This window comes from Archocentrus centrarchus, chromosome 6 (assembly GCF_007364275.1).
Source record: "Archocentrus centrarchus isolate MPI-CPG fArcCen1 chromosome 6, fArcCen1, whole genome shotgun sequence".
NCBI classification, from domain to species: Eukaryota; Metazoa; Chordata; class Actinopteri; order Cichliformes; family Cichlidae; genus Archocentrus; species Archocentrus centrarchus.
Genome location: NC_044351.1, coordinates 29,404,091 through 29,465,412, shown reverse-complemented (window position 1 = coordinate 29,465,412; position 61,322 = coordinate 29,404,091). Strand labels below are relative to the sequence as shown.

The 61,322-nt window shown below is 38.8% G+C and overlaps 2 protein-coding genes across 2 annotated transcripts in view; both read left to right on the top strand.

The window, feature by feature from the left end:
• The first annotated feature begins 18,029 nt into the window (after positions 1-18,029).
• kcng4a (potassium voltage-gated channel, subfamily G, member 4a) lies at positions 18,030-40,363 on the top strand. The gene is made up of 4 exons (XM_030731843.1): positions 18,030-18,231; positions 20,324-20,929; positions 21,042-21,683; positions 38,794-40,363. The coding sequence occupies exons 2-4, from the start codon at positions 20,822-20,824 to the stop codon at positions 39,661-39,663; spliced, it is 1,620 nt and encodes a 539-aa protein (XP_030587703.1). The 5' UTR covers positions 18,030-18,231; positions 20,324-20,821; the 3' UTR covers positions 39,664-40,363.
• An 8,987-nt stretch (positions 40,364-49,350) lies between these two features.
• Positions 49,351-61,322, top strand: part of LOC115782177 (monocarboxylate transporter 2) — a 12,813-nt gene continuing 841 nt past the window's right edge. The window contains exons 1-9 of the mRNA XM_030732232.1: positions 49,351-49,440; positions 54,446-54,487; positions 54,880-54,916; positions 55,057-55,213; positions 55,508-55,566; positions 57,169-57,439; positions 57,869-58,012; positions 58,104-58,819; positions 59,430-59,670. Coding sequence (XP_030588092.1) covers positions 57,205-57,439; positions 57,869-58,012; positions 58,104-58,819; positions 59,430-59,670 — 1,336 coding nt within the window. The 5' untranslated portion in view covers positions 49,351-49,440; positions 54,446-54,487; positions 54,880-54,916; ... (1 more) ...; positions 55,508-55,566; positions 57,169-57,204. The remainder of the gene's footprint in view (positions 49,441-54,445; positions 54,488-54,879; positions 54,917-55,056; positions 55,214-55,507; positions 55,567-57,168; positions 57,440-57,868; positions 58,013-58,103; positions 58,820-59,429; positions 59,671-61,322) is intronic.

Sequence of the window (61,322 nt, the reverse complement as noted above, 5' to 3'; positions counted from 1 at the left end):
GTCACTGTCTCCTCATGATATACATTTACATTTACATGCCCTTTTCTTGTACTGCTTCCTCTGCCAAAAGAGAAATCTAATGCCGGGCAATAGAAAAGACAGAAATCAATGAGTTACAACAGGTGTGTGTGTGTGTGTGTGTGTGTGTGTGTGTGTGTGTGTGTGTGTGTGTGTGTGTGTGTGTGTGTGTGTGTGTGTGTGTGTGTGTGTGTGTAGCATTAGGGATTATCCTTTTACTGCTACGCTTCTTTAAAGCATCAGGCTCTGATTTCATTAAGCTTCTCCAGCCAGAGAGTCTGAGTATGCTGAGGAAGAGGCTGAATGAGTTTGTGATCTTCTTTGCTGTTCTCTATGATGCTGCTTTGGCTCAGACTTTACTTTGCATGATAGTGTAAGCCTAACTTATTAATGACAGTTTGAATCCAAGGAATGATAGCAAGAGGTATCCACAAAGCCATTAGCAGACACACTGGTTCGGTTATTGTTCTCATCATACATGTACATATTGCTAAATATATATGGTAGTTTGAATAAATCCCTGAAATGGAATCATGGAGCCCCTGTTCTTTGCACCGTATCATTTCAGGCATGTGATATGTGACTTTTCTCCGGTCCACTAATGGCCTCTAATAATCGAGTCATGGATATACTGTAGATAACTTCTCTGTGCTTTTAAGCAATCACGCTGGTGATACTGTATGTGCAAGTTTTGCAGTATTAGCTTGTGTGATTTCTGTTGTCATGGTATAACAACAAAAATATAATGTACTACTCTGAAGAAAAAATAGTACATAAAAAATCATCTCATAAGTAGGTTATTTAGAGGAAACAGGACATTTAGGGGCTATTAATATACTATTAATAGATTTATTTTTTTTTTACTCTGCACCATTAAAGAATTCAATCATCTCTACTGCACTGGGTACAAAACTAAAACTACTCTTTCTGAATTTATACAGAAGTGTTTGCAGCTGATTTGAACTAACCGCTATGCAGTTATGTCTGAGACAAAGTTATCGTCAATATTAAATTATATTGAGAAAAACTGTTTTTTTACAAAAGCTGGTAAAGTAGAGTAAATACCATGCCTTCACTGATGATTTCCATCAAATTTCTAAAATTGAGGATCGAAAGTTAGCATGACTCATAAAGCAACAATATCCACAGGAAACAAGCCAAGGTCAAAGCTTGTTGCCAAGGGTGGTACACTTCAGTTATTAAGTTTAGGGGACACAGCCCTGAATATGTTGATAAGTATGTAGGACACCAAATCGTTTGCTTTGGTTCATATTTGTGGTGTAGTTCTACTGTTGTTCCTACGGATACTGGTTATTTCTGCCTCATTTTAGACGCTTATTAAATGTAGACAGCTTATCATGATGAGTGACAAATGTTGGGGCAGAAGCTTGACCATCTGAGTGGGAGGAGGGCAGGATTATATATATTTCCCTCTTCAAAGTGAAAAGTTGTGAATCACACGCTGAAAGGAACTCCACTGGCATTTGAACATGGCTTTCAGCCAGCTTGTTTATTTCTTTGTATAATATACTCAGAAATACATGCAGAGGAAAATTTAAAAAAGGGAACGTCCACTGATTAAAATGGAGCAACACATTATTTTGCATTTGCATCTTTTGATTGGCTGTATGAACCATATTTCAGAGGGCTGTAAACTGCAAAAACACAAAGTACAAGAAGGCAGATGTAAACCAGAATGTTACAAATGAGCCAATTACTTCATTTTCTAGAATACTGAAGATAATGTTTACTTTGGAAAATGAACTCATTTGTTTTGTGAATAAGAATGAAGGGATTAGAAATTATGGAAATTTGTTTAAAAAACATCAGGACATTGTTAAAAGTTATTAAAATTCTTTTTCTTTCTTTCTTTCTTTCTTTCTTTCTTTCTTTCTTACAAGTCATCGTGTTAACAGCAGGTAGGTTAAGTAGGTTCTAGTTTCATCTGTTTTGCCTGTGGCACCGAGTTCCCTTGTTTGGAGTCTTGTAACTGGCTGTTTATCTGCCTGCCTAGAACAGCTCTGCCCCTTCATATGTTGATGCACTGCACAGTGTAACTGTACCATTCAACAGTGAACAATAATCATAGGTTAATTATAATTTAATTCACCCTCATCTTGATGTGTGCACACTGTAATTTAAGTAAATGGGAACAAAAACAGAGAATGAAAGGTGGTCAAAATGTAAAGGAAACCTGGAAAGACTGATTAAAGGATTGTGCGCTCACTACTGTAATTTTTCTGTTGGCCTTTCTTTTGTCTGCCTGAGGAATTCGAGTGGATTGTTTTATCACTCGAGCTCCCTTTCTCACACACCCTATACACACCATTTTTCCTCATACAGCTCTTGCAAGCTTTGAACATTGTTTCCTCGATGACTTCCAGTGCCAGAGTTTGAAAGAGCACACTTCAAACAGGTAAAATTACATGCATTGTCCCCTCACTCAAAAGCTCCTGTCACACATTTAAACAGACATACACATGGATACATTAGTCCATTCTTATTCCCAGGGTGTCAAATGCTGACAACTTATCAAACATACACCAGATGTGCATCAGTTATGGCAATAATAAAATGAGTCTCACCCCCCATATATGAAGCTGGAGTCAGCAGCCAGTTAGCTTAACTTAACACAAAGACTGAACGCTTCACTAAGACATAGTGTGATCATACAAATAATAATAACAAAAACAACACAGATGCTACAGGCAACACTGGGATCAATTGTTTCCACTCTCCAGTTTCCTGTAAAGGCTTTTTGTTTGCTCCATTAATCTGAATCAATTTTAAAACAGACCTATATGTAAGGTATGATACATTACTGATATTCATGAGGGACATCATAACAAACATTTCACTCAAACAGAAACTCACTCAGCTGAATGACTATTTGAATTATATAGATTGTTGTCCAAATTGCTGTTGAAGCTGCAGGTGATTTTAGAGTTTGGGTGAAAGTGCCAACAGCGTTACAAATAGAGCTGAGAAATTATTGAAAGAAAGATACCTTCAGTTTTTCCCACCTTTCTTCTACCTACTTTTGACTTTTGTTACTATTCTGCTTGCCGCTGACGTGTCTGCCTCTGCTCTTTCCACTCTTCTCTTCTTAGTGTTGTGTGGAGGGAATTAATTAGTGCTGCAGTTTGAGCTCAGGGCTAGAGCAAAGATACAGAGAGGGATTTCATGTGAATGTATCGATGTGGAAATGTGTGTGCATGTTTTTGTTTTTTAACTGGTGAATGCACACAAACATGCACCACCAGTTAGTCATTTCTCAAGGCCTCAGAAAAATGATCAGAGTGAGTCTTCTCACTCTTCTCCTTTCTTAACTTGAATGACTTACAAGTAATTGTTCAGCATTTCGGGGAAGGTGTATTTTGTTTAGAGTTAAATGAGAGAACAGGAAATCTCACAGCTACGGCAGATTTACAAAGTGTGCTCAGAAATGACCTGAATCAAATGTGGTTGCCTGCATTAACATCATCTTCTTGTGCACCTCTGGATCACTTTCTGCAGCTCACTCTCTGGAACTCAACTTGCATGTGAACATCTGCAGTTTCACCATGGACCTCACAGAGATGAAAAATCAAATTTCAACTCTTTTCTGATTACAATCAACTCTGATGAGATTTGTTGGATTTGTGATTATGATCCAGAGACCAGTCTTGTATTCCCCAAGGCTCAAGATAGTGTATAAGTTATGGAGTGTGACCAAGAGCATGCTTCTTGTTTTCTTCAACATGCACGTGTTTTGTATTGTAAATTTCTCCCCTTTGGTCAGACTGTTAATGCCTAGTTCAAAAGGGCACAGACTTAATCAGGTATTTTCTCGCATTTTGATAAGCATGGTCTCTGACCTTTTTGATGGCAGGTCCTAAAGTTAGATCTGGTGACTTTAAAATAGTCAGTTGTCATTAAATTTCAGTGTAGTATACAATTTCATAAATAAGTTAAAATGTGTTACTTAGAGTTTCTCCAGGCTTTCTCAAGGTCTTTCAGTTTTTTTTTTTTCTTTTGACTTCAGCTGCTTTTTCATTCATTTTCAGTTCAACCCCTATATCTCACCATTTTCAGAGGACTTTTTGTTTGCTTTTTTTGTTAAGCCACTTAACACTGACCTGTGAATCATCCAAACATAGAAAAAACAATTCAACCAGTGTTGTATGTACAAATAGCAGACAACTGCTAAAATTAAAAGTGTACCTTAAGGCACGGTCACAAAATCTGTTCTCAGTTCTTTAGCTGAATCTAAAATAAAAAAAATAAAAAATGCCATAGATAACACAGTTTCATAGGCATGTACTTTTGCACCAACAAGGTTATTCCCAAAGAGTTGTTAGCCAAAACCTTGGCATATCTCAGTGTTCTTTGTAATTTTGAGCAAATTAGACAAGTGGAGGACAAAAGAAGAAGTGGCAGGCCTAAAAAATAAACTATCTACAGCAGATGAAAAGTATGTGAAAGTTATATCCTTAAGAAATAGGAAAAAATCCAGCAAAGACCTGACACAGGACCTGAGAGATGGATTTGGCAATTTAGTTTGAACCTTATAACAAAGCCAAAAATCAGAAATGGTGACTGTCAAGAAGCCATTCTTAAGGAAGAGAAATAGGGAGAAAAGGCTGAAATATGCCAAATTATACAAGAACTGGATTGAAAATCTATGGCAACAGGTCATATGGAGTGATAATCCAAATCATCATCAATATGTAAAGAGGAGGGCAGGACAGAGGTACAACAGTGAGTGTCTACAGCATCTATAAAATATGGTGGAGGCTCTGTCGTGGTGTGAGGCTGCATTTCAGACTGGGGTGTTGGGGATTTTGTCAAAATTGGTGGAATTATGAACCCAGAAACATACTGTCAGATTTTGATCTACCATGCAATGCCATCTGGAAAGCATCTGATTGGCAGTGGCTTCATTTTTCAGGATGACAAAACACACTGGCAGTTTGTTTAGTAAAAGCATACCTGGATAGAAAAACACACAATGGAACACTATTAGTCATAGACTGGCCTCCCCAGAGCCTGGACCTCGACATTATTGGTGCAGTGTGGAATCATCTTGAGAGAGAACACAAAAAGGCAAAAGGCAAAAGGCAGCCAGCATCCAAAGAAGAGCTCTGAATGTCCATCAAGAACCCTGGAGAACTATTCTTGAAGACTACTTAAAGAATTTAAGTAGTCTTCAGGAATTTATGACTAAATTTATTTGGTCATACCAAATACTGACTTTCAACCTTGTTAGAATTGTACAAACTCAATTTTTGCCTGTATTATATTTCCATGTATTTTTTGCATATTTCAACACGCTTCACTGCACCTATTTCTCATTTCCTAATATATAAAGAAATGAGGGGTGGCTCAAGACTTTTGCACAGCACTGTGTAAAAAAAAAACAAAAAAACACTGAACTGGCGAATTGTTGGTGATGGAGGGGGAAGTAGATGCCTGGAGGTGTCATGGGGTGTGTGATTTAATTTTAAAACTTTTTGTTGACAGCTCCCGTTGTTCCTTCTATGCCTAACAGACTACAGCCCAGGCTCAGTCCAAAAAGCCAAGCCCTCAAATATGAGAAGAACAGCCTTGAAGATCCTGTGCTAACATTTTCTGGCCTTCTTTTCCTCATAAATTTAATGTGCACAAAATTTCAAGGTTTAAAAACACCCAAAAATCTAAAGTAGAGTTATAAGATAATGACAATAGAGCTAACTGAGAATCATCACTTTCATGATGATGCTGATGGTCTGTTTGATGACTCACTCATTTTATCTTTGTTGTGTCCTCAGATGATGTAGGCGTTCAACACTATCAAATCAAAATGCACAAGAAGTGTTAGAAACAGGCTGTTTAGTAACAACCAAGTACTGATTTTTTGTGCATCCTGTTAAAGCAAATGAGAGAGAAAGGGACAGCAGCAGCAGAGGGCGAAACTGATAAGGCTGTCAGTAATAAAAACATACACATTGTCACAGTGAGCCAGACTGCAGGCCCGCTAGGCTTAATCCATTTCCATCCAAATGAGTGAGACCTAGGAAGCTGGGGCCTATTATAAGTTGCATATTAATCTGACATGAGCATATGCTTTACTGTTGGCCACTGCGCTGTGATCGAGGGGTTCAATAAACCAAAATTGTCTGAGCCCTCACCTTATGTTAGCACCTTCTCAGCACCCTCACTCTGTCTTCCCTTTTTCTTCTTCTGTCATGGAGACTGATCGCCTGTGTGCCTCTGCTGGTGAAAATATAGCTGTATTTCCTCACCCCTAAAACCCCCCCAGGGGCAGTTAGGTTAAAATATGACTTCTCAAGCTGTGTTGTATGACATGTTTAGAGGGGACACTGATTAACAATGAAGGCAGCTAATGCTCACGCACAATGCTGCCCATATTAAACAGAGACATGACTGGAAAGACAGTGGCACGCACTGCAGCCACAGGCAAACATGCTCACATATGAGCAACATGACAGAGAAATGTTCATGTTTCACACCAGATGTCAACTGCAGAAAATATAGAATTAGATAAGAGATAAGATTTCCTAGTCATGGACTTGCAACCTGTCTGGATGTACCCCACCTCTCACCCAGTGACCGCTGTGATAGCTTTAGCCCCTCCACCATCCAGAGTTGGATAAGTTAGTTAACTTATTATAGTTAAGAAAATGGATGGATGGAAATTTTAATAACAATCAAAAACTGAAAAGGTGTGGAAGAACATGTATTTCTCTCCTTACCATTAACTTCACTATCATTAACTTGGTGCATCATATTACAACTGTATCAATACAGAGTTAATATTCTGAATCTGCAATACCATTAAGCTAGCAACATGGAGCAACAAGCTTTCAAAACAGCTGTGATCCATGCCACTCCAAAATTTTGTCTAGATCATTAAAACACACACGCCATTAAATCAAGTATAATAAAACACAACCACAGTTCCAAAAAAGTTTAGATGGTGGAAATAAAAACACATGCAATGATTTGCAAATATCATTGCATGTGTTTTTAAAATGGTACATTTTCTGAGTTTAAAACATGTCAATTTTTGAAACTCAGAAAATGTACCATTTTAGGAAAAAAAAAGGAGCATTTTAAACTGGATGGCAGGACAGGGCCATGTTTACCATTATGTAACATCCCCTCTTATTTTAACAACAATCTGTAAACATCTGGCAACCAGAGAGACCAGTCGCTGGATTCTTGACTGATATAAGTTTCTATGTAGCTGCTCAATAGTCCCCGTCTTCTTTGTCATATTTTTTTCATTTCATAAAGTGGTGAAAGGTCTGGACTGCTGGCAGTCCAGTTCAGTGCAGAATGCAGTTTAGGACTTTACTTAAAAAGATGCTGTGTGGATGTTGCTCTCAAACCCAAACATTAGCCTAAAAATAACATCCCACAGTGAAGCATGGTGGTGGCAGCATCATGGTGCTTTTCCCAGGGAATAGAATAGCAGGTCAGGATTAAAGCTGGATGGCACTTAATACAGGGCAATTCTTGAAGAAAGTACAACCCATCTAATTTGAAGTAGCTGGAGAACTTGTGGGGTAGGTGCTAGATGTGCTAAGCATTTTCATGAATTAATATTTGATTCTCAAAAAAATAAAACTAATATCCACCTTTAAAGTGGTATGTAAGTTTGCTTTGATTCAGTGCAAAATATTCTATAAAGTACATTACACAAACGCAAAGTTAACTCAAATTTATTCAACTGTTAGAGACACTTGTAATAGGTGTGGACAGTCGCCGGCTAATCATACCCATATGTTTTGGGCTTGTCCTAAGTTTTTTTTTTTTTAAAACACTTAGTCAAGCATAAGATCAGACAATCTTCCCCAATCCTCTGTCAGCTATATTTGGCAGCTCTCCAGACCCGGACCTCTTGCGTTCTTTGAAACACACTTTAGCTTTCACCACCCTTTTGGCCTGCAGACTTATTTTACTGAAGTGGAAATCATGCATTCCTCCCTCTTATGACCACTGGGTGAGGGAGGTTCTCTATAACCTCAAGCTGGAAAAAGTAAGATTTTCACTTAAGGGCTGTACCAGCAAATTTATGAAGACTTGGAGGCCCTTCCAGTCTTTAGTAAACAGCATCATTCTGCTCACTGACACAGAGGAAAACTAGGCTTTTTTTCTTGTTTATTTATTTATGTATTTTTGTGTGTGTGTGTAATGTGTGTGGATGTATGGATGTGCGAGTTCATATAGCGTTCCTATGTATAGTTACAGAGACTGGATCTCTGCTAGATGTCAATCTTGTGTTTGGACCTAGAGTGGGAGTATTCAGGGTGGGATGTGGGAGTGAGGGGGTTAGGGAGAAACTAGCTTACATTTTCTTCTTGTTTATCCTCTTTGTGACTATTGCTCTATGTTAAGCTGTTAAAATTCAATAAAGAAAGTTGAAATAAAGTGGTATGTAAGTTGTATAAATGAAATTACACAAAAAATTGTTAATTTTATTAACACCAAAGCAGCGGAAACTGATGAACAACCCTCTCTGCTACTTAGCTGACCAGATCAATATCCCAGAAGTTGAACTGACTTCATGTTATACTCTGATTTAAAAAGTGTTCCTTTAATTTTGTTGAGCAGTATATATTATCAGTAAGCAGCCCTCCCTCCACGGTGGGTTGAGCAGGCTGTTGTCAACCAGTTTAATGGTGATGCTACTGTGTTGCTGAATCAAAATAAAGAGCTTGAAAGTTTTCCCCTTTTAAAGGGCAGCACTTTATATCTGGAGGTATCTCTAGTGGTGGTGGCATAAATCATTAGATGACCTTCTCTGGGAAAACTGGAGTTTGAGATGTGGCTTTTGACTTTTTTTTTTGTTTAAGTTAGACCTGCTTCTTTTAGCGCTGCTTTTCAGTGTGACCTTGTTCACTCTGCAGCAGCAACATCTGCTAATAGGTAAGCAGACAGAAATGTGATTTAGCAGGTATGTGTGAATACCTAACAACCAGTTCATTGTCAAAAAAAAAAAATGTTTTCTTCTATTCTCACTGAATAATTTGGTGAGGTTATTTCACTTTAGTCTCTCTATTCATAATGCTTTTATCGCAATGTTAAACTGTATACATACAAAATACTGATTTACAGTACTGTGCAAAAGTCTTGAGCCACCCCTCATTTCTTTATATTTTGCTGGGAAAATGGGAAATAGGTGTAACATTTTATTGAAACATGCAAACCTCAGTTGAAATATAGTATATAAGGTAAAAACAGAGTTTGTAAAATTTTAAGGCTGAAAGTCCATATTTGGTTTGACCACCTTTATTTTTCAGCACAGCTTGAACTCTCTTTGGCAAGCTTTCTTGTAATAAAGAAATGACAAAAAAAAAAAAAAGCTTACTTAACAGTAGTTCTCTGAATATCCTGAAGGACATTCAAAGCTCTTCTTTGGATGTTGGCCGCCTTTTGTACTGTTCTCTGTCAAGATGATCCCACACTGCTTCACTGATGTTGAGGTCTAGGTCAAACTCTGACAGCACCTTTCTGCTTTCATACTTGCATCAATTTTGACAAGATCTCCAACGCCACTGGCTGAAATGCACCCTCAAAACATCACAGCCTCCACCATGTTTTATAGATGGCTGTAGATCCTCACTGTTGTACCTCTCTCCTGACCTCCTCTGTACAGTTTCAGATTTGGATTCATCACTCCACATGACCTGTTGCCACTGATATTGAGTTCAATTCTTGTGTATTTGATGTACCTCAGACTTTTTCTCCCTGTTTCCCTTTCTTAAGAATGGCTTCTTGACAGCCAGTCTTCCACTGAGACCATTTCTGATGAGGCTTTGGTGAATGGAGGGTGAATGACTCAAACTGAATTGCCAAATGCAGCTCCCAGGTCCCGTGTCGGGTCTTTGCTAGATTTTTTCCTATTTCTCAAGGAAGTGACTTTCAGGTACTGTTCAGGTTCTGTAGGAAGTTTTTTAGGCCTGCCACTTCTTATTTTGTCCTCCATTTGTCCAGTTTCCTCAAACATTTTAAGGACACAATGCACACATGCTGAGATACACCCAGTTCTTGGATAAAGTTTTGTAGGGATCATCTTGCTGATATTAAAGTATTATTCCCTGCCTGTCAAAGTGTGATCATTGCCATTTTCTGTAGGTTTAACTTAAGGCATGCAAAGAAATGATATGGTTTTGCAACAGCCTGCTAGTAACAAAGTGAAAAAAGATAAAATTTTAAATAGTTTTTTGCTAAGTTGTCTGTTACATCTAGATACAACATAAAAGATTCCTTTCTGAGGACTCTTGGAGTCATTTTTGACCAGGATATGTCCTTCAATATGCATATTAAACAAATATGTAGAATATGTGCAATTTCTCTTAATATTGGAAAAATCCGTTTTCAGTGTGATGCTGAAAAACTAGTTCATGCATTTATAACTTCTAAGCTGGACTATTGTAATTCAATACTATCAGGCTGTCCTAAAAGCTCCCTGAAAAGCCTTCAGTTGATCCAAAATGCTGCAGTGAGAGTACTGACAGGAACTAGACAGAGAGAACGTATTTCTTCATGGGCTCCCTGTTTAAAATCTTTCTCCTCACATATGAGGTCTTGAATAATCAGACCCCATCTTATATTTAAGACCTCGTAGTACCATATCAACCCAATAGAGAACTTTGCTCTCATACTGTTGGGTTACTTCTGGTTCCTATGGTATTTAAAAGTAGAATGGGAGGCAGAACGTTCAGTTTCAGGCACCTCTTCTGTGAAACTAGCTCCAAGTCTAGATTCTGGAGACAGACATCCTCTCTACTTTTAATATTTAGCCTAAAACTTTCCTTTTTGATAAAGCTTATAGTTAGAGCTGCATCAGGTGACCCTGAACCCTCCCTTAGTTACACTGCAATAAGCCTAGGCTGCTGGGAGGTTCCCATGATGCACTTTATTATGCTACTCTGCATTTAATCATTATTAATCTCTTGCTCTCTTTCACAGTGTGTCTTTCGGCCTGCCCCTCCCTGAGGCTGGTTCTGCCAGAGGTTTCTTCCTGTTAAAAGGGAGTTTTTCCTTCCCACTGTCGCCAAGTGCTTGCTCAGAGGGGGTCATCTGATTGTTGGGTTTTCTCTTTAGTATTGTAGGGTCTTTACCTTACAGTATAAAGTGCCTTGAGGTGACTGTTGTTGTGATTTTGTGCTATATTAATAAAACTGAATTGAAATTGAGCTGAATTGAACAACACTTGTTCATTGATTGAATTAAGTAACTTTAGGGTGGCTCAAGACTTTTGCGCAGTATTCTAGCTGTGTCTTGAGTCTACTCTGTATAGTCTAGCTTGATATGATTTAATTTGACATCCACATTTTATCTTCTAGTTTATTAAATAATGTATGTGAATAGTAGTTGCATAATGATGTTAAAAATATGCAGATTTGTGCATGACAATTATGCCCACACCGTCGGGTATGATGTCTTCAGAATATATAATATGTAATGGTGTTATAGAGTGGAGCAGTCGACACAAGAAAAGTAACTTTTGCATGAACATCCGCTCCCTGCAGGCATGTGTTGATTTATTGTCAGGGATGTGTAAAGCCATGCACCATTGCCAGAGTTTTAAAATCCGTTCAATAATGGCCTTGACCTCTGTGTTTATCATGTGCATCTAAAGGCCTACTTGAATGGAAGTAACTGAATTATTTCACCCACAAATTTACAAGTTAAAAGTAAAATTTTACATTCTAGTCCCAGTATATCATTTTAAAACATCAATGATCACATCGACACAAATTCATCTACAATGGTTTATTAAACTGTGCTTGAGTGCTAGTTAATACTCCTTGTGTAGCTACTAAATAATACTGAGAAACACATTAAGCACAGATACTTGAACACACTCTGAAAAACAGAAAGAATCTCACGTACGGGAATTTTAAGGAAAAGGCACGGCATGAGTTGTGAAACCAACTAACACCATCTCTCAAGAGAATCAATATCTATTTAATTAACATAATGCTGATGAACAGGTGATCCCCCGGTTAGATTAGGTTATTTTTCTTCTTGCCAGAGATGTTATCACTCCATTAAGAGCTCTATTTGGATCCCAGGGCGTGATACTGTGTATTGTGTTACCTGTAACAAGATAGAAGTAGACACATACCCAAGCAGGAACTTGAGAGTGTAATGAGAGCCAACAAAGACTGTGTTCCCAACCATCCAGATACTGTTTCTTTTGTTACCCCTTAGAAAGGAAACTTCAGGCATGAAATCATGGCAGCAGGGTGGAAAAACACTGCTGGTAACCTCTGACCAAACTCCTGATGAAACAGGCTACACCTCGGTTACTTCTCTCAGATAACTGCCAAACTTGCAGACTTTTATATGGCAATTATTTATATTGCAGGTTATTCCATTATCAACGATAGAAGAAATAGACTCCCCCACTGCTTTCATTTGATTAATTATCATCTATGCAATCTGGATTATAGCAGTGGACTTGTATGAACCAAGATTTGAAGAACAGGTCAAAAGTAATTTCCAAACTTTGCCTTTTTTTAGCTGAGACATCTCTCCAGAATGAGATCATTTATCTCTCTTGGCCAAGTACAGCAACATCTCTGCATGTTTACATCTCCTCTTGTGGGTGATGACAGCTCCTTACATCTTTAGGCTCTTACAATATGCAGAAGCAAAGCTTTCAGCCAGCAGCTGAGACACAAATTGAGTGTTGAGTGTTTTTCCATTGGTTGCTTGATTGTTTGGGAAGAGTCTTTTTAAAGATACTTTCCCTGCGAGAAGAAAAAAACATGGGAGTGGAGGTTTCTGAAGGGTTGCTTATTTTAATTCCTCAGACTCTCGCCTTGGTGGAGTTATATTAGCATTAACGATTACACAGCAACCACTTAGCCAAAATTCAGAAAACTTGATAGCATATGAGCAAAGAAACAACACATTAAATCACAAAAAATGTGAGATAAGTTATTGACTCTGGTCTTGCCCTTCCGGTTTCACTTAGTGGTTGTAGCTGAAATAAGCCCTTCAGCTCTGTGGTCCAGTTCAGCTGAATATTAGCTGCTTGAGCTACCATATTATTCCATCCATACAAATACTGATTTTAATTACTTAAAGTAAATTAGCAATATGGGCTGTATCCAGAAGAAGACAGACAAAACTGGAATTTTAAATGGATGTGCTTGAACTAGAATGAAAAGTAGAAATTCAAATTAATGACAGAGACGGACACACAGAGAAGACTGAGACAGCAGTGAGCTTTGCCTACCACACCGCCTGCTGTATAGGATTTTCGTTTATGCTGAAAGGGATTTTGAAGTCAGTAGGGAACCTTGTTGATAAGCTATGAACCTGTTTTGAATATAAATGATTTCACCCTGAGACACGAATACAACGCTAGCTCATTTTGAGTGATTTTGCCCACTGGAGAGTGTGCAGGTTTGAATATTTTTACATTAAGAATATAAATTTGAATTCTGTAAATCAACCATCACTTATTATCAATAAAACTGTAGTCAGTATAGGATTACAGTATTTATGATGATGCTGGAAATGTGCTCCACTTTGAACACGATAACTAGCCCTTTAAATCTCAGATTTCATCTAATACCTTTTTTTTTTTTTTATTCCAGCACTCTAAATATAAAAGCACAGCTCTTCTCCAACCACTATAGATTTTTTGTGAGCCTAAAGAATATGGAAGCAAGAGTTACTTGAAAGAACAAACATGCAAATGAATATAGTGACACACAATTTCAATATTGTTGATGCACCTTGGTTTTTACTGCACATAGATTAGCAGAACATGCTATGTTTTGAGAGTTCCTGATAAGACACTTCTTAAGGTAAATGTGTTACTGCTGCTGTCAAGTGTTGAAGTTAACGAGATGTTACTGCAACCTTAAATGGCCAACATTGTGAAATGCCTATAAGATTAAAATATGTTTTCTTGTTCAAGACTGGACTGCTACAGTCTTGCAAGTTGCAAACCACATGTTTTGCAATGTCTGAGCAATTTACGGTCATTGGGCCTAAACTGTGTCACAAGGTGTTTTGGTGTTCCTGTGATTCTTCATTTCTCCAGCTTCAAATATACATGAGCCTGCTTGTTTTATCCTTTTGCAGTTTTGCTGGGGAATGTACAAGACAAGTCTTGTGTAAACCAAAGGATTTGTTTTTGCTCTTAAATTTCTGGTCCACAGTGACAGTTTCAGGCAAAACATGGTGGATCAAACACTGTGCGGATGTTTAATTCACAGGAAAAGAAACCAGCAAGATTATCTTAGGTTCATACAAACTCAGATGTTAGAGGCACTAATTGAAACAGACTTTATGTAAATGCTGTCTACCTGCATCAGACATAGGTTTCATCAGCCTGTCCTTTCCTTTTAAGTCCACTCCGGTGTCCCCAATCATCTCCTCACCCTCTCTTCTCCTGACCTGTGAAAGATATTTTGCCTTGTCAATGCTTTTCCTCTGTATTCTTCATCAAATGGATTCCTTCATGCTTTTGTTTCATCCTTTATTTAATAATTTTGAGTCCATTTTGCCTCTTGGTGCTCTTTTCCCCCTTTCACTGGTCTTTATTCCATCCTGTGTGCATGGAGGTATTCTGTCTTTTCCCACCTTCAATTAACCTGATCAAAACTTACCAGAACTGAGATCAAACAAATTTCAGCAGGGAAGGGTGGTAAGAGAATCACAGAGAAAAGAAAGACTGGAAAATCAGGGCAGAGACCGTAAAGAGAAGCAGTTTTTAGGGTGGAAAAGTTAGACAACTCCATCACAAGGGACCTTCACGTAACCATCAGTGTGAAAACATGTGTTCAAACTTTTTTTAAAATTATTATTATTATTTTTTTTTTAATAACTAAGTGACTCATTGCTTCTCTCCCGCACGCACCTCATGCTGTTGCTCATCAGACCCCTGCATGCTGGCTGCAGCGATCTCATCTCAACCCTGCTTGCCTGTGAGGGATTAAAGTCTTAATCCGCCAGGCTGAAGCTTGCTATTAGTACCAACAGGGCTGTAACGTTCATTGTGTTTTCTCATGCAGGTATGCATGTCTGTGTTAGCATTGTAATGTTTGTGAGATGGAAGGTGGACAGCTGCAGGTGTGGGCAGGTGTGTGCGTGTGTGTGGGTGTGTATGTGTGTGAGAGAAAGATTAAAAAACAGCAACGACCTGAGGGAGAAACAAGTGTATGCATATATGTATGTGTATGTGTATGTGTGTGTGTGTGTGTGTGTGTGTGTGTGTGTGTGTGTGTGTGTGTGTGTGTGTGTGTGTGTGTGTGTGTGTGTGTGTGTTTGGGGGGCATAAGCAAGTTAGCCGGTTTGATGCTGGAAAGCTCAGGTGTTCCCTGTCTACCACCTGTGCTAAAATCCAGACTAAAAACACTCCACGTGTCAGTGCGGGTATGTGACTGATTCTCTCTGTCTTTATGTGTGTGATAAAGCAAAAGAAAATGGCAGACAGCATTAAAAGGTTATATTGCATTACAGTCACAGTGAGGGGCCTAATCTGTTCTGCTGCGACTGAAACATCATCTCAGCTGTGTGAGGAAAAAAAAAAGCACTGAGAACTATTAGCCCAGCATGTGTGATCAGTGTCATGTTGCATACACTAACTAGCCCTCCTGCACTGTAGGTTAATGAGTAGTGATGGAGGGATTAAATAAGTTGAATGTCTCACACACACACACACACACACACACACACACACACACACACACACACACACACACACACACACACACACACACAGAGACAGACAGAGAGAGACAAACAGACAGAGAGAGACAGACAGACAGGGAGAGAACCACCTGCCTACCTCATCAGTTTCCATCTCTACCCTCACTAATGTGTTGTCTGCTCAGTTGGATGGCAAAAAGGCCTGGTGAAAGTGTTTGCTTGTTTTAGCAGTTCCCTTAGGCACACACAACCTAATAAGCCGCTTCCCAAGGACAAAGTTTGAGGCCGGAGATGCAGACAACTCTGCAAACATGATAATATTTTATTCTCTGAACTCTGACCTAGTCTAAATTTGGTTCAGTGCAGAGTTTGGCATGACAATGCATGTGTTTTGTTGGAACAGTTATGCCTTTCAAAGGCAGTGCTAAACTCTGACATCTATTTATGTACTTGTAACACAGTCCAAAGTTTGGCCAGCTGTTCAGTATTACTTAGATTTATCACTGCCTTTCCTACAGTCAGAGTTTTTTTCTTTTACACATGGCTTTCAATAGTTAGTTAAACATTGGCACAGCCATTAAGGATAGCATGACTTTTTTTTTTACACATCTATTTTCCTGTAATAAACTTTTGGAAACAATAAGAACATCAGTTACTGAATTATACGATGATGTCAAAGAAAAATATTTACGTGGGGGAAAATCTTAAAACTAATAAACTACAGCAAGAACAGCTGCCGTTGTATAAATACAATTACACTGTAGCCTGGGAAATTAGTTGCCGCACAGGACACAGTAACAGGGGTTCTTACAGAGCTTTAATGGCACACAAAGATGCAAAGAGTAAAACAGAAAAAAAAAGAAATATGCACAAAAAAATATATATGGCAGTGGGCCTGACTATACACAGAAACAAACAGGAACAAATTAATGCCATGACAAAACCACCAGATAATAATAAAATGTCTACAGGCACTTAGATTTCACAGCAGTTTTGCTCACTTCCCGTTTGGACACTGTGGAGACTGCACACTTGGCATCTTGCTACACGTGAGGATATGGCGGGTTTTAGCCATTAGGCAGATATTGGTCACTATCAAACATACAACCCACTTGTTAAAATATTGCCTGATAACTTCTTTAATGTATTTCAACACATTACCACCATTTTTACCAAGTACTTTACAAAGCAAGTTCGCATCACCGTCCTCCATGCGTCTCCAGTTTGGTGTAGGCCAAATACAACCCCAACTTAAAACAAACGTGACATTAACCAAGACGCACTTGGGAAAGTCTTGAAGGGGTAACCACTGTTCTTAGTGATGCTGCCGCCTTGTGATTGAAGTTTGTAACATCAGATGAATCTCTGCCAGTACAATGGTAATACACCTTACAACCTACAACAAATTAACAACAAATGTTACATTCAAAAGAAACTGACAAAGAACATGTTTACTGGCACCCCAACATCCCAAGAGAAAAGCTTATTTAGCCCAGATGGAAAACCTATTTAAGTTATAGGTTTTAACCACCTACAATGTGGGGATTTTTTGTCATCCCTTGTTTTGTTTTTTGTTTTTTTAAAGTTACTGGATAGAAGCAATGTTTGAACTTTTTTAAATATTTGTTGTAGCTTGCTAAAAAAAAAAATGTGGTTCCAGATTTTTTTTTTTTTTTTTTAAAAAGACGATTTAAACCAAAATGGAAATCAATTTCCATCAGCCAGCACACTGAACAAATTTCCTTTTCTTTTTCCACCGTCCAATCTGCAGCCTAACAAAACATGTTTTTGATACATCTGATTTTTTGTTTTTTTTTACTGTGTTTTCTTTAAGCCGGTAGTTTTGTCTTGTTTCGACAGAAAACACAAATTGACTGTAAAATTTGACTCTGAATGGGAGCTTGGTTTCAGATTTGTTAGTGAAGGTGAATCCGGAGCGAACCGCGCCCCCTGTTGCGCGTACAGCGATCAGGATAGGAAACATGGAGGATAGAATCTCATCAGTGTCCTTGAATTACACCGTACTGTATATACATGCAACGAGAGATATACGTCGAGCAGGCAGTAATAAAATAGCCACGATGCCTACATTTCAGTTGAAATGTCCCCTTTCTGTAATTTGTAATTTACACACAATAGGCTTTTCCCGGTCACTGCCATACCTGCTGTCACCTTTACGCACACTTGAACTTGGGTAAGCTACCCACAATCTCCTCTGTTGCGCACCACAGCGCCGATTCCTCCCTCCCCTGCTCTTCCTCCTCCTCCTCCTCCTGCAGCACCACTCCGCGAGCTGTAACGGGACACTTCCAGTGCTCCAAACCTTTACTCGCTTCCATCACTGGTATGTTCAGACTGTCTGCGCGCCTTCCATCGGCGTGGATGATGCCGGAGAGCTGTCCCTGTTATTGTGACATGTGATGTGCTGGTGATGGTCGTTGACACGCTGATGTGGTGCTGAATGATTAGAAGAACTGAAAGGCGACAGAGAGGGATTTTACTCAAAACTGATTCGGCCGTCTGGAGATGAGTGCGGGGCTCAGGATGGTAAGGTGTACTTGATAAGTTATAATGATGTCTGCAAGGGTTTCGTTTGTAGCTTCACGTTTGTCCGAAGTTGTAATGTGCTGTAACAAATTTAAATTCAAGTGTCTTTTATCTCGCCAGCACTGCACCAATAAGGAGGATAGAAGACAAATTGTTATACTTTGTGTTTGAGTGTTTTATTTGGTACTAATTGTATCCAAAATGTGACGGCAACATTGTTGCTAATTTTGCATTAATTGTAAGGTTAAGATATGTAAAATGTCCTTCAAACCACATTTGACTTTCGGCTTCCCATTATTTGTTTTCCTTTCAACAAAATCCCCCAAACGAGATTTGGTTATATGATCGTAATCACGCGGCAAATTTAACCGAGTTTAATTAAAGATCTATGTTTGATTAGGGCGTAAAAATGTTTCCTGGTACCCAGCGTGTGCTTTGCAAGTTGGGCACAGAGAGAGAGCGATTGAGAGAGATTTTCCTACTGACCATAAAGCATCCCTGTCTCTCCAACAAATGCAGTCACTGACTATGAATATAACATAAGCTCCCTGAATGAATCCTGCATACAGGATAACCACTTAATAGAAAATTCCCAGTATTAGTCATCTAAAAAAAAAAAAACCCCAAAAAAACCCAACTATATAACCTTAACTTTTAGTTGTATTTTATAAGTTAATTAGAAGAGCACTAAATGTTATAATCTTTAATAAAATTCCACATGCCGTTAAACAATAAATAAAAAGAGCAACAATTAGAATTTTCTTTTGGCTAATTTATACCCTCCCTCCGGTCTTTATTGGATTTGTGTCCATTGTTGAACCAAAATTAGCTGATAATATTAATGTAAACACCTCCTTCAATTAACTTTACAGTAGGAGGAAAGGGGGGCACTTCCCTGGGGACTTCAGATCAATTAATAAATAGTTTATCATTCTCTCCTGTTCTTGTGAGGTGGAAATGAAATACCAGCATCTTGACAGAACTGATTTATTGGTTCCTCAATAACGGATCTTATTTTCCAGGATCTGAATTACTGGATCTAAATTACTGGTAGGATCCAATTCTTCAAAGTGTCTGTTCTTTTCATTCACAAATTCAATAAGCCTGTGGTTACTTTACATGAATACTAAGCAGAACAATTATAATACTGCATAATATTTTAGTCAGCACGGTTAGTGTTAGTGCTCCTGGAGGTCTGGATTGCTTTTACATGGTCCCATGCTGTGCCTAACTATGAGAGTTGGGAGTCTGATTTGATCACAGTGGCAGGTAAGTGTTGCATTTGAGCAGGGGAAACCAGCACCTACGAGCATTCGGGTACAAAAGTGTGAAATTTAAATTAAGATTATCTAAACTGTTGGGAAATTTGAAGAACATTTTATTGTAGCTCTTTATTCACACCAAAAGCTGCCAAGAGAAAAGTGGAGGACAGCCAAATGTAAGTCAACTGTATTGTTAGTAACAGGATACAAAATGCTTAGTTGAATTCAGTAAATGTCAAATAACACAATAACAGAATCCACTTTGAAATCAAACTGTTAACTATAGCTCTTCAAAACTGTGACACAACTAACCATTCTGGGCAACTGTAACAACTAACAGTGCCAGTAAGTTTCAGGGAAGTTGTATTGCCAAGAAAAACCATTTTGGACCCAGCGCTGTGCACCAGACACTGAAGCAAACAGCCAATAACTTACTCTGAGTGTGAATCACACCATGCAACCTGAATGTTCTTTTCTTCTTTTCTTCTGTTAGTCCTTAAATTTTCTATCAACCTATTAACTGAACCAGTCAGACTGTCCGTACTTGACATGAAACAGTGAAAAATTCCTTGCCTTCATGCATTCAGGTCCTACTCTGACCACAGTAATGGGACATTTATAGCAGCAGAGCAAATGTGTCATTCTTGTTTCTCACCAAAAAGAAGTGAAAGAGGAGGGGTGGAGCCTCTAGCACTGCAGTCTCTTTAGGTGTGCTCTCTCTGTCTCTTCTTCAGTCTGTAATCAGCCTTTCCTATTCTTGCTCTATATTGTTATACCTGTCTTAATCTCAGTCCATCCTTGCTTCATTCTAATATTTTTCTCTCTTTCAGTTGCCTGCATGATGCCACCACGGGTTTAGGCCCTCCCTAATCCTGTTGTGATGACACAGAGGATCTCCCTCAGTTCCCCAAACACCCCAGCACTGCACATTTGGCTCCTTGACTCATACAGCTCATCCTCTGCAGCTATCAGCCAGTGATCAGTTCTAACCCACTCTCTTTATTTAGGCTTTCCTTTTCTAGACTGGCATCAGAGCGGGATTACACACTGATTTGATGTTGAATTCTGGTACACAAACTCAATCTACTGTGGACCTCTTACCTCCTGACGGTCTGTTGGTTGCGAGCCACCACCAGTTTCAACATCACATCCTTTCTTTATTCAGCTTGTCTACAGTAGCAGGAAAACTTTTTAATATCTGCAGCACAGAAAGAACTGATGTTTATTGAGACTGAAAAACTCAGGAGGGCACTGGCTGTAGACTCTCCCTGTCTTTGTTACCTGGTCTGAGCTGTCTACTCTGAGCACCCTGCTCTCTGAATGCTGCCATGCCCATCATCAGCAACGCCAACCATGATTTCAGCAATCTGTCCGTCAGTGATGACAGCAGTCTTGACCGCATATTCACTGAGATCCCCGAGACTGAGACTATCAAGGTATGAATATTATTGTTGATAAATGAAAATAAATGGTAAGAAAGTTAAAGAAGTGATCAAATTGTCTAATAGTGATTGTCATGCACTGAAATTTTCATTCTTTATGATCCAGGGTGTGTACTACCAAAGAGCTCAGTTCATTCGTCGGCCAGAGGACCTGTTGTCCATTGACCATGCCTCTTTGGCAGTGATCAATGTCGGGGGAAACCGCTACACCTTCCCGTGGAGCACACTGGAGCAATTTCCCCTCACAAGACTTGGCCGCCTCTGCGGCTGCAGGTCGCCTGAGGACATTGCCAGCATCTGTGATGACTACGATGAAGCCCGCAAGGAGTTCTTCTTTGACCGCTCGCCATCCGCCTTTAGGGTTATCCTCAACTTCTTGGCTGCAGGGAAACTCCGGCTGCTACGGGAGATGTGCGTTCTCTCCCTGCATGATGAGCTCACCTACTGGGGTGTGGAGATGGCATACATGGAGCGCTGCTGCAAGAGGAAGATGTACACACGCATCGAAGAAGTGCATGAGAAAGAGAGACGTAGGGAGGAGCGCAGGCAGAAAAACGCCATGCAGCGGGTGACAGTGGAGGAAACACAGTATCGAAAAGTCATGAACTGGCTAAGAGATATGGTAGAGAATCCGCAGTCGGGCTTACCAGGGAAGATCTTTGCCTGCCTGTCGGTGATCATGGTTGCTGTGACTGTCGTCAGTTTGTGTATCAGCACCATGCCAGACCTCAGAGAGGAAGAGGACAGGGTGAGTGACTAAGAATGTGTTGGCCTGTTGTAAAAATTGCAGAAGATTCTGAATCAAAGTCATATTAGTACAAAATAATCATAATACATGAATAGGATCCACAGACAGAACTGCTATAGGCATCCCACTACTTTAATTTATCAGATTATCTTGATTTGAGTGATTATGACTGTTTAGAATATTTATCAGCTATAGGCAAAGTCCATCTCTCGTGGTGGAAGTCTCCATTCCCATGCCCACCAGTTTTTTGACATAACAAACTATCCCCAAACCCAAGCTATATAGTGGCTTTTTACAAGTGGTAGTTTTGAGTCTGCACACACACAACTGTGTATCTATGGGTAATCGTTACTGAGGCTGGCCAGTTTTGACATGTCACTCAACTCTAGATTGAAGGAGAAAAAACTAAAGTGAGAAACTCTTGTTAGATCAAAGCCAGCATTGCAAAAGTAAAAATTCTAAACTATAAAACTCTCTGTCATCTTATCCTCTTAAATATCCTTGTGGGACATTGCAGTGTCTGTGTGTGATCTGTCTACCCATAGCAGCACGGGATAATGAAGCCCAAGCTGCTCACTGAGGCCTGTCCAGTATCTGAATAATGAAATGGGCATACTGTATATGACAAAGCAGACATACTCACACAAGATACGCTTAAAGCTGTACAAACATGCTTGCGTAAAACACACACACACACACACACACAAACATATGCACTACCGCTACACATAAAGGCAGTTGCACACAGAATAGAACAGATGAACTCATTCACTGTAACCAATATAGTTCTGTCTGAATTATGCACACATTTAATCTTTTGTCTTATGTTGGCTCATGACTGCAGCATATCCCCCGTTCAGTTAGTGAGGATTTTATCATTTTTCATACATTAGATGCCCTTGAAGTAGACATGTCATGTTCATTTCCAGTTTGGTTCTTCAAGAGTAGCTTTGCATGATTCACAAATGAGCAGCTGTGGCTGTGGTTGTAGAGCAGGTTGTCAACCAACTGAAAGGTCGGTGGATTGATCCCTGACTCCTCCAGTCTACAAGTCAAAGTATCCTTGGGCAAGATGTTGAACCTAGAGTTGCCCCCGATGCCTCCATCAGTGTGTGTGTGTGTGTGTGTGTGTGTGTGTGTGTGTGTGTGTGTGTGTGTGTGTGTGTGTGTGTGTTAGAAAGTGCTTAGGCATAGATAAAAGTGCTGCATGAATGTGTGTGTGATTGGGTGAATGAGACTTGTAGTACAAAGTTCTTTGAGTGTTCAAATTGAGTAGAAAGCTGCTATATAAGTACCAGTCCTTTTACAATTCAGAATAATCCTTGTTTATCTTAAACTACATAATAAGGCATCAAGATATTACATAGGCATTATGTATGGATGTACAGAGACTGACTTGTGTTATAGAACTTGACACACCTGTTCAACAGAAGCTGCTTGAGAAGTGTACAGCAGCATCCCTGTATTGATTTTGATATGAGCAGTCACAGGCAGCCAAAAGATCAAGTGCGGGGGGGGGTTTACTGGAGAATGCCGATAGCAGAATACTTGATGGGTTGTAAAGGCTGAAGAGAGGATTTTGAGAGCCCTGCTAGGGGAAGTCCAGCAGTCAGTGAGAGTCATGGGAACACAGATGGACAAGAGCCTTGGCACATTATTGGATAGAGTCTCCTGGTCTGATTCAGCGGGTGCTTGTAAACCTGGAGGATTGAGTGATGCATTTGATATGGACATTTTACAGCAGGCAATAGGGCAAATCTCTTAATGTTGCCCTAAGTGGAAAACACAGTGGAGTCAGATGCTATCATAGATTTATTTTCTGTGCAATGATACCAGTGACAAGGTTCATCATAAAAGAATCAGATATACAGCAGGATTCAAAAGCAAGCAGATATTCAAGGAGCACAAGCAGAGACTGAAAATATGGTATTTCCTGATGTGAAGTATCATAGTAGCATTTTTTATGTAAATAGTACATTAAGTTTTCCTGCTTGTTATTCACCTCAGATAAGCACAGCTGAGACATTGAAACTCAGCGCACAGCCTTTCCTCATACACACACACACACTTGCAATTACCATGCTGTATTGATTCCTGGTATAACAGTGTTTCAAGCAAGTGCAAAGTGTGTGAAACTCTGTCCTACACTGAGTATAACTGTGAGTGTTTGTTTGTCTCTATGCCGTGAGGCAGCAGTGTGGGTTATAAGGTCATCTGAGGTATGTATGTATGATTGTGTCTGATGTCTCATACCTTTGGGAGGACATTGTGGGATGTAAGGACATTTAGGTGTATGCGTTCACTCAAGCATGTGTTTGCATGTCTATGCTCATTCCTAGAAAGAGGATGGCAGTTCCATCTACAAGTAAACAAATCCATCTGCTGCTTTCATGTTTTTCTTGCTGCATGCTCTTGAGCTTCAGACTATTCTCCCGTGTTCAGCTATACTGAACTCCATCTGCAGTGTCCAGCTAGCAAGCAGCAGCGGGGTTCCTGTCATCTTTAATTCACATAGTCCTGCCGTTTGTCTCGTTGCTCTGTTATGTGCTGGAATGGGCAAAAATTCCCGCGTCCGCTCATAATTCATCCTGCTTCTCTGCCTGCTTCTGTTTCTGTATGGAGTATAAAAGGAGAGATACTGTAAAGTAAGTTAAAGATGGATTCAGGAATGGGTGGATAAATAGAGTGAAGGAGAAAAAGAGAGAAAGAGTATGCTTTGGGGAGATAACAGATTAAGTTTCTAGTACAAGAAACATTACTTAATTTTTCTCCTCTGATTGTGCCCCTCTGTCCATGTAATGTGTTTCTGTCTGTCCTCAGCTGATCTCGTCTATCAAGCAGTATACCACTAGGAGCTAAAAGCTCACTTTCAGTCCCACAGATAACCACTCTTTCATCCTATCTCCTGCTGTGGTTGTGCATGTATCTCTCCTCTGTATTAACTGCTCTGCTCTTTATGTAAAAACTCTCAGTGTAATTCTGAAGCCTATGTCATTTCTGCAGTATGTTTATAGTTGTGACACTTTGACAGAAAGCACAACCCCAGTGCTGCTCAAAAATGCAAGTGGATGCAAGAAACCTTCATATAATTCAAAACTGAGTGTTTGATCATCATGGATGTGCCTAACAACATTTGACCACTCGAAATAAAATAAAAAGGTGAACAAGAGTTGAACTTGTCATGGTTTGGCTGTGTGGTGGAAGGGTAGGACCCAAATGCAGGACGCGTGACACGGAGCTAAACTTTGACAGCTTTATTGTGCTGAGGCTCACAGGAGAAAATAAACAAAAACAACAAAATCTCAACCAAGGCCAAAACACAAAAACAAGCCTGGGAGAACTAGGGAATACTTAAACCAGGAAACACACAGCAGGAAGGAGAAACAATGACGCAACAACGATCAGACGAAAACTGAGGGCTTAAATACACAGCAGGTAATTAGGGCAAGAGGAAACAGCAGGGCACAACAGGTGAAGCAAATGAAACTAATAACATAGGGGAAGCAAAACTAAATACAAAGCACAGGGAACACAAGACTGGCAAAATAAAACAGGAAGTGACTAACCAAGGTACACGCAGACTAAATACGGGGGACTGGCACACAGACACGGGACAGAGTCACAACACTAGGAATAAAACTCAATAAGAAAACACAGGAGGTCAAGGTCAAGACAAAATGACAAAACAGACAAGACCATGGAAGCAGGGGAGACAGGGACAAAGGGAACAAGAGTATAAAACAAACTGGGAAATAACAAAACTCAGGGAAAATAAAACTAAACACAAAACGCTGGGCAGACGGCCCAGGACCATGACAGCACTTCATGCCTTGTGTACAAGATCACAGGAGTGAATGTGCCAACAGCATATTTTGGACTAAAGATAGGTTAAATTGGTCATTCATCTGCCAGTATATTGTAGCTATATCAATGTGAGGTGTGATCTGCACCGTGCTGCACTGCTCCCAGTGCAGCTGATAATTTTTGATTGCTCGGTGGAAATTTTGTATCAGCCTTTTGCACTTGTGTGTTGGCTATTTCATCGTGGACCTCAAACTTACACCGAGAACAAATATTATCTTCTGTAATAGACTCAACTTTTACAGTTTGTTTGATATCCTCATTTGTGATGAGAGGTGGGTGTCTGGTTTTGACTTGGAGACCAAACAGCATTTTCCCGTTAAAGAGTCCGCAGTCTCCAAACCTGAAAGCAGCAGCATCAGGTCAGAAGTGCAACCAGGAGCATGCATGCATTTTGGTGGAAACAGCCTGAACTTTGATGGCTACTCTTGTAGCCACACCTCCCATCCTACTTGCCAGATTTGGTTCCTTATGACTTTTTACTTTTCCACAGAATGAAATTTGAGGTAAAGGGTCACTGTTTTGACACACCGAAGGACATCCAATGCCTGTGGCAAATGAACAAATGCTCGGATCAGAACAGGGATTCATCTAAAAATAGCATTGCACTGTAAGAGTTGCAGCATTTCCCAAGGTTACTCTCTCCTTGAAGCGAAGATCATCCAAATTTAAATTAAATATGCTTTTTTTATCAGTTGCATAACTTTATAATTTTACATCTTATCTGTACACTCAGTATTTTGCCAAGGAGTGACAAGAAATATCAGAAGATAAGTACCAAGCTAGGTCTGTCTCCATCTCCGCTAATGCAAGGCTGAACAAACAAAATGAACATTCCCTCTGATTATCAGGCTCGGTTAGTCCTGTTTGACTTTATAATGAAGTGTAGATTGAGTCTGTTTAGGTTAAACATTTGTTGTTATTTATTTTAATAATAAAACATCCATAGCTTATGATAATATTGTTTACAGCTACTTGCTGCTGTGATGACAGTGATCTTGCTTTAACTTCTTGCTTGCTTGTGTCATTACTTTACTATTTTAGTGTCAGCCTAGATTAACCAGCACATTCTGGTTGTGGCTCCCTAATGCAATCCTTCTGGAGCGGAATCACTTTCTTCCATCAGTGTCACATATTGAATTAAAAGACACGACAATCCCAGACAATCTCTAGTTATTTTCGGAAGTTTGCTTATTCATGAAATTGTTTTCCGCTCAGACTTCTGTCCTAACCCAGCAGTGACACCAGTAATCTTCTTGAGTCAAATCTGTGCTTGTGGAGTTTAGATGAGAGAAGAGGAAATATGCAGGGCTTTTGTTTGTTTGTGTTTTTTGTTTGTTTTTTTAACACTCTCGGGAAAAGCAGCAGATATCAGCACACATTGATAACCCTCTTGAGTTTACATGTTGTTGTTCAAATGTCAAAAATCCACCAGACGCTGATTTTATTTGTACATATTTCAAAGTAAAACCTTTCAGCAAATGTCTGCATTCATTTTTCATCCGTCTATCACATAAATATATTACTGTCATTAAGTATCCCCTGGAATTAAGTCTTTGATGTTTTCACCAGGTGATATAGTATTTTCAGACAGCCTCAACAGATTTGTTCTCCTTTTCCTAATTCAGATATATTCTGGCCTGGGGAGTAATTGAAGTGGCCATTTTATGTTCTTAATGCCATAAATTGGAGTGGGATTTGCTGTTCAATAGTTATGCCCCAAGACATCAATCTCAAGTATCTTGAGAGCGAGAGACAAAGAGAGAAAGACAGAATACGTGACTTAAGCCTTAACACTGAGTGCTCCAATTCACTGTCCACTGGTTTTCAAACAGAGACTGGTCAAAAGTCTTAGTGAACCATAGAGCCTTCTCGGGCTCTTGATTGTAGATGGGACAGATGGACATATGATTTCTTAGAAAATTAAAAAAACAGACATAATGTGCTTTGTGAAGTCTGAAGGAAGATAAGTGGTACTTTAGGAGGGAGGAAGTGGTGGAGTTTGGGTCAAGGAGAATTTAAGAGAAAAGGTAGGGGGGGGGGGGGTAAATATTACACACATCAGCATGTGCACACATTCTCAGCATGACTCACTTCATATTATTTTGCGAACATTTATATGATTTTTCCCTGTATGAGCTGCATCATACAGAGCATACACATATGTGTCCTTGATACAGCCTGTGCATTTGCTGCATAGTCAAAAGTCTATTTTAAAAAATAAGTTCCTACTAGCATAGCATTTGGTATTCTGAACTCTAATGTCATTAAGATAAAGTTAGTTTATGTAATAGTGTGTAATCACTCTTTGAGTCTGTAAAATGACCTTCCATCCATGTCATCTTCAGAGGCACAGTGATGGAATAATAACCTAGAGCCAATTACTGTCAGTAATCCTTCTGAGTCTAACTTATGGGCAACACTAAAGATCATTCATTAATAATATGATCGCATAGTTGTATTTAAGAATGGCAACTCAGTTTTGACAGGCGATAAGTACATATTTCATAATTAATGTCATGTACTGCGGAACAGGTTAGCCATACAGCAGAATATTACAGGGATTTACCATCTTCAGGCTCAGAATTGGCTCACTTACACACGCCACACTCATCTCAAGATGAACTGTATATGTGGTGAATAACTAGGGGTAATGTAATCCAGGAGATGCTTAATCACAGGCATGTGTGTATATAATACAGTAAATAAAACAGTAAAAGTAAGAAAAGACTGGCTGGGGAAGACTATAGTGCTTGCTGCTTGACAGAGATCCAAGTGTCAGAAACTAAAAACAGTCCGTTGCCTGAGTCTTTGTCCTTATCTGGCATTTTACACCAATGTCCAGCTCCAATGAGAATCAGTTGGAAAAGATGAAAGTATCGGCTGTGATTAAAATCTCAGAAGAACTACTGGTTATTTGTGTATCTCCTGCTTCTGAACTGTGCAAAATTCCATTATGTGAATCAACAAAGCCATTTTTTTTTTGTCTCTGAGGGGGAGTTGTGATTTGATATCTAACATTTTTGACTGTCTGGACGAGGAAGCATGAATGAATTTCCCCTGCAGCTCAGAGCAGCAGTGACAATGGTCTGATAGGTTTTGTGTGAGTATAATGCAACTGCAGGCCCTCCATGCATGTAATTTTGTTTAAGATGATTTACTTCCACGTCTGAGATATGAAACACATAATGTAATAGGAGATGCATAGACCCAACACCAAGGCTAGCGTGCATGGGTGCACACCCATGTGTGTGTGTACTCTTTTTCTCTCTGTCTTTGGCCAAATTCTGAAGACAAAGCACTATCATTAATCATGAGCCTTGTTTGTGTGTTTAACAACAGAGGCACAAAACTAAGCATGCATTATTTGAGTGTGATGCTTTTTTTTCTTTCCCCTTTTAATTTCAGCCTCTATTAAATTCACACAAAGAGAGCATAAGTAGGTGCTAGCATGTAAAATTTGTCGCCTCACCAGTGTGTGACTGAGTGTGGCAGTCAGGGTTACGATACATAAGTCAAAGAACGTAAATAAGACTTTAGAGAAGTGAGGAAGGAGAAACCTGACTTCAGTAGCTACAGATGACCATAAAGAATACTCAAATAGTACTGTGTGCAGCTGTTGCTAACATGCGTTGTCACTTTAAAATAACAGATTATATCATTTCTAAACTTGCAGACCCTCTAACCACAAGTGGGTCTGAAAGTAGTAGATGACTGACCTACAGTACACGTTAGCTAGCAGACTCCACTGCAGGAGGCCTAAAAGCAAACACTTTTAACAATTAGCATGCATATGCATTTCCTGTCTGTTTGTTTCCGCCGGCATGTGCGTACTCTGAACGTATCAGTTCAGAGCAGATTCCATGCCTATTACGGCCTATCTGCTTATGAGCTGCACTCCCTTCATCTGATGTGCTGCATGGCTGCCAAGTGGGATTATTGAGAGAACAGCAAAGTATGAGGTGTTTATCCTGTCCATGCCAGAGTGGGATTTCACAGCAAAGACAAGTACAGCACAATATGGGTGCCATTTGCCAGAACTTAGACACCTTTAAGACATTTTAACTGAATTTTTTAAAAATTTTGTTTTAAAGTAAAACACATGCCTCATCTGACATTTTCAATGTGTGACTTTTAAAATCAATAAAATGATGTGAGATATGGCAAAGATACATGGCACACACTTCCATAAATGTCAAGTAGCCTCACATTTCTGCTGTACTGCAAAGGTAAAGGAGAATAGGCATCTTTTTGATGTGTGCACTCCAGAAAGGTGCACCTTTGATAGATTAAAGAACACATTGGACAGGAGCTTCCTTATTTTGACATCAAAAAAATATTAGAAGAAGAGCCACACATTTCAATGTTAGGTGCTACGTATCACTAGAAAATTGAAAGGTTTCAAGACACCCTTGTAAATATATTCTTTTTCATATTTATTTGGGCATATGTACTATAAAAAAGTTGATAGATGAACTGAGAGAATGAGCCATCTTTGGGCCATTACAATGTATTTGGTCTTAAATGGACTTGCATCATATGAATTGGGACACACATGATCCTGGCTCAGTACACATCTCTATGGACTGTATACTGGCTTATAGCAGAGTTACAGTGGCCCTGAGATCCTAATGTGATGCTTAAGAAGGCAGGTAATACAAAAATACAAGCAAGGTACATAAAACAATACAAGCCGACTCTTCAAAGCAGGAAATTAAAGAATGTATTTTTAATTTCCATGTTTCATATATTCCAAATAGCCTATCTACTATTAACCATAGATCATTTCCATCTTTGGTTCCTATTTTCTATATTTGCTGCTTATTTCTGATTGTATTTTCTTCTCAATAAGCAGCCTTTTGTGTAAATGCAGCATGTGCTGTCAGATTAATGATGATGTAATTCCTTGTGCTTTGTCTGTTTATATACAAATTTTTGCATCTTTTTTTCAGCTGCAGTGCATTGAGCTTTCTAGGCCACTCACAAAGAAAAAACTACAGAGTTAGAAAATTAGTTTCTTAATATATTTCAGTAATTTTCAGGGATGAGAATTTTAGTATAGTAAGCTAAAAATATATTTATTAGCACAGTCTCAAATATGACTTCAGATCTTATAAATAGAAGCTTATTTTGCCCAAATACAAAAACACAATAATGACATTAAAATACTTTAAATTGTGTGTAATTATGAATGAACTCACTTTATTTATGATTTCATCCAATTTAGTTTTAAAGTGATTTGGCAAAGTTGCATGTCTTTCTTTAAAGCAGTATTTTGAATAGGATACAAGGAAAAAATGGACTGTGATTAATTCCATGACATACCACAGTCACAATAAAAAAAATTATAGTACTAGCAAACTCTATCACCAGTAGTTCATGGATATTATTCTTATTACTCTATTACCAGCTATGATAGACTTTTTTCTTTTTTGGATATTTAAGCCTATAATTGTGAAGATGGTTAACTCAATGAGCGTGAGGTACCGTGGCTGCAAAACAGGTCCAAGTCATCACCACTCTGCTCAGGGCCACAATCCACCACTCTGCTGAATTGTTGGCATAAGATGTTTGTGATAATATGCTGCATTTGTTGTTTGCCAAATGTGGCACTGTGCATTACGGCCAAACCTCCACTTTGGTTTCATCTGTCTGACGGACAATGTCCCTGAAGCCTTATATTTGTTCAGCAAACCTAACCTATGCCTCCGTGTTTTTTTTTAGAGAGAAGAGGCTTTCTCCTCCAACGCTTCCAAACAAGCCGTGCTTGTTCAGTCTTTTTCTAATTGTGCTGTCATGAACTTTAGCTAAAGTCTGTAGCACTTGGGGTTTTTATTTATTTATTTATTTTTATTTTTATTTTTTTTTGGGGGGGGGGGGGTCTCTGAGCATTATACAGTCTGACCTTGGAGTGAGGTTGCTGGGATATTCACTCCTGGGAAGATTGCGGCATTGTGTTAACACACATCTGAATGCTCCAGACTAGCAAAGTGACAAATAGAGATGCTCACGTTTGCTGACAATTAATTAATCAAGTGCATTTGATTAGTAGCACCTGGCTGCTGCTTATCCTCTTAATTCCTGTGGAATCAGTACGGTGGTTTTTCAGAGGACTGCAAAGAGTTCTGTGAATACTGTGAATACAGGACTGTAGGTAAATGTTCTTCTTGCTTAGCATGATTTTGGATTTTGGTAAGTGCATTGGTGTAGAAGCATAACTTGTTGGGGGGGGGGGGCTTTTAAAACTTTATTTTGGGAATTTAGCAAACTTTTTGAGTATTTTTTAATCAAATCTGACTCCTCATTCTATAAATGCACATTTAGTGTCTACTCATTTATTTAGACAGGTGCCTAAATAACTGCCCAAATATCTGAGACTATGCCAAGATGGTTGCCAAGTGGCAAGAATTGCTTCTACAAACAAAAGCTCTGCAAAATTAACAGATGTACTGCTGACAACTTTACAACAGTAATTTGTGATGTCAGGCAGCTGGGAAGGCAGGAAGCAGATTAGTGCTGATTAACAATTAAGCACAGCTGTGGGTAACAGGAGGCCACACAGAGGACATCTGCTGGACAGGTGGGGAATTGCACAGGCAGCAAAACCAGAAACACCCCCCCCCAAAAAAAAATAAAGTAAAATAAATGCAGAGATTGGTAAAAAAAAAAAGAAAAAAAAAAGAAAGAAAGAAAAACAGCTGTGATGATGGCATACAAATAAACACAAACACAACAGCTGCTTAATTTCCTGATGTTACATACATAGTATTTGCCGAGAGCTGCTGCAAAATCAAACTCACTTTTCACAACACAGCTCAACCCTGTCATAACAAAAGTAATTCTTTGTGTCGTGCTGCATTCCTCCACACAGCCAGGAGCAAGCTATAGCACACTGCTGTAAATAGTTGTTTCTTTTCAATTCCTCTTTCTGATGGGACATTTTCAACATTTTGTTATAGATAAAAAAAAAAAAAAAAATGCTTGCACAAAATATGTTCCTTTGCTCTGTGTGTGTGTGTGTGTGCGCACGCACGCACGCACGCGCCTGATGTGCCTACAGTTTAATGGGACACTGAACAATTTAAAACACTGGATGAGGAACTGACATCACACTAAATTGCTTTTACAGCAGTTTGTACTGAGACTGGGGGGCTACATGCAGACTATACTGTGTATATGTGTGTGTAGTTTGTGTGCATGGAGGCATTGGGGTTGTGGTTTTTTTCAAACACCCCTGGAAGACAGAGTCTAACAAGCTGGAAAGCAAAAACCTCATTTGTTGTGTGCCTGTCTTACCTCATCTCTGTTTGTGTTTGTGGATGTTCACGTGTCCATGTGCAGCACTCACAAATACTATAGATAGTGACGGATAGAGAATAGAGATGTATGATATGTGAAGCGGTCCCCATGCTTTGGATGCACTCCTGTGTTGTCCTCATCAACTTATCTTCTAATCCCTTTCTCCTACATCCCTCTACACCACTTAGCCACCCACTCTCCTTTCATCTATTCTTCTTTTTTCTCGGTTGTGTATCTCCTATCCACCTTCTCACTTTCATTTTTCTTCATTGGGGTGTTTGTGCATGAACAAGCTGTTGGTCTTTGTTAGTGATGGGCATATTTGCAAGCCCTACAGCCACCTCATATGGAGATAAAACTCTTGAGCTCTATGTTGACACAAATGTCCATGGAATGGTACTCAGTGTAAGGATCCAAGTGTCATTAAGAGTCTGGATAGTATCTTTGGAGACTGGGTGACTGTAACTCTTATTTATTGTAATATCTACCTCAAGGATTCTTGCAATTTAATGGGTGCATACAGAACACACAGCATTCTACCCTTTGTGCATTTGTGTGCACCCATGTGACTAATGAACACATCGCTTGATGTTAGCAGTTTCAGGTTAAGGACAGCTGTGTGTCTCTCGTGGTTGTCTTTGCTGTTCATCCACGCACTCCTCCTTTCATTTCTTCTTCTTTAGAGTTTTCAAAGCAAGGGCAAGGTCAGTAAAGCAGCGTAGAGAAAAAAGTGTTCAGTGGTGCATAGTTTGTTCAAGGTCTGCTGCAAAGTAAAGTTGACTGATGGGCAGAATCCTTTCTTTTGCTCCCTTTTCCAACCAAACCTCTTGATACAGCAGGATTGCAGAATCATCATGGGAGAAGGAGGCCCGAGAGAGATGTAGAAGAAAGAGAAATGAAGAGTTATGCGGACATACTGTGAAAGAGTCAGAGAATTAAATAAAAAGTAAGAACATAACACCAGTGAACAATGTTCAGGGTGAACTACAGTTTATAATCATGCAGTGGTTAGAAAAGCACACATCCTCGTATCTCTGTAACAGTATGACAGTTGTGTAGGGAAGAGTTGTCCTAATTATCTTCTGAAGGCAGTGAAAATGTGCAGCTTTATCTGATCCATGCGTGAAAAAAAAACAGAGATATAGAAGCCTTCTCTTGTCCAACAATAGAGAGACGCATTTACACTTCAAACCCATGGTACACAAAGCGACCCCACATCCAACAGCTGTCTGACTGCACAATGACGGGTCGTTAGCAAAGGGTAGATGCAAAGCTGTCAACATAAATGTAAAGCTCTATTGATGCTGACACAACAGTATGATGGTGACACAGTAGTGCAGTGGTTAGTATTGTTGCCTCACAAAAAAAAAAGGGATTTGCATGTTGTGCCCATGCCTGCGATCCAAAGGCATGCACAGTAGGTTAATTGGTGGTTCCAGATTAGCCGCAGATTTGAACAGGTGCCTGTAACCGTGTTTGTCCTGAATATGAAAAATACTATAATGCACTGATTTAATTTTTTCTGACCATCTGCTTAACCATTAGCACGAACATTGACATCAGTGTAGCGTGCTGCAAGTTATCATAATTATGCAATAAAAGCCAGCTGTTTATTCAGAGGGATGACAGAAAACCATTCATTCAGCTGTGCTGCAGGGTCAGCCAAAACATTAGCTAGGATCACTTGGTATAGGTTGTAATATTGTAATTATTTTTATTCTGTTGTATATAAAATCTCAAAGTCTTTTGCACCACAACTATCATCTTCTAGTATTGTTCTTCTCTCTTTTTTGCATGGCATCTGGCTTCTCTTTTTTTATACCATGTTTAAAATGAGCACAGTTGTGAAGGTCACACAGACATTTTCAGCTGAAACCTTTTCCCCCACACATGTGTTCAGTGTGTTAAAATCAAACATTTTAATACTAGCAAAAATTGTATTGCATCACAAATCAGTGTACAAGCCTCTGTTGCACAGCAAAGATTGTTTAAATTATTCAGCCAACCAAGATCAACTACAGTTTGGTTCAGATTCATGAAATACATTTTCAAAATAGCGTTATTAAGTATTAATTAAACATGTTTAATAAACTGTAAGTTGTGAGAGCTTACTAAGTGCAGGCCATCTTTTAGGGCATTTTAGTCAAAATGTAAAGATCTCTACTGCAGTTCATGTATTTATTTCACAAAACGCCACATCCAGTGCAGAATAGCTAACTCGGTTCAGGCCAGCTAGAGCTGTAGGAAAGATTTTCAGGTATCACACCCCAACACTGTGCAATTTACTGCTCAATTTGTGCAGAATAAAAAGTATTTTAAATATCAAAAGGCTCACAAATGATCAGCTCACTACTGAGAAAATCTGAAGACAGTATGAGTCATCTTTTTTTCCTTTTTTAGACATACAGTATTGTTGAATTTGACATTCAGTGCTTTTTTATTCAGTTATTTGGACGTTTCTTCTGGAGGAAAGATTTTGCTTCCTACATGTCTGTGGGATTCTTTTAACATCTCAGTAATAACTTTTTGACTTAAGAAAAAAAAGGAACACTGTAATAATAATAATAAAGTGTCTTGCTGCATGCTCATCTTAAATGTCCTTGCCAGTAGAATGCCACAATGTTTGCTGCCCTCACTGCAGTCTTTGTCTTAATTTGACATTGAGATGTGTTAATACAGATGATAAAATGAAGCCCCGTGTGAGACAACTGCTCGTGTGAATAGTGTCTGTGCTGAAATGTGCTGTCACTGGCATTAGTTCCAGAGAGTCATTCAGCAGAGATAAGGTCAGAGAGATAGTTGGTATTGTGGGAGGTTATTGTGTGCGCAATTGTGTCTGTGTTTGAAAGGAAGAGAAACAGAAGTAGAAAGCTTCGAGCTATAACAAATGGTCTATTCTGCAGAGGACGAGAGCCCTGTCACAAAGCTGCGATAGGCCCTAATGTCAGAGAAAGAGCGGTGAGGAGAGGAAGGTGCCCGTGTCAGTTAGAACATGTACGTTGTGAGAGGAAGTGCCTTAAAGATTCATACAGGACAGACCACAGAGCTAGATATCAGACAGAAAAAAAAAAACACGACAGATGTCGGTAATGCTGAGGTGCTGGTTAAAAGGTTAATATTTAGTTAATGATTTCTTGTGATGATTCTCAGGAGGAGATCCTTTAAATTATCCAATGTGCCTTTTCCTTTAGTAAATGCCCTCTTCTTCAGGAAAAAATATCCATGACTAAGTCCTTCAGACATGAACAGTTCTAATATGGCCATCATGGTTCTACTGTCATGTACATTTATTTTTGCCACTTAAAAAAAAAAAAAAATTGCCATCCATAATTCGAAATTTTGAGTTAGCCCTGCCAATCAGGAAGCTCCGTGAACGTACGTCATTTCCTTGTTACCCGGAAACAGGAGGCTGAAGGCATCAGCTGTCCAACAGTTCAACATGAAAACATTTATTCCATACTTTTCATACAGCTTGTATTTGCTAGAAAGCATTCAAATGTCAGAAATCTGATGACAGTTTGTTCACGTATGCTATACACTGCTAGCTAACTGATACTGTTGCTACCCGATTTTGAGTGCGCATGCGTTGGTGTCATCTGCTTCCAGGTAACAAGGAAACGACCTCTTTCATGGAGCTTTGTGATTCACACTTAATTTCCACTTAATTTCTCAAAATTTCAAGATACCTAACTCGAGATTTTGAGAAAATAACTCAAATTTCGAAAAAGCATCAGCTGACTCTGTGAAGCATTGTGATGCAATGATCACCTTAAGAACCAAGGAGCTGGTCAACTCAAAAAAAAAAAACCTAAAAGAGTATTCATGACTGTGCCAGAAAGCTACAAATGATAATGAAACACTAACAGAAATCTTAATTATGTAAAAAAAGAAAGAAATAAACTGATTTCCAGCATATATAGGTTGAAAATAAAACACTGATAGATTTTAATTAATATCTAGAATTACCACAGAGCTTATTTTTTACTGCTCATAGTCACTTTAAGCCACCTGGGAGATATGGTGCCTCTTACATGTTCTGTTAGGAACAAGTATTAAAATGTTACACATTAGGTTTCATCACACTGGCGTTCAGTACCTTACAAAATCAAACAGTTTTCAAACTCACAGGCATACAATATAAATACTACTGGACCACAAAGTGACAAATAGGTTAGGCAGAATATGTTTTCTGTGCAGCATTATAAAAAAAGTGGAATCTTGAGTTTGGATATTTTACTGGGTGTAAACACCATGAAACCTAGCTAAGTCTTTAAACTTGTGCTGATGCTGCACATATTCCTCTACAGTATGCATACTTGAAGTCATATTGGATGTAAATTTAAACCAACGTAAAGCTCCTTTCATCAGTTTTTTTGCATTAAAAAAAATCATCAAAAGAACTACATGTACCGTGAAAGGCCTTACTCATACATAAAGCATAAATATAATAAGCATATTTTTCAAAAGCAGGCATTTAAGTATATAACATTTAGACCTCTTCAAAGGCAGATTGTTCCATGTGCATAAAACCCAATAACTGTCTCACAAAGACAAATTTGTCTTCCACTTTAAAGAACTAAGATTTATGGCAGAGACCTGAGAGACTGCTCTGCTTCATAGATTGGATAAAGATTGCTATTAACACTGTTTCAGCTAAGTGGACCTCACTGCATGATGTAACCTGCACAAAGGGACATGTTCTAAAGTCGCAACATCTTAGCGCATACAGTATACTCCTACACGAATACTACAAAATATGCAGAGTCACTCTGCAGGAATGAAGCAAAAGGGCTAAACATCACAGTGGGTTAAGAATTAGAGATGAAGGCAGAGAGGACACACGTGATAAATGATACTAGAAGAAATGGGATGTATGTGTGCGCATGTGTGTATGAAGGATACATCGTGCATAGAGAAACTGTGAAGGGAGTTTCACTTAGTGGAACGCTGAATGAATGAAGGCTTTAATGCAGAAGGAGAGCAGCGTGAGGGGCGAGCACAGAATGAAGAATGAGAGGGGAGGGATTCCGAAGAGAGTGATAGAGGAGGAAAGAAGAATAAATGATGAGAAGGTGGAGATGGAGGCAGAAGGATAAAGGAGAGGCTTGCAGGGGGAGAAAAAAAAGTTATGAGATGGAAGGGAAATGGATGAGACACAGTGCAGATAAAAGTAGAGAGTGAACAATGAGAAAAGTGGGGGGGGTGGGGAGAGGCTGATGAAAGAAGTGTCAGAGAGACGGCATAAACAGTGTCCTTTTTAATAATGTGGTCTCATATTCAGCGTGTTATTTTTGTAAAAACAAGTATATGTGCAAAAATTAAATCCCTAGAGAAAAAGATGGGACATTATACAAAAATACTGATAATTCCCTCAACTTTTATCTAAAGGGAGACTTTTGGCCCTGAAGTTCACAGCCATATTTCACACTTACTACATTTAGAAAAACATCGTAGCCAATGCTCATATAACATATATTAAATTCAGACCTGTACTGGTTGCAAGAAATGTGACTTATTGTCATCTCTGTTAGCACATATGTCAGAAGAAGAGGGTCAGTTAGCATCTGTGTTCTGTACACAAAATCCCCCCACTGGTCTCTTATAGAAGTTTTTTATTGTTATTACATTCTTCTTCTTTGACACTGTAGTTAGAGGGCACACAAGCTTGATTGAGTTTTGTCACCACTTCCAGGGAGTATTAATCCTTGAGGTCTTCCCAAATTAAATAATTGATTGATTGTGTCACTATAACCCACCAGTGCAGCTGCAGTAGCTTTACCATACTGACAGAATGTAAGTCATTATTAATTAATGAATACCAAAGATGATTATCTGACCTCAGATTTTTTTTCTCTTCTCCCCATGCCTTTCTCACCATTTGTCTTGCTCCCTGTCAATTTCTGCTCCTCTTATCCTCAATTTCTCTGCCTTGCCTTCTCTTCCACCTCAGGGCGAGTGTTCCTCTAAGTGCTACAACATGTTCATCATAGAGACAGTATGTGTGGCCTGGTTCTCCCTCGAGTTCATCCTGCGGTTCATTCAGGCTCAGAGTAAGCTGGACTTTCTCCGCGGGCCACTCAACATCATCGACGCTATGGCCATCCTGCCCTACTATGTTTCCCTGGTGGTGACAGAGAAGGACCCAAACCTGGAGCACGAGAGGCCAGGAGGAGGTAAGGGCTACTTGGACAAGCTAGGTCTGGTGTTGAGGATCCTGCGAGCACTGAGAATTCTTTATGTGATGAGGCTCGCTCGCCACTCTCTCGGCCTGCAGACACTGGGGCTGACGGTGCGGCGCAGCACCCGGGAGTTTGGCCTTCTATTGCTTTTTCTCTGTGTCGCCGTCACCCTCTTCTCCCCACTGGTCCACTTAGCTGAGAGTGAGCTCACAGGTACCCAAGACTTCACCAGCATTCCCGCCTCATACTGGTGGGCCATTATCTCCATGACGACAGTGGGCTATGGTGATATGGTGCCGAGGTCCATTCCAGGACAGGTTGTAGCGCTGAGCAGCATTCTCAGTGGCATCCTCATCATGGCCTTCCCTGCTACTTCCATCTTCCACATGTTCTCCCGCTCCTACCAAGAGCTCAAGATGGAGCATGACCGATTGTTCAAAGAGGAATGCGTGGCTGCTGCTGCGGCTGCTGCTGCCGCCGGGGAGCTGCAGGAGGACGGAGGCCGGGAGGACTCAGCTCCACCTGGACTGGGATTACGTCTAGATAAGGATACTGTGCACTCACTGGATTCTCTGGCTCTGTTAGGGAAAGGAGAAGCTGCTGGAAATAATAATCACAGCCTTCCAGCAGCAGCTTTCTGAACAGTATTCGCAAAGACTGACTCTATTCTAAACTTCTAAGATATGATTCCAGTAATACTGGTGCAGTATACAATGAAAGTACTGCAAACACTGTTTCTAAAAGGCCTCACTATCCACACAGTTCTGCGGGCATCTGCATTGTTTGGATAAAAAGAGATTAAACAAGCATTAAGCATTTCTTTTGCTCTTCAAACACTTCATAAGGAGTCAAAGTGTACACACTGAAAGACACAAAACCCTTTAAATTGGCTGGTCCGTTTTGTCCGACCAGAAAGCCTCTGCAGCAATCTAAAAAGCTGCCTCCATAAACATGCAATATTCAATCCAAAGTTGCTTTTCCTTCCACTGTGAAAATACCGACTGCAACTTTTAGTTTCATTCTCATTACTTTTTAATATGTTGCCTACAGTATGATTCATACTGTATACTAGCTTGAAGCCATGTTCTAAAGAGAAGTCTCAACAAACTGATTGTCCCATATGTGATGTAGATTCATCTCTCTTGTGTATATTTCTATGCTTGGAAGAAGTAATGGCTTCTTCATTCTCAAGTATAAACTCCAGGTAAACTGTTAAGAAATTGCGTAATTATTCAAAATGTTTTTGAATCAATGATGAAATGAAAGGATGGAGAGGGAAAAAAAAGTGTTTTTATTTTAGTGAAGAAGAGTGTGAGTGAGAGAGAGAGAGTGAGCGCTAAAAACCATGAAATGTACTTTGCAACGCTCCAAATAAAAGCTCTCCTAGTAATCTGAGAGAAATCCATTTTCTGTGCTGTAGTTTTTTTTTCCCTTTCTTTTCTTTTTTTTTTCTGGGTACGGTGCTCTAATCTCCTCGGCTCGCCTGAGATGCTCAATCAGAGTCCTGCTGCTGAACATTTCTGAGAGAAGAAGACACAGAAACAGCTGTCCCTGCCAGACAGATAAGTATTCTGTGAATTCTGTGGCAATCCGCTTCTTACATCGCCTTCTCGTTTTCATGCACACAATTATACACCACTGTGGAAGAGTGTCATGTCTTTCTACAAATTTAATGTTTTTAAGACAACAATCTCTGTAATGTAGTGCACAAATCTCTGCTTATTGTTGATCTTCAGGTCTGGAATAAATCTGTTCTTGTTTCCCTCTGTTTAATCCTGGGGTGGCCTCTGGACCTTTTGGAGTTCTTTTACTGAGAAGAGTAGTCTACAACATCATGGGGTCTAAGAAGGTTGTGGAGGCACACAGGGACATGACAGATGTGGATGTAATCTAGATTAAAGTTGGGATTAAAACCCCCACGGGCAAACGGGTTACTGCCTGAAACTCAACTTCATCCAATTGCTTCAAATAAGATTTATCTTTTTTCCACTCCCCAGTTATTCCAGTGCAATCTTTTGCTTTATTGTGGCTTCCCATCCAGCTTCCAGATTTGCTGGCCATATCTTGGAATTAGGATTTATATACATATTAACATGGTGAGATATAAAATATTATGCAGACAAAGTTCTTTATATATCTGTATACTCAGTGGGTCAAGAGACATTGATATTATAAACAGTATATGCTTTGTTGCAGCAGTGATCATAACGCACATGAACCTTTATTCTAAAAACAAATAACTGCAATTTGGCATCTCAATCAAAAAATAATAATGTGCTTTACTGTTTTTTTTTACTAGAAAAATACAAAATATTTTGGTAATTACCAATAAATTTAATTTAGGCTAGCTGTGGTATAAACCTTACATTGTGTTAGACCACAAAAATGAGCTATTCAGTTGCACCTCCATTCATATTTTACCAGCGGCAAGACATACACATTTTTAAGTTAAGTTTGTTTTTTCAGCCTTCTCACAGTTTCATTGTCAATTGCCCCCCAGCGCCCACATCCTAGGAAAAACAAATGCATGCAGTGACCCCTTCAACCTTTAGCAAGAAATACTCCTACTAAAACCTCAGCTTAAAAAAATGAGTAGGTGTGTGAGGCACATCTTGTCCATGCATCTGGACATGAGAGCGAGAGAGAAAATGTGAGGCGGGGGCGGGGGGTGCCTTTACAAACTTTTGATCTGTCTGCATGTTTTAACTTTGAGAATAAATTAGAAAATTTGAAATACTGTAGTATTATGTGGGATGCTGTTGTGTGTGGTGGCATTTGACTTGCTGAATAATAGTTTAGTTATATTGTGATAGCTGAACAGTCATGTATCTTAAGCTAGAGGAAGAAGACATAAAGACAAAGGCAAGCACTCAAGGAATAGAATCAAAAACCAAGAACCAAGAATGAGTGAGAATGAAAAACAATAATAAAAGAAAAAATAAGACAGAAACTGTGTAGTTACCACAAGAAAGGCAACCCTACTGTTGCCAACGAGTGAAACCTGGAGCTGTGCACTTTGTGTTCTGCAGGGGAGTCTATATGTCTTTGACAGCAACAAAGTATGTGATGAGCCTGCAGACAAGATCCTAAGAGAAGGCTGAAAGAGTGATGAGACATGCGATCCATCCCAATGAGATCTTGAGAAACAACTTCTGCTTTACTTGCCTGTGTGTGTTTAACTACAGTATGTGTATGTGCAAAACTATTAGATCTTCACCAAAATTACAATAAAAACCTGAATTATCCTAGGTTTATTTTTATTTTATTTTTTGTCAATTAAATGATACTTAATAGTTTCATAATATCACACTCATTTGTTCAAAGAGAGCTTACAGACAAATGCCTGATTTCAGTGGCTGCAGTTCGAGGATAGTCAATTAACATGAAGGTGAATCATTAAGTGTTAGTATGATGAGAGGTTTGTGTAAAAACAGCTTAATTGCTGAAGTTATGATCCACCCTTTGACTTACATTCTAATGAGTAACCCTCTTTAAATGCTTCAAGGACAGGTTTGTGAATCAGTGTGGCTGGGATGCTGAACTTAGTCTTTGAGTTTTATTATATTGTCACATAATTCACAGTTTTACACAGATAACAAAGGGCTCACTGGATATTGTTCAACATTTCTGAGGCTGCAGAAATGTCAGATTTGTACCTGATATCTGCAAAGATCCCCATGGTACTACTATATATATAACAGCTGGCAAGAACAATTAAAACAAATTTGTATACACAGGAGTTGTCTACTAATGAGAAATGTTGTATTAAGTTATTCGCTATGCATGTATTTAATTAAGTACTGTAATTCTGGATCAAGAAATAGCTATTTTACTTTGTCCAAAATTATGCCATTAAGGTATCTGTAATTTTTGTTATGGCTATCAATACTAATTAAAAACCATTACGATTTAAAAGAATACTGTATGAGCAGGTTTTAAATTTGTATATGTTGTGATGTCGTAATTAGCTAGCACTGTGAAGAGTTTGACCTTTTTTTGAAAATGCACTGGATAATTGCTCTTATTTTCTTACCTAACTATTTGAGTTAGGTAAGAGGATTTTTGCTACTGTTATGTTTGTATAGAGACAGTGCCAGGAGGCAATTAGCTCAGCTTAACATGATGATTTGAAGCAGGATTAAACACCTGCACGTGACCACCAGCCAGCTAAGTATCAATCATTTTTTTTCATGCATGTGTCTTTATCTTCTACAAACACTGTCCAAATATCCTTGAAAGCAGTTTTTCCATGGCCCTCCTGCCTGCCTGTCTGCTCTGGTTGCTCAGATGGCAAACTTTATGGTATCTCTAAATCTTGTTCTAGGTCTATTTGCCATTAATCACTGCAAAACAAGACCTACATATATTTCCAGGGTTGACGCCACAAAACTTCCCATTACCCTTACCAAAATAATGGGCCACTTCCTGTAAAAAAACTATGAAAAGCTGTGGTATATTGACAAAATAATTTTATTATTAAAATGATTCATTGTGGGGAAAATATCCCAACAGCACAGATAAACATAAGGCTGGGGTCATAAATGCCTTGGTTAAAAAAATAAATTAGTGATACTGTGAGCTGGTACCAATAATTTTAAAATGTTTTAACAGTTTAAAAAAGTGTTGCTTCAGTAGCAAATGTCCTTGAAAAGATCTATTTAAAACATTAATCTTTTTTTTTTTTTTCTATAATGAGTAAGTGGCTTTTTGGGCAGCACTTTACTGTCTAGCATCAGTAATGATTCGTGGCAATACATCAATGGCATCAATAAAGCTTCTGAACTACACAGACCCATCCAACCATCAGCTAAAATATTTATTGCCTTATATGCATCTTTATTGCTAATATGAGAATATTTATCCCCATGATTAGATTCCCGAACAGAAAAACTAGGTTTGGAAGTTGAATGTTGCTTGATTAATTTCTAACTTTTAAGCGAAGTCCAGTCTGCCAGCTCAAATTTGGGTCTAAAAACATGAATTCAGTTTGTTATTTGCCTAATTAATAAATAACAATATAATTTTTAGTTTTAAAAAAAGGTTTTGGCAGATTTCTAAAAGATTTGTTTTTTCTTGTGTTTATGACAGGTAGTCTAGTAAATTTGTTAAGCACTGTATATTCACACATGTTACAATATTCCTTACTCCAAAATTAAGTGTGCATGTATCGTAACACTGTATCCAGAAAGCATTCAGTTCAGTTCAGTTTTGTTTATACAGCACCAGATCACAACAACAGTCACCTCCAGGCGCTCATTCAAACTCAATTAATGAACTGAGTGATCTTCTAGAGCCTTATCAGATTTTTGTCTAGTTTCATGCTGTGGAGAGACCCACCAGTCTTCAGCAATCCAAACCCCCAAAAGACACAAGAACCAAGAAAGGAAGAGAAGCAGCTATTTAATATTCATAGCCAGCTTTGCTTTCAGCCTACATCTATACTGATGTCAGCTAAGGCTACAGTTAAGAGGTGCTAGCTTGTCTGACCTGAGGTATGAGTTGCCAGAAGTATGCTGTAATTTTAACGATGAAGCCAGCACTTGACTTTCAGTTGTTCTTCAGCCATGAATTGATAAAGGATTAAGAAAGGGGTGAGAAAAGGGTGTGTGTATGTGCTTGTAGAGACAAGTGAATTAAGCTGTTTGTTTTCAGCCCTTGTGCAGTTCTTGTGAGTACAAGTGCTACATTATAGCTTTTGTGATTTCAAGTTTTAAAGTTTCATTTTGTTGATACTGATTTTTAGCAGTTTTGGTTAATTTGTATTCTAGCCCATGAAAAAATTAGGAAAAAAGAAATTTGAAAAATATTTCATAGTACTGGTATTACTGGTTGTAACACAGCAAACATGCCATTTCAAAAAATGGTTACCCTCAGTCTGCTGTGCACAACATATACCATGATATTTTATTATTATTATTATTATAATACAGTATTGATATGGGATTTGCTTTTGTACTTAAATCATTAAGTCAACAAAGGCAGATATCTTGCATGATCTACCTTGTCTACTCAAATAAGAGAAGTGCAGTATATTTCCAGCTTTTAGGACACGTCAGACAGACCATCTCTTATAGTCTTCTACATGTGAGAAAGAACAACCTCAGATTAAATTTGATTCTCTTAAGATTATCTGGGGTGTAAATGTGAAAAGAATTTAAGAAATCTTTGTGGGCTAGAATTTTAGCAACAGCCTCAGCTTAAATGAATTTGTTAAATCAATCATTTACTCAAAAACTTGGGGGTAGGCTACTGTAATCCCCTGCTTTATAGCATCAGTAAAATATATTTTTGCTCTTGCAACTGATCCAGAACCCAGCTTTTCAGCTCATTTAGAATCACCAATTAGCTTAACATGGATGTCTTTGGACTGTGGTAAGAAGTACGGAGAGAATCCATGCAGACACTCCCAGAACAGTATTACCCCAATATATAATATATATTATATTATCCTGTGCTCACTTTTTAAAATATATTATAAAGCACTTAGTAACTGTGCTTCTTATTGATTTATTTTTGCTGTTGTTGTTTGGGTGCATTTTATGGATATTTGATCAAAGAATCTGGAGTTTGGAGACCAATTCTACCAAAGTTACTTTGTAACTTCATCTGTATGACATCTTGTAGTCATAACATCAACTCAAACACAACCAATTTGTAAATGTCAAAGATTTTCCTATACCGTATATTTTACCTTGATTATACACTACATCTGTGATACTGGGAAAGGCCACCACTAAACTTTTTTCTTCTTCTTTGTTATAACAAGTAATTTTCTTAATTCCTTCCATGTCATGAGAAGCCTTTTTGATTCCTGTTGTAGGCGTCACAGTGGATGCACAGGATGAGATATATGGTAAGATATGTATCCTGTTAAACAGCACATGGAATATCAAAATAGAAAGCCCTATGGACAGCATATCCCACCATCTAGATAGAGAGCACTTGGCTGCAAATTGAATGAGGTGAAGTTCAAGGTGTCTTCTCACCCTAACGGAAGAGGGAAGAAAATACATGCAGGATTCTACCATTACTGTTCCACTGTAGGGACAGTTTGCTCCATAACAAAACAAAAACAAGCTGGTTTGAAAGTTTGTCAGTGGGAAATCAGAGGATGTGTGCAGATTTGATGAAAATGTAAATCAACTATGAGGACAAACAGAAGAACTGCAAAGGGGTGAGATGAGAGAAAACTGGAGTAGACAGAGAAAAGAAGAGTCTCTTAAGTGTTTTCTTATCTAAAGCCAAGCACATTTTTCTGCTCCATAATGAGCTGAATTATGTGCTCAGACTCAGAATTTGCCCTTTATTGCATGTCAGCCTCACTTAATGATCCACTGCTCTTTAATACCTTATAATATCAGAGGACTCACACAAACACCCTTGTATAAAGACAGTGGACACTGTAAGACATTAACACAAACATGTTTAAAGTACCTGAGAAAGCTCAGGTGGAGGAAAGCTCAGGTAGCTACAACAAACCCCCATAATAATTAAGTACTCCCCAGAGGAGACAGATCAGTGCTTCACAGCCTCAATAAGACTGGCAGCAGGTTTTAGCCAATGAAATATTTTAACATCCACTGCACAGATGATGTTTACTGTCTGTAAATATTCATGCCCTAACGCTAACCCTGATTAACTCTGCTTACCAGGGACCTGCAAGCTAACACAGAGGGACAAAAAGGGGAAAACACGACAGGCTTTGTGGAAGCCAGACTAGTATCAAACTCAGTATAATAGGCTATACAGTCATTAAACATTCCAAAATTAATGCTGGCTTTTAGATTGTGTTTAACTCAAAGATTGCCTGAGTCTAACCAGATAACTATTTACAACAACAAAACTAACCTCTTCAACCTCAGCAGCCCGGTGCCAATGGAAGTAAATTAAGAGGGAAGAGGAGAAAAGAAGAAGCAAGCAGGTAACATGCATACACACACAGAGTTCTAAACAATGTGGCTGCTAACGCATAATCCAAATCTTTGATGTACCCAATCCAGCTGAAATACTGTATCAAATGCATATAAAAAGAGAATGCAGTGATTTGCAAATCTCATAAACCCATATTTTATTCCCAATAGAAAATAGAAATGTTTGGACAGGACTACTGTGTAGCATCCCATCTTCTTTTAACAACAGTCCGTAAATGTCTGGGAACTGAGGAGACCAGTGTTACAGTGTCACAGCATTTTCTGAATTGAATAACATCCAAAAGCACTGTATTGTAACAACAATGACTAACTTAACAATCTCTGGTTCAGACACGGGCTGACAAACTTTAAACTATAGCAGTGGCAATGTGCAAGATTTCTAATAATAGCAGGAAAAGCTTAAACTACCCAGGGGGGCCCCACCTGACTCCAATCACTATGCAAGTGGATTCTGGATTCTGTTTAAATAAACCTAATGAAAATAAGAAAATGCCGCTAGTCTAGTTTTAACTGGAAGGCAGAGACACTTCATGACATAACTTCCACTAGCACTGCATTGTTTCTTTTATTTATTTTGATGTTTAACATTAGCTAACTTAGCTAGCAGTGCAGCCTGGTGCGTCCAGCTCTTTGTAACACGACTGAGTCGAGCACAGGCTGGGAGCCAGAGTCCCAACAGACTTTAAAATCACCACTGAGCATTACTAATAAGTGTAAATTGTCAAAAATAAATAAATAAATTCCACGTATGAATAATATGGAGTTGTCTAGTTATAATTACTTTGTTCTTTAACGCTGCATTTTCATTACACTAATACCATGTTTTGTTTCATTTATGAAAGTGTAGTACCAAGCCAAAGAAAAGTATTTACTTTTTAAATTTATGTTTTATCAACAACTAAAGAGAACCACTGTGGGAAAAAAATTCCTGTTACCTACTTTGAACAATGTTACTATGTAAAGCTAGAGGCCACTTGGAGTACTACCTGTGTATGTGTTAATAAATCTAATTAAAACTAGACAATTTTTTAAATAAAACACTCATTGGCCACTCCATTAGTTACACCTTGCTAATACCATGTTGGACCCCTTGTTGCCTTCAGGACTACTTTACTTCTTCGTGGCACAGATTCAACAAGGTGGATTTTGGTCCATACCGACATGATAGCATCACACAGTTGCTGCAGATTTGTTGACTGCACATCCATAATGTGATTCTCTTGTTCCACCAGATTCCAGAGGTGCTCTGTTGGACTGATATCTGGTGTCCATGGAGGCCATTTAAGTTCAGTGAACCCATTGTCATGTTCAGGAAACCAGTTTGAAATGATTTAAACTTTATGGCATGGTGCATTGTTCTGCTGTAAACAGCCAACAGATTATGGGTACACAGTGGTCATAAAGGGAATGGCATCATTAGCAGCAATACTCACTTAGGCCAGGGCATTGAAATGATGCTCAGATGGCCCAAAGTGTGCCAAGAAAATTACACCACCAGCAGCCGCCTGAACTATTGATATAAGGCTGGATTGATCCATGCTTTCATGTTGGCTATGCCAAATTGTGACCCTACCATCTAAATGTCACCAGAAATCATCAGTGAAGATAAAATGTTTTTAAAAAGTCATGGTTGTTCATTTAAATATTCATATAAATATGTGTTAAGTGATAACATACTAAGTGGAAATGGCACACATTACCTGGTAAACAGTGGCATGTTTGCACTGTGACTTGAGTGGATGTGGCTCAGTAAAGAGCGAGTTGTCTACCTCCTGGTTTGATCCCCCAGCTTCACCCACCATGTCAAGGTATCCTTGGACAAGATGTATGAACGCTGAGTTGCCACTGATGCATCTATTGGAGTTTGAATGTGTGTCAATGTTAGAAAAGTGCTGTGTCAGTGTGTGTGGGACTGGGTGAATGAAACATGTAGTAGGAAGTACTTTGAGTGTTCAACTTGAGTAGTAAGGTACTAATCCATGTATCAGTCCATTCTGAGAGTTTTGGAGATATACAGTATCATATTCAGCCTGTTGGAGAATTTATCATAATTGTGTTGTTACTTTGTAATATTAGATTGTTTAAATGTTTTTCATTTTTTGCTCATCATAAACACACCAAGAGATCAAATTATATACGCACAAATATAATCAAGATGGTACAGTCACACTCATGATACAGCAGTAAATATTATGTAATTAAATGCAATTAATCCATGAAAGAAAAGGCAAAGTGGGAAGCAACATATCCTGCTATTGAAGCACTGGGAATGCTACAGAATTAAGCGGCAGTATTCCCCTGTGAAATCATTATTTATAAAACAAACACTCCAACACCAGCTGATCCCGCTCATTAAGTCCAAGCTCCGTGTGTAAACACTCATTCCTTGTGTTTACAGGTAATATGAGAGTGAGGAACCTTGTACTTGTGAACAATCTCCTGTTTCAACACATTTTTCACATGGAGACCAGAGCAAGACATGAGTAGGTGAGGAAGACCATTCATTTTTTTTTTAAGATTCACTTTGAACTTCTGCAGATTTTTCAATATTTTATGAAGGAATGCCAGTGTCTTGTTTAATCTTCTGGTGGAAACAGCAAATTAGCTTTAATAGTACAGGTTACAGAATTCTGGGGGAGGTGGCAAAACAACAACAACAACAAAAAAAAAAATGTAAATGTGAAATGCTTTAATGAAGATGGCAGACAACAGCCGACTTATTCTGTGAGCAGCAGTGATCTGATTCCATGTTGCACTGGGGATGAATCTGAATGAGAGAGCTGACAGAAAGTGAAAGTTATTGTTGAGAAGTTGGAGGTGTGCCAGAAGCTCTGTGCGTCTGCCCCGTCCCTTTAGTCCCTGCAATGTTTCAGACTGATCCTCTGTTGCAAAATGGCAAAAATGGCCTTGATTTTGCTTTCTGGTGAACAATAGTGTTAAGTGCTAAGCTTATTGACAAAGATTTCCTGTGACTACTTTGTGATAAAAATCAGTTTATGTCTGCCTGTTAAATGCTTTCAGTGTTAAGTAGCAGGACTAGAAAATGTTCAGTTTGCACTGAGAAACTTAATAGTTAATGCTACCACTGAGGAGTTACTTTATTCAGTGATAATGATAGAACAGATTTTTTTTTTAAATAAGTCTTCAAATTGCCACTTTAGTTAAATAGTCTGAAATAGTTAAACCATATCTGTCATTAAACCACAAATGTATTGTTTTTACACTGTTGTTCAGATGCTCATGAGTGAGGTTTAGATGTTGCTTTGATTTCTTTAGCAAATTACACTTTCACAGAATTAGAGAAGGTTTTTGGGGTTTTTTTATTGGGTTATTTTTTGGTGTGGTTTGTGGTTTGTTTGGTCGTTGTTTGTTTGTTTTTGGTGTGTGTGTGTGTGTGTGTGGGGGGGGGGGGGTGCAGTAGAAGACCTAAGTGCAGTTGGCTTGCTCTTCTTCCTCTCATCACCAAAAACACTGCCATCTGGGCAGGCCCACACACACACCTGTGCTTTCTGGGAGTTTGCCATGGAGAGGCGAGCAAAGGCCAAAGCACTCAAACAAAGGTGGAGAGTTGGAAAAGAAGGGTGATGCAAGGAGAGACCACCCTTCAGGTAAACTACAACTTCCATCTCTTCAACCCATTTAAATGGTTGACGAATGTATATTTAAAAGGGATATAAAAAGTGATTGTGAAGCAGGGAAATAGATGGAAGTATGCAATGTAGAAATATTCAGTTATGACAATATTATGGCAATATTACTACAATTTTCTATGTTGAACCAACTTTTCTCAATATAAAGCTAACTTATGTGAAACTCCTGCACCAAACCTGACCAGTTTTATCCCCAAGTGGTTTATATTCCTCCACATGTGGACTGAATATTGTAATTCCTGTGGACACCCTTACAAAGTAGCCTTGGGGCAGCATTGGTAAGCAATGCACCTGTTCGTGTGCCGTGAATTAACAGTTATCTACATCAAAAGGGTCGAATCTATACCCCCTGGGCATGTTTTGGCTGAGTTTGCGTGTGTCTGCAGAATTTCTGACAAGGCTGTCAGCGACTCTCCAGAGGAAGCCCACTCCAGTTCCCTCCTCCCCTCTTCACTCACCAGAATAATTCACACTCAGCTATAAACAAAACCGACCGCCAAACATTCTTGGGGGCTGAGTGTGTGTGCGGAGAAGATTGAAAGGATATCTGCAAGTTTTTGAGGAGTGTGAATGTGGGGTGTGTGCTGCAGTGTGTGTGGGTTGGTGCAAGTGAGTGTGTGATTTGGTTTTTAAACAGGGTTGAGTTCTAAATGATCATTGACTAAGCTGTTTTGTGAAGGAGAAGAAGAAGAAGAAAGAGTGGGGAAGGTGCCAAGGGCCAGTTTTACAGAACCTGATGAGCCTAAAAATTAGCTCACAAAAACATCTTTCAGCTTTCTTGGGCTTGGGAACCTTTAGTGCAGAGTTCACAGACTCGTTGGTTTTTTTAATTAAAGCATCAGAGGAGCATCAAACTATGTCCTGGTGCATATATGAATATGTAATAGATTCAAACACATTATTCATTTTTTTTCTCGAGCTACAAGGACATTTGGAGACTGCGAAGAAAAGCAAAATCATTTTAAAAGAATACTTAAATTGCTCTTGAAATCCTTGATGTGGTGGATCTGTGTACGTGTGCTGAGCCTCCAGCAGGATCTGAGTTAAGATTTGTCTTTCATTGCAGACAAATAGACAGAGATGGGTTGAAGTCGATTTGCCGGACATTTGGCTGCACCACTAATCAGAGAGCAGGAACGAGGTCCAGTAGTCCGATGCCAGCAGATTCTTTTCCTGTGTGATTTCCATCTCTTTGTTCTTTTACAATGACCTTGGCTCATCACACAATCAAGTGTCTGATTGGATCACACACAACCCCGACTGGCTTGTCAGCTAGTATGGCCAGTAGTGGTGTGGCGCATGTGTGAGTGGCTGTTGGACACAGTCAAGGCACATCAGAGGAGGTCTGTCTCATCCAATACTCCCATTGCTTTGTGCTGGTTACATCCACAAATGTTGAAAATGCAAATTCTTGTTCACACAGCTTGAATTAGCCAAGACTGATTGAGCTGGGTGGAAATTAGTTGTGAGTAAAAACTGTGTATTTAAAAAAAAAATTTTTCTGGTTTGCCAAGAAGGTGTGAATTTGAGTGTAAATGATTATCTCTATATGACCCTATAATGGACTGGTTTCTTTGAATGAATGAATGAATGAATGAATGAATGAATGAATGAATGAATGAATGAATGAATGAATGAATGAATGAATGAATGAAAGAAAGAAAAAGAACTTTAGTCAGCAAAGTTTTCTCCAGAATCAATATGCTAGAATTTCAAGTAGTAGTGCATTCTGTGTATACAGAGTGAATACAACATTGGCCATGGAGTGTGTTAAAATTTTAATGATCATGTTTTGCCCTGTAGCATTGTGCTTTTTTTTTTTTTGAAACATACTACTGGATTCCCTCATAGGCGCAAAGATGTGAGACTGTGTGTGAAAGACAAAAAGCTGACTTGCTTGGTGACGTGTGGGGGCAGCCTGTACAGACAACCAAGTCTCTGCTGCAATAACAATAACAGACATGAAGCCAGATGCAGTGAAGACAGGCATCAGAGGAGTCCACCCTCCTCTGAAAAGCACAGTTAATAACACCACCCTCTGTGTGCACTGTGTCAGGCCTCAGCAGCACATATTCATTATTCAAGTCTCCCTCTCCATCTATATCACAATTCCACCTTCCCCAGCCTTCACCAGCATAGATTTGTAATTCATCACCCATTCCTATAAATCTTTAATTGTTTTTATGGCACCTGTTGGTATGTGTATGTCTGTGTTCTGGGCATTAAAAGCAAGCTTTACCATGAAAGTAAAATTACTAAAGATACTCTAAAATAGACTGGGATAATTCTTCTCCTAATGTTACATAACATGAAAATATCCTGGAGAGGTGGACCAGTTTAAATTATTGCCTGGGTGTTGGACAGATGCAGTGAAAGAAGATTGATTCTTTTATTCCACCCCCCTCCGTTTCCCTGTCTCTCTAAGCTCTAATACCTAAACAGCGCTGCCACACAGTGACCTTCACCACAATACAGAGGAAAGCTATTTGAAATTTAAAATCACTGAAACAAAGAGCGTGAATCATCCCCCAAATGAGATCTATGAATATTATTTTTGAAAATGTAAAATTCAACATGAGTTAAGAGCATGCAAATTTGTCACCCTAATATTATCATTTAAGCGGTCAGTGATGTGCTGACAGAAGATTTAGTGTGATCTCTCAACTAGAAAGGATAATTTGCTGCCCTATTAAAGCAAGACTCCTGTCTTTGCTGCTGTCCACTGACTCACAAGCCCACTTAAACTTGGCCCAAACAAAGCGCACTTGGCTTTGTAAAGATGCCCATCCACAGTAACAATCTGGCACACCACAAACATTGGTACTGTGCCTCTTTAGTGAACTGTAAAGCTCATAAAAGAGACAGTTCACGAACAGGATGAATAGTTTGCGAAAGCTTACTGGCAGGCTGTACCACCGAGAGGTGGTTAAAGGAAGTTTATGAGACATTTAGGTGGTTGTGGGCACATTTAGCCTTCTGATGAGAAAAAGTTACATTTCAAGAAATGTTTAGCCATTTGCTAATGAATAAGTCAGTGACACATAGTAATAGAGCAAAAGAAAAATGCACAAGCATTTGATATATTCAACTTAAAATATTATGTATTATGTTGTTTTTAAAACTCGAGAATATTTAACAGCACTCCACCGAGAAAAGACACTTCATAGAACTCAGTGTACTAAATGTAGTATTTTCATTTGAAACAAAAAATGACCTATTTTTAGTTTTTCCCTTGAAGGAATGCATTAGTAATCAGTTGATGACCCTTAGACAAGATCATATCTTTTAGTTTTATATGTTGTAAACAAGTGTTGCTTTGAGCAAGAATATACTCAGGACACCTTTTAACCAAGCTTGCTAATTTCACTTTGGTATATGACGCATTCTGACACACTGATCATCAGAGGATTCGTGTTGGCTGTCTGCAAGGCAGCAGCAGAGAAAACTTATCACTTGTGAAAGGACTCACTGAGCTCTCAGCTCCGTTGACTTGCCCAATGCAGAATATTGTCTCAACTGTCTGCGCCTGTAGCTTTATCTGCGTGTGTGGGTGGTTACCATAGACCACATTAATATGGTCTGTCTTTATTTTCATTTATTTTTTGTTTGTTCGCTTGTTTTTTGATTTCAGAGTAAGAATTTCTTCTGATTTTTTTCAGAAGGAAAAAAAAGGCATATTTGAATAGGTGTGATCAAAATACATATAAATCAGAAGGGCATTAAGAAAACTGATCACTGTGCTAAATAGTTTTACACTATAAATTTGTTAGGAAAATGCTCACAGAGGTCATAAATTGAGTGAGAAATAGGACTTTTCTCACAGACTTCTATATATTTTGCAGCTAGAAGAGATGCCTCGTGCTGTCCATCAGAAAGAATGCAGGGTAAGACAGTTTCACACTGGGTTCACTTTTCAGACCAGGTGGCTATGTCCATTTACAGTCTATGCACTCGTGCTCACACAGTCCTGAGTGAATGAAATTGGCTGAGTTTTCTAATAAGAAGCTCTTGATAAACCTTTACTGAGGACATTTTTTCCACCTTTGATTGTTGTTTATTTAGTCATTGATTTTAAATGTTATAGAGAAATACATGATCCTGTTTATGACGTTACTCCTAGTAGATGCTAATGTACACACACACACACGCACACACACACACACGCACACACACACACACACACACACACACACACACACACACACACACACACACACACCAAACAGCTGATAAGACAGGTTTAATAAAACTTTGCCCTCCGTATGTCTGTTTTTAGCGTGTCTAAGAACCATGAGGTACAAAGGTCTATCCAGGTTAGCTGCTCACATGTCACTATCAACCCTTTACATACTTTTTAATCCTCTGCTGTATTTTATTCCCTCGTTCTTTCCTTCCTTTTGCTAACACTTTTTCTCGCACTTATTGTCTGTGCTTGGCCTTTGCACCTTTTAAGCTGTAACACGAGAAGACTGCCTTTTTAGCAAGCTGCATCTTTTGCTGTGTGAGTAACACCACCACAACCACAGCATGTGACAAGCTGCTCAAATCACACCAAACTTGGAGAGCTGGACAACAGGAGGACCACGATGGCTTCATACTGACCAAGAAAAGTGAGGCAACAATGCTATTTTACATCTATCACAATAAAAACTCATACGTTGAATTATACTGTGATTCAGTTTATCTTAGGCTGTGAGGTTTTGGGGTCATGGTCAAGATTTGGGTTCAGACCTCTTCCAGCACTCTATGAAATTTTATTATAATTGTTTGTCTTATGGATGTTTCATCAATGGAAAAGGGAACTGAGCTAAGTCGTATCATGCATGATAAATTTTGCGCTGACTGTGGGCTAAAGATATCCAAAAGACATGAATAACGTTTCCTTTTTTAATATCCTTTTTTAGGTTGCTGTAAAGTGTTGAAAGGCTATTCATTATGTCCAAGAGCAACCTTTGGTCATACAGTAAGTGATCTACTCTGCTTAGAATAAAGAGGGTTATAATGTTCAAATGTCTAATCCAATAACGGAAATTTTCATAAATACCTGAAATTCCTGAGAATTTGAAAATGCTAACAGGAGAGAAGATTTATTTTCTCTGCTGACAAATGTTTTCAATTCGGAGAGTGTGTCTGGTTTATTGAAAAGAGATGCTGCTTAGAGAAAGACTAATCCAGTCCTCCAGATTTTGGTCCTGTGGACACACGCGATCTTCCGTTTGAGACAGATGCTAAAAAAAAAAAAAAAAATACTCAAACAATAGGTTAAAATGCATCATATGTACTTTATGACTAAGACTCTGCCAGGTGTTGTGGGTCCATCTATAACAAGGCTAACACAGGGAGGCAGACATCCATTCATGCTCACATCCACACCGATTTAAAATTAAGTTACCTCCAATCCACTCGAAGGAAATGCAGGCAAGATAACATACAGACTCAAACCCTGAACCTTCTCACTGTGAGGCAGTAATATTAATTAGGGGTGGGCCACATAGCCTCAAAAAAAAAAAAAATTGTGATAAGGATATTTCCTGACGATACAGGAAAAAAATATACTGAACAGCATTTTACTGATAATTCCAGCTTGTAGGCAGCAGAATTTATAAGGGCGTTCTCCATTCTTCTTTTCATTGAGCTGCTGTCATTGATGACAGACTACCTAATTCAAAGTGTGAATCTATTGAAAGCTAGCAGCAGAAGCATTATTGCAGTGGCACTGACACAGTGTTATATCCAGTGAAACAGCATAAATTAAACGGAAGCACAAACACAGTCGAGGCAGTGTTTTCCCTGGAAATTTTAAGTAAAAGCACAAAATAACTTTATAACTTAACGCTTTAGTTTAACAGTAACTAAAGTAACTCAACCTTGTAACTTGTCAGCACAATCTTGATACACAATAAAACTGAGTCTGCATGTACTCGAAGGTGTATTTTTGCTTTAAAACAAGTTTGTTTCCACCTTTTAGTAGGAACAGTTTTCTTGCATTTTTTTTTGCAAAGTATTGTGTTTTGTTGGGGGGCTGTTGAAGTAGCTCCTTTTTTAGGTACGACATGCAGCTCTTGCTCTCAGACATGCCCGGGCTTGTCTTGCTGCATGAATTAGGGAACATAAATGCATAGCATTTCTAAAGAAATGATTGCAATATGGCATTTTGATATGACATAAAAAATTTATACCAGTATTATTGGGGACCATATGATATGGAACAGCCCTAGTGTTACTGCACCACTGTGCATTTTAAGTACAGTGCTTGGATAAATGTAATATGGATTGGACTTTTGGATTTGATTACTGACAATATATAGACAGCGGTATCCACATATTTTTTCATTTAGTTTGAATGTGTCCAAACTATGTTGTTTTGCTTCTTTAATTAAGTACGAACAGCATTCAGATTTAGTAGTTATTATAAATAACTTGCTCATGTCTAATATTGCCCTAAAACTTAAACTGTCCTGTAGAAATTAACATCTTGTTTAACAATTTTACATTGCTACCAGATGTATATCTGTTGAAAATAAACCAAAAAAAAAAAAAATTACATACTTATTTCTCTCCCTAGATATTTGACTGTTTAAGAAGCCAGTGCAGAATCAACATGGACTCATCACTGATAGCTCAGAAGAGAAAAGTAACTGTGTTACCAACAGCAGCCCCTGATGGGGGCTATGCATGGTTCATCCTGCTCGCTTGCTTCCTAGTTTTTGGCCTGACCTTTGGGGTCATTAAGGCCTTTGGTGTATTCTATGTTGAGATACATCAATACTTTGGAACCACAGCAACAGGAACATCGTGGATTACCTCAATTGCAGTGGCCACCATTCACATTGTCGGTAACTACCAGCAATTTTGTTTGCTACTTAAACATTTTGACAGTATTACCTTAATGCCTTTATCTTTCAGAGGCCCCTCTCTCTTGAAGTTATGACCACCAGGTGTCTAACTCCAGTATCTTAAAAGACTGTTAAACATTTGCTTTCTTGTGTGGAGTGAATTTTACTCCATTAATCCCAAAACTATTAGGAAAATTCCCAGTACAATAAGATTGCATTTTGAACCAAAGTGTTAGCAATGGTTTGGTTATACAAGTTATATAGTTGGACAGTAAAGGACACTCTTCTATCTTACGCTTTGTTTTAAGCAAATAACTTCAATTACAAATCAATTATAAAAAATTAAATAGCACCTCTTATCTACTGTGAAGTGTCTAAATGTTGTTACTGAATCAATTATATAAGTATGTCCTGTGTGTCCATTTGCAGCTCCAGTGGCATCTGCACTCAGCGCCCGCTTTAGCCATCGCTCTGTAGTGATAGCAGGTGGGCTTATATGCAGCTTAGGAGTCATATTTGGGGCTTTTGCTAATAACCTCACTGAACTCTACTTAACAGTAGGGTTCCTCAATGGTAAGTGATGTGATGCAAGCATGCTTACACACAAAACCAACTCAAAACCCGAACACACAAAACTGATAGTCGATGTTCTCCTTTGTGGCAGGTTTTGGCTATGCCTTAACCTGGACCCCCACAGTGACCATGTTGGGCTTTTACTTTGACAAGAGGCGCCCAGTGGCAAACGCCTTATCCAGCTCAGGGGAGTGCATTCTTACGTTTGTCCTCACACCCTTGTTTCAGCTGGTGATCAACAACTTCTCTTGGAGAGGTGCTCTGCTGATCTTAGGGGGTCTGCAGCTTAACCTGTGTGTGAGTGGGATGCTGTTGAGGCCCCTAAAAGCCACCAAAGGTGTTACTAATGGCAGTGATGTAAAAGCTGCAGAAGAAAGCTTAGCCCTCAAATCAGTCTCAAAAGAGAACTTGGATGAGATCAAACCTAGTCGTCATGTAGGGAAAGAACTGGAAATATCTGAGGAGGCTGTTGAGCGGACAGTGGAACCATGTCTCGAAGATCCCGAGGACAAACATAATACAACCAAAGACACAACCAACAGAACTAAGCAGACTACACTAAAGAACAAAATTCTTCTCTATGTAGATTATACCCTCATCACAAATGCTCCATTCATGATCTACTCTATGTTTGGGGTGTTTGCTGCTCTGGGTTTCTTTGCCCCAGCTCTGTTCCTGGTTCCATATGCTCGCAGTAAAGGGATCGAGGAGTATCAGGCAGCTGCGCTCATGTCCATCTCTGCAGTACTGGACCTTTTTGGAAGAGTGTTTTTTGGCTGGGTGGCAAACCTGAGACTGGTAGAGACGGTACGTTCAGTGTAATACCATGAAAATCATGTGATAGAAAGGGCATAACACATTTCTGACAACAAACAGATATACACACTGAGCAAAAAACATTTTGGGTGTTGGAATAAACAGTAAATAATTCATTTGTGCATTCTATTTTTTTAAAAACTTTTTATCTTTTGAAATGTATATATATACACACACACCATCTAATATAGTTGTTTGTTGTTGTTTTCTTCATAATGCTTCACACCATACTGTAGGCAGAGTTTCTTTTGTCCTGGCTAAATATCAGATAGTTTAGCATAAAGACTGAAATGCTAAGCTAACTGAGAGATAATAATCTATAGATTTTTTTTTTAAAAAATGGATAAATATGTGAAGTGCACTTAACCTAGTAGTGTTTTTTTCTAATGTTTTGTCAGAAAAGTGTTGTACCTTTATAATATAGTTCTTTGTATTTTATATTTTATATTTGTAATAGAGCAAAAAAAATTTCCATCATATTATGTTTTAACTTTATCATTACTTTATTATTATAATTCCCTTAATATTTTGCCCTGGAATTGTTATTGGTGTGATGACAGCACCTAATGCATTATCAGTTTGCTTCTTCCACTCCACCCAGGTACAGCAGCTGACTGCTACAGTGATTCTGCTTGGTACGGTGTTACTCCTATGCCCACTGGCCACCTCGTTTTCAGAGTTGATTGCTTTTAGTGCAGTTTACGGGCTAGTGTATGGTGCAACGGTTTCCATTCACATCACCGTGCTAGCTGAGGTTGTAAGCATCCAGAGGCTTGGAAGTGCACTGGGGTTCTTCATGCTTATTCGCAGCAGTGGAGGCCTGCTCGGACCACCCATTGCTGGTGAGTTTTGACTGTGAACATTAAAAACCAAAAACATGGTAAATCTTCTTTGAATATCAAAAAGAAATGGATTTCAGCTTTGAGATGTTGCTGTAAAACTTCATGCCATCAACTCTGCTGCTGTGATTGCAAACCAGAAATAAACAAGAAGCTGCACAGAAAAGCATAAAATTCACAACAATGGGATATAACTATTGAATTGGCTATATATTAACATTTCTATTTGCAAAGCTTTAGAAAAATTTCAAAGTCACAGTGTCCTCTGCCATTATCCAGTACATAAGGTCTTACACAGTGGATGTAAAGCCCAGTGTGCCTCATTCAAACCAATGAGATTTTGATATCTTGCTGCCATGCAGTACTGACCTTCAATTAATAATGGATTTCACCAAATCTCCATCTGACTGAATCCTTGTTTTTTTTATATTTAGAGGGCAAGTAGGCAAAAATCATATTATCATTGCACTTTGTGTTAATTTCATGGCTGATCGCTTCCTAAATATTCCTTTTCTTGTTAAATGGAGTTTGTTCCCTGCTGATTTTTCATTCCTTCACATTGCATTGTAACATTTTCATACAAAATCTGAGCGCATCTGTGGTAATGCATGCAAATCAGTTCACTAGAAAAAGACCAAAGATTGACACATGGCAAATAGACATGTTCGCCTAATTGAAAGTGCAGGTGTCCTTAATATTTTACATCTTACAGCCTTGCCAAGATATATTTAAATACGTTGTTAGAAAAAATTGTACTCTTTTGTGGCTTGAGTGGGTTGTAAGTATGCTATCTACACAGACAACCAATACTGTATTTGCAATTATCTTCAATAATCTATCTGCTGATTAAATTAAACAAGTCTTTATTGAACTAAAATGCAGGAAAATGTCCCTGCAAGTGAAATGAAATCTCATTTTGCTCCTCCTCCCTCGCTGTACAAACCAACACATACCATCAACTCTGTCTTCCAAATCAGCGAGCATTTAAACCTGATTATGGAGGTTGTGGCCCACATTCGCACACAACTCTAAACAAAAGCAGTAAATAGAGATTAAAAAACACCCAGCTTGGTTTGGCATCCAGACAGAGACACTCATGCCAGAAACTGGGATGCTTCTGACCACATTCAATAATAAATCAGCTGGGGAAACATCTCCAGTGGAGTGGAAAACTATACTTATTTACACAATTGTAGTTTTTATTTGTCACCCTATTTCATTCATGGATTTTTTTAAAAAGTTAGATTTATTTTCCCCTTTGGTGGATATACTTTTTTAAAATGATTATTATTGTTATATTACTGAGAAGAGTCCATTGTCACTAGTATGTTTATATTGACTTGCTTACCAAGTTCTTAAAAATCACCTAATTGAGATTAAAATGACACCCCCACATTTAAATGTTAAAATAAAGAAAACGCTAAAGGCTGAAACTGACCTCAAATATAGTTAAATGCTCATTGAAGTGAAGTAGATGCAAATATAGCCCATGGTGTCCTATTTTTAACTTAACATGGTCCCTCTGACACAGAGGCTATTTCTAACTACTTCTACTACTTTGATGACCAGAGAGATGATGGATTTTGAGGGTGCATCAAAGCATTCTATTTATGTTTCCTTCATGTGAGTCGCTGGCTGAACTGCCTTAGGATGAA

Coding starts and splice junctions, on each gene's coding strand:
- kcng4a (XM_030731843.1), top strand. CDS start 20,822: ATGCCCATCATCAGCAACGCCAACCATGATTTCAGCAATCTGTCCGTC. Junction 20,930..21,041: donor CCGAGACTGAGACTATCAAG/GTATGAATATTA, acceptor TTTATGATCCAG/GGTGTGTACTACCAAAGAGC. Junction 21,684..38,793: donor TCAGAGAGGAAGAGGACAGG/GTGAGTGACTAA, acceptor CTTCCACCTCAG/GGCGAGTGTTCCTCTAAGTG.